At 41.5% G+C, this 64,620-nt stretch overlaps 2 protein-coding genes across 2 annotated transcripts in view; both read right to left on the bottom strand.

Annotated features, from left to right (window-relative positions):
* Positions 1 to 16,822, bottom strand: part of LOC126389466 (neuronal acetylcholine receptor subunit alpha-3-like) — a 24,639-nt gene extending 7,817 nt beyond the window's left edge. The window contains exon 1 of the mRNA XM_050043182.1: positions 16,704 to 16,822. Coding sequence (XP_049899139.1) covers positions 16,704 to 16,761 — 58 coding nt within the window. The 5' untranslated portion in view covers positions 16,762 to 16,822. The remainder of the gene's footprint in view (positions 1 to 16,703) is intronic.
* A 17,798-nt stretch (positions 16,823 to 34,620) lies between these two features.
* Positions 34,621 to 60,342, bottom strand: LOC126389468 (neuronal acetylcholine receptor subunit beta-2-like). Its single transcript, XM_050043185.1, has 6 exons — positions 59,868 to 60,342; positions 44,557 to 44,702; positions 44,369 to 44,413; positions 43,050 to 43,159; positions 37,104 to 38,094; positions 34,621 to 35,649 (listed from the first exon to the last, which is right to left on the bottom strand). Exons 1-6 carry the CDS (start codon positions 59,917 to 59,919, stop codon positions 35,494 to 35,496), a joined length of 1,500 nt encoding a protein of 499 aa, XP_049899142.1. The 5' UTR covers positions 59,920 to 60,342; the 3' UTR covers positions 34,621 to 35,493.
* Between the last annotated feature and the right edge of the window lie 4,278 nt (positions 60,343 to 64,620).

Below are 64,620 nucleotides of genomic sequence, written 5' to 3'. Positions count from 1 at the left end.
ACACAGACTGTAGACCCCTCTGTCTGCTTCTCTCTGGAATCACTCTTTCATTTTTACAAAAATATGATAATATTGCTTCAGGGAGTGCAGTTAGTTACAGTGTGGGCTCTATGGTTACTCCGACAGCTTGTCGGACCATCACAAAGGGGCGGGGCTTAGCGAAGGGTCAGTTGAACAGATACAAAGATACAGATAATAGTGTACCCTACACGTTCACTCAGTCATAAAAATGGTCTTTCTGTAGGAATGGTATCTTTATAGAACATCTTTTTTTTTAAGAAGAAGCTATATACTGAAACAAATATTTCATATTTATTGTCCATACAGTAAAGTCATAAAGCAGTTTGTCCACATATTGCCATTGGGAGTACACTGAATATCTTGCAGACATCTCAGATTACAGTCTGTCTGGTTTCTCATTCATTTGCTCATGTTCACAAAATCAGACTCACCAGGGCCGGGGAAATAAAAACGTAATTGAAGTTTATCCCTTGTTAGTTTATTTGAGGTGCTATCTGAATCTGAAGCACACTAAGCAATGTTACAGAAACACAGTGGATATACTTCTTAAGCTTTTTACGTTTTACAGGTTTTAACAACAGCTTTAATTTTACCTCACAGGGGACCAACACAGCTCAGGGGGAGACTCTGCTTATTGAGGTAAAAATTCAAAAACACTCACAACACTTACATAATCACAACATCTGGTGCACATAAAACAATGACCAAACACACACACATATGACTCTGGACAATATTCAGTCCACATAAATAAAAAATAAACAGAATGCAGCGGCAAAAGACAGATTATGCAATGACCTAATGTATCCTCACGTATTACACATGCAATTAAATTTGAATTTATATCACTCCCTCCCTTAAATATTTCAGGTTCATGTAGAGCACACACAGTGGGGTGCAGACCAGCGAGGCATGAGCTATTCATCAAGTCCACTGAGGTAAATGAAAAGCAGGTCGCACAGCTTTCTCCCCTTCATGTTTATTCCCCCAAACATTCTCCACTGCACAGCTTTCATCAAACTCACCACATTGATGAAGGCAGTGTAGCCAGGACAATGTGTGGTGGTAAAAAGGGAGAATAATCTGATTTTATCTTACTTTAATGAAGTTGTTCGTCTCATTCTAAGAGGCAATAATTATCTTAAGAAGTATTTAACCATCTAAAAATAAATTAAAACCTGTCAGATCTAGTTTAAATACTCAACGGATAAGAATTTGCACCGTACTACAGTGGCTTCAGAACTCTTCGAGAAGTTTTCTGAGGTCACCGGCATAGAAGAGTTGAGTCTTAAAGCTTAATGAAAAGGCCTCTCTCCTGAGACGCTTGTGTAATTTCAGTTCTTGGTACCTGCCTTGAAAACTGCCCGCTGCTCCCCGATTCGCTGCACTCACAGAAAGTTGTTTAAGCCTCTAATTGGGCGAGGGGAAACCAGGGCAATTATAATCAGTCAATTAACTGGACCTTTTGTTCACAGTGACAAAAAAAAGAAAGAAAGAAAATGAAGCCAATATTTTTTTTCCCTCTGTTGGCACAGTCACTCCTCTAATTCCTGTCTTTGTTTTGCCACTGAAGATGTGAAGTAGCTTTCAGTTAAAGGAGGTTAATTATAACCTTTGCCCTTTCACATCAGATGATTCTGCACACACACACACACACACACACAACTTGCTGCACTCTGACATTTAATGTAAGGATTTCATTAACGAAGTACAGCGAACATTTGTGAGTTTGCAAGCGAAAGTAGCAGTAAGTGACTTAAAGTTAAAATACACGTAATTCCAACTCATCCAGTCCTGGAATTACATTGTCAACATACTAGGTTAATACAGCTTTTATTTGTATATAACATTTAGACAATGTTTAATTCATAGCAAGACTAACAGTACCATGCCATTGCCCAAAATTCCAAAGCCCCATCAGTCCGAAAAATGTCCCATTGGACTGAAAACCCATCCCAAAATTATCCTGAAAGCAAACAGCCAGGCGCTGATCCCAGGTGTTTTTACAATCCTTTCGCGGTGTTTCCCAGCAGCATTTTAGCCACCAATCTGATGTTTTTCATGACCCTTCGTGGTGTTTCTCAGCCAAGTTTGAACCACAGAACCCAAGAGTTTTTCACTGGCCCATCCCTGCTTTTTCAGTGACTTTTGTGACACCAAACGTGGGTGTTTTAAGTCAAAACATGATTTTGGCCTAAACATACATAACTAAGTGGTTTTGCTGCCTAAACCTAACCATACATTCACCACAGCTGTACCCACAAATAGCATGTTTTCGGAGAAACAGGATTTCAATGGGCAATTGTTTTAGGGATATCAGGCTGTCAGAGAAATGGGCTTTCAGTCCAATAGGACATTTTTCAGACTAATTGGGCTTCAGAATTTTAAGCCGTCAAAACAGTTCAAGAGAACAGCCATCAGAACAAGTTCCCAGGCTAACATGTCAATAGCAAAAGTGGAAGTACAAAAAAACTAGGAATTAACAGCCATGCTTGCGGCTCTGTGAGGTTGAATTCAGCACAGTAGTGCTTTTGAGCTGAATGCTTACATGGTAATGCTGACATGCCACAGTTAGTGCAGTGGTTCCCAACTGGTGGGTCGTGGTCAAAAAGTGGGTCGCAGGTCCATTCTGAATGGGCCGCAAGTGACTTACAAACGTATCAACTTTGTAAAAAACACACTTTATTTTTAAGTACAGTGAATTTCCAGCACAGAGCTTTTATTTTGAAGTGACATTTCCTGCTGTAGAGTGAGTGAATAACGGAAAGCTATGTACCAGAGACAGCACACTAGCTCGACAACATGGCCAAATGCAACTGTGACAATGAATGTATTAAACTTTGTGGACCTTCAACTAATGTTTCCGAAAAAATCTGGACCCTGTGGCTGCACTTATTGGGAACCACTGGTTTTGTGTGTTAGCATGCTCACATTTGCTAATTAGCACTAAACACAGAGTACAGCTGAGGCTGATGGGAATGTCTTTAGTTTGCCAGGTATTTGGTAATAAACCTAAGGACTGGACAAAGCTTGACCAGATGAAAAGCAGCTAAATGAAAATCCTTCAATAGTTGTTTGGACATCTCAGTTATAAAACCTCAGGGTGATGCCAGAGAAAAAGTCAGAGGATCACCAAAGTCCTTAGGATACATCATCTGGGAGTCATGAATGTCTGAATTTCATAGCAACCCATCTCATAGTTGTTGAAATATTTCAATCTGGGCTTAAGTGATGAACCACCCAACACTTCTTACCCTGGGGCTATGCTACAAGCTATCAACCAAATGTGTCAAATTCACTTGTCTCAAGCTTTAAAGGAAAGTTGTTAATCACTGTAGAGAGAGGTCTCTTTGCCTCTGATGACGAAAATCAAATGAAATCAGCTTGACAGTCATGTTTCATTTTACCACTCTTTCCTTCCCCCGCCTTTGTGACGTGGTAACAAAGTAATGAGGCTTTGTTCTGACGCGGATGAAGCCAAGTCAAGCAGTCATGCATTTCACCCTTAAATAGCCACATTGATTTAGAACTAACCAAACAGTGAGCCTGTCCCCGTCTCTCGTGGCTACAGGAGCCAAAAGCTGCAGAAGGAGCTGTGGCCTGTGGGAGGCTCTTTGATCAGGCATGTGCTTAACAGGATGAGCCTGGGAGCGGGTGGTGGACACTCTGAAGGAACTAATTACCCTCCAATAATACACTGCTGGCAGTGTGTGTGTGTGAGTGCATGGAAAAGAGATACAAAGAGGGAGAGAGAAGCAGCGGAGAGAAGAGATAGGAGGAGAAACGTGTCAGCAAGAAGAAGCAGAGTGGAGCTAGATAGTGTGATTCTGCTCTCCAGGGTTTTTGATGGCCTGACTGTGACATGCTGAGTGACGCACAAGAGGATCCACAGTGATTACTGCATGTGCTGTGACCATCCCATTAAGCACACAGTGCTTGTTGGGACCTATGTATGGGGGCTCGCCTGTATGCTGGACATATGTATATGTAACTGTGTGTGCGCCTGTGTGTATGCATATGTTCCTATTTATGTACAGTATGTCCACTCACCTTTGATGTGACTCACTCTGAACTGAATATGATTTTTTTTCCACTGATGCATGAAATTCAATGGCTTTTTGCCTCCATGCTTTCATCAGAGAAGTTTTGAGGTCAGATTCTCTGCATATAAAATATTGTAAGCAAACTCACATTTTTATATACAGAGAACATTTCTCCGAGTGTAAATATATTCTAATGGGGCGACAGCATATTTAAATAGCCAAATCCTATAAAATGTTAAACATAAACACTCTGATTAATCAGACGGAGACTTTAATGTAGGTATCAGGCTATACAGAACAAAGGAATACTTCACACATCTATTTCCAAACAGGAGTGTAGGAAAGGGGCAAGCAGAACACAACATAATGACTTTAATGCTGCAATGTTTCGATGACTAGACTTTCATCAGGCAGTTTTGTAGCAAAGAGAAGCCATCTTAAATAGGCGTGGCTGTGAGTTTGCAATTAGTCACATTATCTTATTGTTAAACTACATTCTCTAAAAAAGTATATATGAGGGTGGCTGACATTTTCATAGGCTGACCATAATGCAGTAGTTGAATTTGACCAAATGTGGTTTATTTTTCAACATAGTCTCCCCTGTGGTCTACACACTTCTTCCATCGGTGTTGCAGCGCTTGTATCCCCTTGGTATAGAAGCGCTCCCTACCCCTCTTGAATTCAGCTTTCCACTTTTGTACAGTTGATAAAGTTGGAGCATCATCCCCTAATGTAGCAACCATGTCAGAATGAATGTCCTCGGGTGCTAACCTTTTTCTGCAGATATTTGATAACATCACGGTGCCAAAGTCTGTCCATGTTCATGAAATGTCTCTAGTACTAATTTTCAAAGTCCTCAATTAGCTGTCAAATGTGGGTTTAACTGGAGGGAAACAATGCAGTTAGTATCAGGGAAGGTTCAGTTTAATGCATGTCAGGTTTCATTGCTCTGGCATTACTCCTTCTCAGTCAGCCTATGAACTTTTCAGCCCAAATTCCTGCATATCCAAATCTTGCAAATATATGTTTTCAAATCTTGCAGGTACATTAGAAAATGAACCTGTAGGGGTGTGTTTACATGGAGACTGAGCATCAATACACAAATAGCTGTGGGCTGTAAGAATTTTTTTTTTTGATAAGAATCCACTTAGTTCATAGGATGCAGTCTTGATAGGGTGGAGGATAATCTGAGTATTGTCTCATATATTTTGGGTAAAAATTGGGTACAAATTGTCAAATCACCCTCCACCCTATCAAGACTGCATCCTATGATCTAAGTGGATTCTTATCAAAGAAATAATCTTACAGCCCCCCCCAAAAAGTAATTTCAGGCCAACAATGCAGGTGTCATTTCTGGGTGTAATTACTTTTTGGGGGGCTGTAAGATTATTGTCTGTATTTTGATGTAATTTTTACCCTCTAACATTTTGGAGGCTTTGTTGTATTTATCATCAAATTTCCTATTTGTGTATTGATGCTCACTCGCTCAGTTTTTAATCTTTACTTCTTTATTCCTTTATCTCTATGTATAATATTGTTGATTGTTACACAGATTGATGTTTGGTATTTACGCCTTTACACTGCACATGGATAATGTGACTAATCGCAAACTCACAGCCACTTCTATGTAAGATGGCTTCTCTTTGTTACAAAGCTGTTTGCCTGATGAAGGTCTTGTCACCGAAACATTGCTGCACTAAATTATTATTCTTGCAAGTTAGACAGTGTGCAGGAGTCTTTTCTGCAAGTTGATATCAGGCTTTACAACATCAGCCCAATAATGGCCCTACTTGACAGGCGTTGGGTGTTGAGAACAAAAAAGAAAAAAGTGTAGTTTGATTCCAGCATAACAACTCCCTCACATTCGCTCTTATGTTGCTGTGTGTGTTTATGATGGGTGAAAATGAATGAACTAATCTTCCTGAACAACTCTTTTTACTGCCCAGTATGTACCGGGTCAGCCTGTCGAACATTCAGGTGCTCATTAGTGCCTGACTTTTCACACTTGCTCATTCACTATTAATATAAGGTGCTGCCTGCTACAGTGAGTGAACGAGTGAGGACTCCAGTCAAGACCTCCACCAGCCAAGGTGAACATCCTTGGATGATGATTCTTTCGACTTCAGTGTTTTCATGAGCTTTAAGTTGTAATATGGAAACAACATGGACACTACAAAGATGTGTTGTATCTTATTAGGCTTAGAGCATTTAAACAACTCGATTGTAATGCATTGTGAAGTTTTGTGGGGTGGGCAGCACTAGCTGTCAAATGTGCACGTACTATAACAGTGTCACAAAGAAAGTGGGACGCGATATTTAGCAAAAACTATTAAAACTCAAAAGTTTGTTACATTTGCATGCATCAACTCAGAGGAAGTGAAAGTGTGAAAAGAATCAAGCCACCCATCCCGAATGTGTCACACAGACAGAAGAGATTTTCATCTCCTGTAACTCAAGATCAAGAGCGATTAATTACTGTGCTTTGGCAATGAGACATTGTTAATAGTCATTAACACAAGCCCCTGTGAAATTTCCCTGAAAAAGTAATGAGATGAAGCAAGGACAACAAAAAAATCAGACATTAGAGCAAAGATAACTGAGATAAAACTTGATACTTCGCCATAAAATGTGACTGACAGATTCAACAATGTGTTTCCATGTGACTGATTATCAGCATTAACAGCTGGCATCCATATGTTTAATCATTAAAGTAGCTACAGACTGTCACAGATTAGAGGAGTTCCTGCTGCAGCAGCAGCTTAAAATGTAACAACATACTACTGCAACACACATTTTGGGAGCTGCGTCTGTTTGGAGTGGGAGGTTGTGGTAGTTTTCACAGCACAGCAGTCGCAGCTGCAGGTAATTGAGTAATCAGAACTAATGTCTGATTATCTCTCCTGCTGTGAGGCTGGAGAGGGCCCGGTGAGCGTGCGCGCCAGCAGCACTGACTGAATCAGTACTGAGTGAAGATTTTGGGAACCTCTGTGCTTGTGTGACCCAAGCCCACAGCAGATCTTGCATCTTTGCCCTCATCTAAAGCCATTTCCTACAATATAATCCTTACACTCAAGGCAACTTTTTTTCCACAGCAGACATTACGACTTGTCAGAGTAGAAAAAGGTGCATAGGTGTTACTGGTAACATCAGCGATGGCTCTGTTATATTGAAATACCCTGTAAGCATGACAGTGTTACAGTGACTACGTTTAAATGCACAAAATATTCTGGTCTTTGCCCTTATTCTGAAAAACAACAATATTCCTACTAAGCTGTTTCCATGGCTAATATTCCCATCTATACGCAGCCATGGATACTCCAGTTAACACGCCTTAATGTGTCATTTATCACTTTAAAATATGGGAAAGTGGAACAGCTAGTGCCACTCGTGCCATTTTGGTTCTTTGCATCAAAGTTTTCCACTGGTGACTGACTTGTTTGACCGTACGATCACAGCCTCCCTCTTTGATTCCCTAACCATCTTCTTGAAAAGGTCAGTGTTACAATATTTGTGCATATAAAACCTGTTAATATTCAAGTCTTGCATTATGTTTAAAAGTAGGTGTGTTTCTCTTTTCAGACAGAAATGTGGGTGTTTCTTTTGGGCATGCATCTCTACCACAAAGCCTTGCAAATAGTTGGAAAGTTGGTTTGTCTTCCATGACAACACACACAGCTGACCGTAAACAGATGAGAGACTGCGTGTCGCCAACTGCAGTAAAAACCCCACTTGACATGCCTATTCCAAAAGCCCTGTATACACGCTCAAAGAATGCTCCTAAAACCCAAATAATATGTCACATGTCTTATTCAGAAAATGCTTCATTTGTGGAAAAATGCCTAATTTGGAATATCCAACAGAATATGATGTTTACATGACCTGTATCGCCACAACCGGGTGCTCAAGGCAGTTGCGGAATCAGTCACCACAGCCAACACTAAGAAGAAAACCATCTCTTTCCTCGAGGCTGAAGAGAAACCCCATTCCCGACCACAGACAAGACAGTGCGGACTGTCCACAGCCCCAGACTGGCAGCTGAGGGTGGATCTTGGGAAAACAAGTTCCCTGATTACATTGCACTCACGAGACTCCGCTAAGACTTGATCATCTTCTCAGATTCCACCAAGCAGGTGATCATGTGGGAGCAGTCTGTGCCCTGGGAGGAACACATGGAGGAGGCTCATGAGAGGAAGCTTGCTCAATACCAAGAGCTGGTAGAGCAGTGCAGAAGCCGGGAATAGCGGGCTCTCTACGAGCCAGTTGAAGTTGGCTGCCGGGGATTTACTGGGCGCTCAATCTGTAAAGCGCTGGCAGGGGTTGGAGTAGCTGGAGCTGCAATGAGGAGGGCCATATGTACTATTAATGAAGCCACAGAAAAAGCCACTCAGATAAAGAGGGCAAGCCCGTGGATTGCTGCTGCTGGAACACAATCCGGGACTTGATCAACCCCGGATGGCTCACCTGGGTGAGTGGTATGATGTTGACCAAAAACCTATGACCTCAGGAACATCACTGACGATGCATCCCAGCGCATCCTAGAGATGTATCTTGAAACCAATCAAATTCGGAATATTGTCATATTTAGAATAATACAGAATTATTATTGTGCATGTAAACATATACACTGAGCCAGCATGCACATCACCAAGCCTTAAATATGAAACAGCTAAATGGAATTCAGCCATCATCAATTTTATTATTTCCTCCTGTGCTTTTCCTTTTAACTGTCTGACTCAGTAGCAGACCAATTTCCGTCCTCTCTTAGACAACTCACCTGTAATTTCTAGCAAAAGACAAAATGTTCTCCTGGATGTGCAAGCAACGCTGCTAGAAACTATTCAGTCTCTTCATGTAGAGAACTGGGTTTCCTTTCCTGGTCAAGGAAAGAGAAAGAACTAGAAACTAGCTTTCTGACCCAAAGATGAGCAGCTGCTCAAAGGGAATGGGTTTTAATAAAATAAACAAGTTAATCTTTAGCCCGACCTTCACCTACAGACTCAAACACCAAGTAGTGGTACAGAAATGAGATCATGGGTATAGCATATCAAATGATGTGATGTGAGTCACCAATCAGCTTCCTCCCTCTGGAGGAGACTCTAGGCAGACTCACGTTATGCTGGAAAGATTACATTTCCCACACTGACCAGAAAGAAATTCAGGACCCATCAATGGGAAGGAAAGTCCTGAAGAAAGGATGCTGGGCAGCGCTGTTTTCCACGACCCAGACATGGGTATGTAAATGGAAAATGGATAAATGGCTGAATGGATCAATGGAGGGCTTCCACTGTTGTACCACTGATGGAGTCTGAGCAGGAAGTTATGACATTGAAATTGCGAGAACTTTGATGAATACAGGAGGGCAATCGATAAGGGATTCACCACTCAGCAAGTGGGCAACCTGGCAAGCCTTACCTGGAGATAGGTGTGGAATGGATGATGGTTGGCTAATGTCAAGTCTCAAAGTACTCTCAAAACCACAGAGATCAAGTTCATACTGAATGAAGAATTCTATGAAACAACCGCAGACAACTAAAAAACTGACTGTAAAACTTTGTGCAAAAACAGACCTTAGATGGAAAGTACCTGAAAAACAAGATTCAAGAGGGGAAACTAACAGGATACTGTTTTACAGATGACACTGTTGTAGTATGCCAATGAGAGGAAGGCTTAACTCTTAACCATGAGAGTTTGAAGTTGTTGAGCCTGGACTTCTGCTCTAGTACCAGAACAACAAACACACCAAGCTACCGCCAAACATCGGGAGGCTATGACACATTTTGAAAGCCTACTTTATGTGATAACAAATTGGGGTAACTAGATCCAGCAATAATTAATGCCAATACCAGGGTTTCAGTCATTCATTAATTACTGGTTGTTTACCAGAAAGATCTGCTGAAGTCTAACATATTTTAAATCTCTTCGATAACGTGTTGTGAAAATAGTGCCCTGCCGTTTTCGGCTTTGAGAACTTTGAATGCTCCGTAATGGATGAGGAATGGCTTATTCATGAAGTTGGAATGAGGAGTTATTTCATTACTAAATCCTAATCCTTGGAGACTGAGACTCATTTTCATTAGAAAAATAAAGAAACTTTAAAACACTTGTGTATTACACTGTAGAAACATCTAACAAGTACTTTACCAAAAGACAACAGGTAACAAAAGGCTCTTAAACTGAAAAGCATCTCTTATGCTGGAAAATTAAAAATCTAAAATAAATGACATAATAAGAAATAAAACTTGTTAGTTTCACCTTGGCTATATGCAAATGTAAATGCTGATCACTTTAGCAGTAATTGTTTTATCTCGTTTTGCTTTTGCGTCTAGAGGGTTCTTGAACGCAGCGAGGATAGAGAGTTCATGTTGGGCAAAAGGAAATTCACGCTTGTGAACTTTGTGGCACATTTCCTGCATCAATCCACATACCGTACAGCTGTGTGCATATATATAAAGCTTTCAGTATGATCTCGAGGTACCTGGTTTGCTAACATGGGGTAACAGGACTATCAATTGTTTTAAAGCTCAATAAACACAGATAATATTTGACTGAAATTTCTCCCATTTATCCGGGGCATTGAAATCATCCAGGACACATGAACCAGCACCAAACGGAAACCCTGGCCACAACATGCAATCTGAGACCTGTGATCAGTGGTGGACAAAGTCAACAAATCTACTTACTTGAGTCAAAGTATAGATACTCCTGACAAGTGAAAGTTGCCGAGTCAAATTATTACTTGCGTTAAAATACTGGAGTATTTAAGTAATCAAGGGCTTTTTTTTTATCTTAACACAATGTTATATATCATCACAATACATTTACAGAACCTAATGACTCAAAGCCCAGTTTAGACCAAAGATTCGCGACGAGATGACTCAAAACTTGTAATTGTAATGCGCCATTCTACAATGTTTTAAAACCTGCTGGTTCACTCCAATGCAACTAGATGGACAACGGTGTATCATCTCTATGCAACAACTTGCTGTACATCCGTTCTGATTTCCATCTTCTCAGACTTATTTTGTGGCTGAATACAATTGGTGGCGTCTTGAGATACGAATGAGGATAGTGAAAGTGAGATACTGGCTACAGTTGGATTTGTAGTAGTGATGAAACAGCAAAACATGAGCAAAACACAAGTTTAAAAAACAAATCAAGGCGAAAAACTGAGGTCAGTCGAAATGTAAGCAGGTAAGGAGGATAAGAAAAGTGGGGCACAATGCTCAAATATCCTTGTCCTCCATCTGAGGCATCTGTTGTCTTTCCCAACCTCATCTCCAGCTTTCTACTTCTCACCCTCCCTCCCTCCATCCTAAAGCGTGACTCAGTTCATCGCCAGCACCAAAGACCAGGATGTCCCAGAGGAATGCAGCAGGGCTGTCTGGAGGAGGATGTTAAGAGCGTGTGTGAAAGAGAGTGAAAGTGTGTGTGTATTTGTGTGTGTGTGTTGTTGGTTGGAGGGGAGTATGATGGTTTAAGCCAATCCATAGGGGGTGGAATAAGTCCTCAGCCTCCGCCTGTGGTGGTTACACCGTGTGAGGGGGGTTTGGTTGCAATAATCACACGACAATCGCGTTAAGAGGATCCTCAAGCCACCGCGCAGTACTTAAGCCACACGCATACAGTAACACACACACACATGCACACTGATTGCCTGTCAGACTTTAATGCAACTGTATTGCTTCTGGAAGAGAAACCAGAGAGCTGTTGTGTAGATCTAAACTCAGAGAAGCATTTAAGTCTGGCAGAGGAGCCTGATGATGCTGCAATGCAAACACACAACTCCATAGAAGCAGACGCAGATAAAAACCAGAGGAGATTTATGTAGAAAGAAAGAGCGTTTGATTGTTGGCCACATTATAACCTCCATTGTTAAGACTCAGTTGTGAAAACTTTCAACTTCATTTGAGCATTGTGTGAATTATTAGCACTGCACTTGCTGCTCTCTTGGGTAGCAGATCCTCTTTACACTTTCAACACACAGCTGCAGCCTATTAAAAGTGAAATAAAGGGTCAATCCTGAAACATAATGCGGATAAAGTCAGTATAATGCAGGCATGGCTGGACAATTCTCTCAGCTATTTCTGCTTGAGCTGATACAGGCTGCAGAAATGTATCACGCAGTTTCATCCATTTTAATCACCCAACTGAAATCGTATAGAAACTATCCTGATTATACGTTGCACTACAATCTACCACACAAGGTGTGACTTTACTTTGAAACTCCAACTAACAGCCCCATGCTGCTCAGATCTCTGATTCTTTACCTCCAAGCTACTCCAGTTAGATTCGACTAAAATACTTCAATCCCATGGTCTGCAGGATCAGCTTTTCCTCTGTTATGGGGACAAATCAGCCGATCCTGGATGGCAGGAGACAATACCTTCTGTAGCCGGCTAATCAGACCCCCACTGGGAGTGTGTGTGTGTGTTTTTAGGCACTTATCTGCATATACAGCTCCTGTACAGAGTCGTGCAAAAGCCCACACAGCCAAAGAGGGATTGAGGGAAGGAGAGAGTGGGGGAAAGAGGAAGGTGAGGGCAAAATCCTTTCATTTTTCTGAGGCTTTCTCTCCAAATATCAAAGTTAACCACCTCTAACTAGCAAGGAAACAGTCGATTTATTCTCTCTATAGAAAAAAAATCTGCTCTACTGTGGAGAGTATTGACACTGTCATCCCTTCACAGCACCGCTTTCTTGTTCCTTTTGAAATTCGCCCAGTTCAAGGGCGAAGCGACAAAGCAGTCGGCTGTAGCAAATCTCTCCAGCTGAAGAGAATGACAGAGTGAGGGAGTGAGTCCATCCCACGTGTCAAACGGAGGCACATCCCTTCCCCTTGACTTTGAGTAGGCGTCAGGTTACAGGATATGTGAAGCCAACGTCTTTCACATGTCGACCGGAGCGTGACAACATTAAGGCACTTATTGCTGCACCCACAGGGGGGAAGCGTGGTTCCACATCTGGGACAACCTCACTGCACTTAAAGTAAAAAAAATGGTTTCATATAACATGGCAGTGATTAAACCTATAGCCAGAGAGATGACTCCTCCATAAGTTTATTCGGAGCAAAATCAGGAAAAATGTGTGGTTTGTATGGGATAAACCGAGGAAGACTTTTAGTCTGAGTAGAACTGAATGAACCAAGAAGTGTCTGTCATACTGTATGCAATACAATAAATGTCATTGAAATGTTGCCTGGGTGCAGACCTTGGAATCCGCCCACTCCGCCAAGCTGACTGATTCATCTGATGCATCGTGACATAAACACAGCGGTTTCTTGGTTAAATAAAAATCGAACAATAAGCAGCAGGCAGGCCTAAAGCCTTTGTCAAGCTGTTGTCAAGCATCACACTGAAACCAATGACAAGTAATAACAATAATGACGAGTGCTATAGACAAGACGGACGCTGCTACTGAAGCTGTTTTAAATAGACATGTATTCTCAATATCACCTGATAAGATAGTTTGTTTTAATTTGCTCCGACCAGTCTTAAAACTCTGGCAAAACAGGTGCGTTGGCATGTCTACGCCTCAGTGTGGCCTTAAAATGATGTTAGATTCAGGCGGATACGTTGGTCACTTGTGATTAGTTAGGAAAAACTGAGTCCCTCTCCCCCATGGAAATCAATCAGATTGGACGCAACTGAGTGGTGCAGAATCTAGTCCCAGGGTTTTCCAAATATTAATTTATTGTGGCAGCCCGCCATGCTATCAACACCCGATGCCACATATTGATACATATTTATTTTTGGAGCTGGACCATTCAGTAGGAGTGTTATATATAGTGTAGAATCTATATGGACCTGTGCTTGTATAGCGTCTTTCTAGTCTTCTGTGCTTTTTTGCACTACGGGTCACATACATTGGTGTCCGAGCATACAAGGGGCCACCTCCTACTTAGTTTTTTAACGCACTCACACTCCAATGGAACAGCCACCAGGGGCAAATTGGAGTTCAGTATCTTGCTTAAGGATACTTTGGCATGCAGACTGGAGGAGCCGGGGATTGAACAGCCGATCTTCCAATTGGTGGACGACCCGCTCTACCTCTGAGCCACAGCCACCCCAATATATACCATTCAGTTACTCATTGACTACACTCTTGGACTGCAGAGCATAATCTGGGCACAGACAGAGCAGCACTGCACTGTGTCTAAAAGTTTGCTTTCACTTTCCTCTGCAGCAGCTGCTCCTCTTATCCCTTGGAAACCTCTGAATTTAGAGATGGGATAAAACATGATTCAAAAGGAACAAAAAAGTAGTAGTTTGTTTATAGCCTAACGTTAGCTTTTTACTTCTGGCGATTACAGTTACTCCTAAATAATCGTATTAATAAATAAAACTATTCTAAACTTGTGACTGCCACAGAGACTAGGGAACCAGGGCGATGCTAACTTTTGCTAGCCTACAAAAAAACTCGTCATCCCTGCAGCACTCTATATCAGACGGAAGATAAAAACTAAATTAAAAAGTTGTCAATTCTGTCTGGTACCAGACACATTCAAATGAATAATTTATGTAAAAATAGCTTAAGTGAAAACTAGCTGATAGCAGCAGCTAGCCGTAGCTAAAGCTAAAAAAACTAACTAACTAACCCTGATTATTTTTCATCTGCAACTGAAAAAATAAAAAGCATATGAACGGACAGTTTAGTTTGTTACTCTACATAACAGCTACTTTAATGACGCAATAATTTTGAAGAACAAAACCGCAGCTTAACTTTTGCTAATGCTAAGTAGGCTACCTTTGCATTGAGTAAGCATAGCGTATCTGCCATCTCAGGTTTTGACTCTAGTGGCATTCATACAGCATGGTGGGGTTGGGCAACCTTTAAATTACATATTTTAATGTTTTCAACTGTAAATTGATCGACTGAATTGATTTTGATACATATATTAAAAGTAGAAGGACAGACAGACAGCTGGCAAAACAGAGGTAGCCTATGTTTTACTCCTATGAGCTATGGATCCTAAATAACCAAATTAAGTTTATTTTCTTAAGTAAACTAGTTTAAAAGGTCAAGAAAGCTGTCACTGTTAGGAGATACTGTTTATCCCCCTTGCATTCTGTGGATATAAATCCAAGGCAGACAAATCAGCCTCAAGGTATCAAATGAAGGCATTACAACCTGTCACACAGTTTGTAAGACAACCTGGGATTTTTCTCCAGCGCTTCTGTAACCTAACCAACAGCTCTCTATCTTTGTGGGGCCGTATAGAAACTCAAATTTCAGCAGCATAAACCCACAGAATAAGACTGATTGACAGGTGTTGAGGTGCAACAACAGCAGTGAGCACTTAGAACAAAGATGCTGCCAAAAAACATATTAGCACTTTAAAGTGAGTTATTTTATGCTCCACACAGATAGATACCCATTATGCCTGGTGCTCCCATCGGTAAAGACGCTCTCCCAAGAAACCTGCGTCTATCTTTGCGGATGTGATGAAATTCAGAGCTGAAAATAACCATTCAGTTACATGTGAACGCAGCATTAAAGCATTTATCTAGTCTTTGTTCTGCTGTGGGTCCCCTGGGAGCCACTCGGGGACCCCACTTCAAAATTTGCTGCTTTAAAGCACACAGGAGACTGGCAGCCTTACGTGAACCAGAAATGGAGAAAAATAGAAGATATTTGTAGAGGGGATTTTGGAAAGAAAAGAAAAGAAAGACACAGATCACACAGAGAGCAAAACAAAATACAGACAACTTGTCAGAGTGATCCAGCTCTGATTTAATGTCACAGACTCCAGGAATTAGATTGAACCACAAGGGAAATGACTTTGACTCATAACTTGAAAAGGAAATTTAAAGCATATTAGGATCTACACACTCGCAACCATGCACCTGTTCAGTGCAACAAGACATGGCATCCATCCCATTCCTAACCCTGACCTCTGACCCCTGTTGGAGCCCACAGCCCTCCACATCTGCATCAAGGGATGAAATCAATATTTACACTCACTGAGCAGCTGCTGCTGGAGAAACGTATGTCATCCCTGTGTTGGCATCTATTGTGCAGGGATGGCTGCTTCTAAGTAGCTCTGAGGGATGAGGTATCAGCTATAATGAGCCATGTCACCACCACAGATCATCATCTAACCAAACCCTTTGTCCCTCCCTCCAACACAACAGCGACTCTACAAGTTTCTACAGAATATGGGATGTTATAATTCACAGGTGAGCACAACCACTCAGCAATGTGTCCTCCTTCTAATGAGGAGCTTTTTGACGGAGCAGCAGGCAGGACGCACGGCATTAAAATGTGGGAGGGAGACTTTTTTTTTCAAGATGAGCTCTTGATTTGCTGCGAGTTGTGCGCTCCTGAGCTCTCACACACTGAATAATTTAAGAAGTGTGTTGAATATTTTGCACAAACTGCCAGCTGAAGCCATAAAACGTGTTTGTGTTTCATCATCACGCACAAGTTTAGTTTTATACCCATGTTATCCTGCTTGGTTAATAGTCACTTGTAAATGGAGCCAGACGCGCACTGCAGGTAACTTGAGGTGGAAGGTGACTACAGATAACTTAAATGTATCAAGCAAGGTTAAAACATTTACATGACTCCTAAATGAAGCGATGGTGTCGCTAAAGTAGCGACTATAACCCTGATGCAGACTCACGGCGCGCTGTGTCTTACCTTGCGCTGCGAGGAGCACCAGCAGGAGGGCGTTTGTTAGTTTCCCGGAGAAATTCATCGATACATCAGCGCTTGACGATGCTTTCTGCAGATAAAAGATGCTGCTGATGATTTAAAACCTCGTCAGTAACCCGCCGCAGACGTCTGTGAAGCCTTAAGATTCGAGCAACATCTTCCTTTGCGCTCCAGAGCGTGGAGAGGTTCAGGTTGGACTCGCGGTGCGCTCTCCCGACATGAACAACTTCTGCACGTCCCGCCTCCCCCTCTCCCCTCTCCCCTCCCCTCCCCTCCGTCCCCGCGTACAACTCACCCACCCACTCACCCAAGGGCCAAACCTAGCGACCTGAGTCACAGTGACTCACAGGTGATAAGTTTGGAATAATGAAATGGATTTTCAAATGTGGCTCTCTAAGACCGCCAGGGGGTCCCACTGCAAAAATGTAATAACATTTATTCTCATGTGCAGCTGTGCAGTCCAGCTTTCCTACATAAATATTAGGTTTTACTGCATTTTTATTCTTCTGCTTAAGTTTAATATATTATTGAAACATAAACAATATTCTTGAATCAAAAAATCTATTTTATCTATCAATTAAATTTAAGTTAAAGGGCTTTATTGGCATGGAAGTCTATCTGTCTATCTATCTATCTGTCTATCTATCTATCTATCTATCTGAACTCTGAACACAACTTGAATAATGTGTATATTCGGCAACAGTGCCCTGACAATGAAGTTTAACTAAAGCATCTCAAACTCGAAGAATTATCCTCACATCTTCTAAGTTTAGCTCTAGAGGAAGATGCAGCACACACACACACACGCACACACACACACGCACACACACAGTAAGATCACATATTTTCACTGCTGAGCTGTAAATGACCTATTTNGAAGAATTATCCTCACATCTTCTCAGTTTAGCTCTAGAGGAAGATGCAGCACACACACACACACGCACACACACACACACGCACACACACAGTAAGATCACATATTTTCACTGCTGAGCTGTAAATGACCTATTTAGTCACTTAATTGATTTTGTACGCATAACAATGCTCAGGCAGCTTAAAGCATTAGCTGCTCCATAATAGAGTCTTGAAGGCTGCAGACTCTGCCCAATTCAAATAATGGAAAGCTATTAATGCACAGCAGCATGACGTGGAATTGCACTGTCGAGCATGCAGGTCCAGACTGACTGATTCATCTATAAAAGAAAGAAAAAATGCAGCAGTGGTGGGTTTTAAATTTCATACACTGAAGTAAACATTGAAATAAATTTACTTTAGCTAAACATCTTTAATGTGTAGTTTTGCTCTGTGTTGTAGGTTTTGAGTTTGGGGAGAAAGTTCTTATTAAAAACTTTCAACTATGAGGACCTGATGTTTGAAAGCAATATGCATCAAAAGTATCTTCTTTCAGTTCGTCCATATTCCTCCAATCCGTCTTTTGTAAAACTCAGTCAAACATGAACAGTAGTGGACGGGACTTACCTGGTTAAATATAGGTTAAATAAAAATAGATGAATAAAAATAATAGTGTTGTGAGGCAAAAATGACAGGATGGACAGACATAGCTTTCAGTTGCTTTGTCTCTTAATATTTCATGATGCATGTCTATACATGTTTTATTATTCAGCAACATAAGATGAATCTGCAACATATTCACTCTTAACTCACTTACCTGGCAACAAAAATCACTACTATACCTGCATCTAACGTGGAGTTACACATGCACATGGACACACACACACTTTTATATCTGTGTGGACATGCATTGATACACATGCAGGGCAAATAGTTGGAGATAGTTTCTTATTTCATGAGATTATAGCTTTTTAGAATAGTGTTTGACATATGTTTTAGTGTGTTCTTCCTGCACATCAGACAAAACTCAGCTCCACAGTGTAATAGGTGAATTGGGAGAACAGGACCTAAACGTACATGTGCCTTGCATGTCAGCAGCTGGCAGGTCAGGAGCCAAGAGGGCTGAAGACGAGTGGAACGACTCAGTCCTCAATTTTAAGCTCAATTGGTTTTGTCGTTGGGTGAGTGAAGTCAACCGAGGTTGTTGTCGTGGCTCGGAGGCTGGAAACTGCGGTGATTAAATGCCTCTCATGGGCCGGTAGGAGCCTCCAAAAGAACAGCGGAGACAGAGAAAAGAAAGAGGGAAGCAAGGTAGTGAGTGTAAGGAGAGGTTTTATCGGGGGGGATGATGCAGAGAGGGTGTGATGGGGGAAACTAAAGGCATATGGACAGCTAATAGAGACAGAGAAACACAACTGAGCATGAAATGTTAAAAGTTACAGAGGAAGAACAGAAATGCAATTTGGCTGCTTGATGTGTTTCAGTGTGGCAGAGCCAGTGAATGTATTTGCACGTTTTTTTTATTCCACAAGATGCTGAGAAAAGCTGAGGAAGAGTCTCCACCCACCGGCACAGGCTGGAGAGAGACAGGAGAATCTCCTTTATTCTTTTTTTTAACTCTTCCTCTCACACTGTGTTAATCTTTTTTTATTTCATGCCACTAAATTTACAGTTTTCCTTTCTCTCCTGCCTCTTTGCCTTTTGCACCATCTTCTTTTTCTCTATTAACTTTAATAACAGTGAATCCCTCCCCAGTGTCACAGGGAGTTGAGTCTTCTTGACATTCAACACCAAAAAACAACATTTGCAGGTATTTCCCACAGCGTTGAGCTTTAAAGCTTAAAGGTCAAGCTTTGACCTTTGCTGTTTATTGAATATATTTCCCTCTAATTACGTAACGGTTTGATCTAAGGGATGGAGTAACCAAGGTGTATGTTTGACTTAATACTACTTTGATTTTTTACCTCATTTAATGAACAGTCTTAGATATAAAATTGGCTTTTAGGGGAACCCACAAAGATTTGATGTTGTGTCTAAGTAGGAAATATTGTTTGTTTCTGAAGCACGCACTAAGTGTGCATAATATTTTTGGACTTCTTCCACACAGTCAGTTGCAGCCCCTTTTGCACAAACTACATCTCAAATGTTTAAAAGCTTAAAGTCTCTCTGTTCACCTCAAGTGCTTCTTATCTGCAGCTCTTTCTTGTGTTTAGTTTTAATTAGGGGAAGTAAAACAGGATAACGGCCTCAGCTTGCTTCACAAACATCGTAAAGGTAAAAGAAAGGGCCCCTCATATTTTGTATACTCATACATACAGTAGTCAGTAAACTTTTCAGTGATAAATATGATTTATAAACAGTGATTCTGCCACTGTATGAACTTTCAAAATTGTATTTTAAACAAATGCTCATCATGGTCTAGTCAACCAGAGGCAGAATTAACACTAATATTAAGGAAGTAACACAGCTAACGCGCGTAATTCTACAAATTCTGTTTTGCTTCTTATTGAAGAAGCATTGTGCATGAACATGTCCACTACAAGTAGAATATTGTCAATTGCTTTACCATCATCACACAGCCCTTTCTGATGTGGAACTTAAGCTGTTATCTATGCTTTCTTCAAAGACACGAGACTCCATTGACAAGAACAGTAATTTTACCTTGCAGAACACAGGAGCTGCTGAGTCTAACTCTGACGTCGTCGAAATCCGGTGCTTGGGCAGTAACTTGCTGCATCAGACACTGAGAAAAAAAGCCATACTTTATCGTCAGCATGACATGTTATCGTTTCATTGTGTTCAGCAGTGTCAGGAGGAAACGCTGCGGGACAAGGATGAAAGTTAAGACAGTGAAAGTCTGAGTACAGCAGGAGGTTTGTGTCCTGTAAGATTATAACGCCAAACCCTGTTGTTTTTTTTCCTAAACCTAACCAAGTGTTTTGTGTTGCCTAAACCCAACCGCATGTGTTAGTTGCTGGAGGAACAAAAATGTCAATATTCTCAGTGCTTTTATTTTGAAAGAGACTGTATGGAAACGATAAATTTCCTGTGAAAATGGAAGTTTATTTTGAAAAACAACAATGCATGTAACAGGCATAACTTGATACGGTGTCCCAGAACATCAACAATCAACGCACCGAGGGTATCTTTAACGTCTAAGCATGGAAGGTCCATGACCAAACGTCGATATGTGACGAGGTCGGAGTGAGAATGTGCTGACCTCTGCCTTAATCAGGTAGTTTGTTTGTGTGATTGTGTGACTTAGTTGAATCCAAACTAATCCTTTAACACACTAAAGTCACACAATAACACATAAACTAAGTGATCGAGGCAGCGGTAGATCAGCAGCTTCCGTGTTTTTGTGTGTCTGGTGGCTTTGAAGACAGCATAGACAATGGCTTCAGCTCTCCATCAGAGAGGGCTGGTGGTTGAATATATTCTAAATATGTGAACACTTAAACTGATATGGATATTTTTAGGTGGTTAAAATAGATTTTACTGCTGCCCAGATCCCCAGCACTACGTTGCTTAGCTTCCATGATGGTACTCCTGTCTGCTTCTCCAAACTGGGGGCATGCCTACTGACATCTAATACACTGACTATGGATAAGAACCTTATTCAACCCCAACTCAAAAAGTCCAAACTGTCCCTTTAATATTTACCACTTAGGTCCAGCAGAGACAGACAGTCTCAGAAGAAGAAATGGGAAGAGACAGAGCATCTGCAGCGATGCAGGAATTAGTCAGGTTCACAGGAGGAGACTATTGCCCTCCAGTGTCACAATCAGTCGGCTGGTGAATCCAGCCGAGGTGACATCCCAGCGCTGCTTACCCTCCGACAGAGCCAGCTAACAAGGGAAAACACTCTACCCTTCCTCTCCATACCGCCCTTTTTTGTCACTCTGCTACTTTTCTTTTGCTCTGTCTCTTCCTCTGTGCAATCATGCAGCCAGACACACAGTTAAAAAACAGCAGGCATCTGGTCGGACAGCTCAGACAAAGCAGAGGGACCTTGAGGGCCTGATGAAGACAGCAAATGAAAAGGAAAAGGGCAAGTGTGGTTGCAAACAATGTGTGTCAGACAGGACTGTCCTGCCTCATCCACATCAACCTTATACACTGTTTCTCTCTCCTCAGCTGATTCTATTTGGGTTTTTATCTCTCAGTTTTCTGTCTTTATTCCTGCCTCTATCACTTCATATGTCTGTCTCTATAAATCACTAATTTCTCTGACCTTGGTTTCTCCTTTTTTGACATTATATTTTGACGGCTGTAAGAGAAGAGAGCATAAATGGGTTTTATCTTTCCTCATTAAGTGCACAGTTAGTCCTCTTCTTCTTCCTCTCAGCTGGTCACAGTCTCACCTCGTTACTTGTCACTCACACTGATGAGACGTCTGCCGTTAAACAACCTGTGGTCTAATGTTGCAGCACGTCTCACCAGTAACCTGTATTATTGAACAGGTTGTGTCTGTGGCAAATTTAACAGCAGATTAACCCCAGTTAACCTCTTTTACCCCACATGAGCACATTTAAGGCTGCATCAATCAATATGTGGTGCAATGTTAATAATATAATATAATATAATATAATGTAATATAAGTGCCTTTTAGTGTCTTGTTTTGATTTTACTGCACAAAGGTTTTTTTGTAGTTTATTATTGCTGTTTTTTTCTTTAGTAAAAGAGCTCTAATAAAAATAAATAAAACATGAGCGGCATGGTGGTGCAGTGGTTAGCATCGTCACCTCACAGCAGGAGGGTTCTTGATTCGAAACCCAGCGTGGGGGAGCCCCTCCATGTGGAGTTTGCATGTTCTCCCCGTGTCATTGTGGGTTTTCTTTGGGTACTCCGGCTTCCTCCCACAGTCCAAAGACATGCAGGTTAATTGGTGACACTAAATTTGGTGTGAATGTGAGCGTGAATGGTTGTCTGTCTCTATGTGTCAGCCCTGTGATAGTCGGGCGACCTGTCCAGGGTGTACCCCGCCTCTCACCTAGTGTCAGCTGGGATAGGCTCCAGCCCCCCTGTGACCCTCAACAGGAGAAACGATTAGCGAAGCCCAGAATGTGTTTGTAACAGTTTAAAACACCAGGAGTCTCATTTATGAACATTGCATACACCCAAAACAAGTCGTGGAAGAGGCGTACACCACTTTTCAAGCAAAATTTGTGATGTTTGACAACAGACTTGATGGGAGAAACTTTTACCCATGCTTACAAACATTTTGGAGATGGGAAACTGGTGATGCAGACAGTGAGGTGGAAGCCTTGTTGTAGAATGGGTTGAATATTTTTGGCACACCTTTGTGGATAATTTGGCTAATTTTGGCTTTGGGCTGAGATTTTTTTTATAACCGTGCATATGTGGATGGGAATGAAGGCGAGGAAACCCCCATTTTTCACATCCCCCCATGTGTGTGGACTAGACCTTGGTGTGGATGTGGCCTAAATGTTGATACTGAACATAAAATAAAATGTTGACCGGTTGTGTTTTCTACCAAAATATCTAATCGTGCAAACACCACCTGCTTGTAAACTTTACTTTTAATGGTTATTTTTGGGCACCCACAGCACTTGGTTAACGAAGGGAAAGATCATGGTCTGGTTTAACACAGAAAAAGTCTGCAGTGATTTAGACATAATGAGTTAACATTTAACCATAAACTATTTCAGTTTCAACTGATGCAGTTATGTAAAGTGTTAAATAATCGACTGGCATTTAACTACCGTATAGCCGAATGTGATCTCAGAGTTCCTAACTACTTGACCTCTTGCTATCTTTCTTTCCTTACCCTTTAACCCCATCTAAACAGTTTAGCCTTCCTCCCATGATCCCCCTCTTCTTCTTCCTTCTGCTCTGTCTAATCCTGCCATTCCACTGTCACCAACCCCTTTTAAAAAGCTCTGAGCATCCCCTCTCCTCCTACAGCTCGTCCCGTTCTGCCAGTCACGCTACACTCTGTGACCCCGCTCAACCCTACAGCCTTCCCTCCCCATCCCCATCCCCTCCACCCCTCCTCTCACTGCTCCCTCTTCCTCCTCTCTCTCACTCCAGCAGACCCATTAACACCACAGAGCACTTACTTCCTGTTTCCCATTCATCCACTGTCCACTATGGTCATGCTGTGGCCTGTTGCAGCCACCAGCAACTAATTAAAGTCCCTTCACTGCTCAGATCACAGTTATCTGATTAAAGCCCTTTGCTGCTAATTAAACTGCCATTTCTCTGTGCCATGTTTTTTTCTTCCCACGAACCTTCAGTCTCCCGTCCTCTCACATACACATATGTACAAATCTACTGCAGCAACTTACACACAATATACTGTATGTGACTTTTTTTGTGCTCACAACTCTATTGTGCTTTATGTCTATATTCTCTGTCCATCTTGTTCGTAGAATAACTAACAGTGTCATTTTCATTTTAAATGGCTGCAGCTTGAGGGGTCAAACGGAGCCATGCAAAGCTTACTCATTATCTGGTCCATGCATGTCTGTCCTGAGATGAAATTAGAATGATTCCCTGAGCCTTTATTTGCCATCACAGATGCTCTGCTCGTCATAGCTTCAAGATGTTTTAATCAGTTTAAAATGTGTTAGGAACATTTTGTTAATAGATGTTGCAATCCTCATTCAGGACCTGGGGCGAGTGTCCAACTGGAATATTTCATAGATAACTGGTGACATCTTTTGTCACAAGCTGTTGTGCATTAGAGGCACATTGATGTAATTCATAACAGACTAGATGTGTTTTGATGGCCTTCATATTAGTTTTTCTCTGGTCTTAAAGGTGGAGTGTGGGACTTTTGTCTCCCCCTTGTGGCAGTAAGAGTAATTACACAAAAGCTGTCCACGCGTGCTTGTAACGTATGCCTCTGAATAGCAAGTTTCTTACTCCAGAAACTTTCCTTGGACCTTTCTTTTTTTCACCACAGCTTCCGCAAAAGTTCTCGTTGCTGCTCCGTTGCTATGGTCCTCCTTCCTGCCTCCTTTAGTACTGGCTGGCTGATGTAAAATGCATCACGGGACTGCGCCACAGACACCCAACACAACAACCTATGTTAACATATACTGTGATATACAAAGAGTTTTCATGGCTGTGAGAGGCTTAATCAGCATTGCGTGAACTCCCTTGGCAAGACATGCGCTCCACCTTTAATATTTTTATCGGACTCTAATTGGAATAATTTAACTGCTTTACCTTACACTCTAAGTGATCGAGGCAGCCATAGGCCAGCATCGCCCATGTTCTAAAACTACTGTTTTTGTCTGTGGAGTCTGGTTGCACTGACTGAACGGCTTCAGTTCCCTGGCGGGAAGGGCTGTCTGACAGCAAGGTAAAGATGTGAAGATATTTTAAATGTAGTATTTACTTAAAATGATAATGCTTTTTTTTTGTAGCTGGGCCTTTTTTAGGTGACTAAAAACTAAGCAGCTGAGGCAGCGTTTGCTCAGCGCTTTTTCATTTTATGTACGTGAGACTTGGGTTTCCTTCCCGGGAGTTATTGTAAACATTGTGATGCGATCTATTTACGACACTGAAGTGTTTTACTTTGAAAAGCACCTGTCTAAAGTTTCATAGAGGGGAATTCAGATCACATAAATGAACACTGATGGTTTCCAAAGTGATAGAAATTCAGCAATATTTTAACTTCAACGGTGAGAGGTTAAATTAGGTATTCAGTTGCTTATAAAAAAAAAAAAATCAAGTTATTATGGACTCATTTTGCTTCCATACCTTAAACATGTTCCCTTAGAAGACGACTGGATACCACAGAAAAAGTTAAATGAGGATCCAGACTATAAAGGCAACAACCTCACTCACTCATAACAACCTGATGTGCGGAAACTATACATGTGCTACATGTAATCGTACAATAACTGATCATTCCCAAAAGCAAAAATCTTATTGCAATGTCATCACAAATATATCATAATATAGACTCATGCTTCCTCTATTCTTGGCTGGAGTGGTAAAGTAGAGAAAGGACTTGCTTCTGATACTACCACTGTTACTAAGAGTGCTCTGCAGTGTCTCTTTTGACCACTAGTGAGCAGCAGTAGCAGCAGCAGGCTCCCTGATCTGTCAGCAGGTAACAGACTTGAGGAGATATTTATTGCTTCAGCAGAGACATTACAGAGCGACCCCTGAGCCCAGTTTAAAACCCCTTAAAGTGTTTGGACCAAAGCTCTGCGTCTGTCCCCTCAGCTCAGAGACTCAGCGGCTCAGAGGAGAGGATCGATGGTCCCCTGACTGAACTGCACGGCAGCTACACATTCTGTAATGCAGTAATGTAGTTCATAAATATTGACCACTGAGCTGAAATGGCAGGTGTAAATCCTGAAGGAATGCCCTGTGCAGGATAATGGGGGAGATGGAGGGCAACGGCCGACTACAGGAAACCGATCAAAGTGCTGACGTTCACCCTGCTGCATGAGAGGTTCAAGAGTCTGATTACAGCAGGTTGACAGAGAGAACAGAATAGAATATAACTGAATACAATACAATACAATACAATAGAAATACACAGTGCAGACAGGAGTGGTGGTGTAACTGTGCTTAAGTGCAAATTTGAGGCACTTTTACTTTACTTGAGTATTTCCATTTTGTGCTACTATATACTTCTACTCCTCTACATCTCAAAGACGAATGCTGTATTTTCTACTTTTCTACAGCTTTAGATAATTTTCAGATTACAATATTTCCTACCCCTCCTGTCCAGTGCACGTTTCTCCAAATCTGGTCATTTTGAAAGTGAATTTTTCTGATAAACTAAAGGAATAATTTTTCATATTGGGTTAAGAAAATTTTACTTTTTGAGCCCGTCTTGGATCAGCTGAAAGTGCATCGTCACAAAGCTGAAAACTGGGCTGTTTTACTGACATCATGAAAAGTTGACTTTTTAAAGATACTTCTCACAGGACAGAGATGCTACAAACATATGATGATCTTATGAATAATGGATGCTGTAGATGTACATTGCTGTAGATGAAACTAGACAACAGTGTGTAAAGGAGTTAAAAATTATTAAAACACTGATAGGAACCATTTTACTGCAGAATAAGTATTTTTACTTTTGATATTTCAAGTATATGCTGCTGATCATATATACATATTTACTTAAGTAGGGCTTTAATTGCAAGACTTTTATAGTGAAGTATTTTCACAGTGGGATGTTGCTTCTTTTATTTACTGTAAACCTACAGTGTGGTACTTCGTATAGATAAACATCTGTTACATTAAAGGTCTTTCCAAACAAGTTAATACAATGCTGATAAAGTCTATGACCACCTGGCGGAGCTCTCTGTATTTTGCATGGACTGTAAAAATAATGGACATAGCTACTGTGACGTCACCCATTTGTCAGACTAGTTCCAGCCTAGTCAGAAAGCATGAACTGATGAAGCCTCTTGGATAAGAGGTGAAACGTCTTCTAAGACAAAACTAAGTTCAGTTGCGTTTCATTCAATTGCCTTGAGATAACTATGACCTGGATAAATGAGAATATCCACAGGCATTAAGTTCGGCATTTCAGCTGTTGCCATCTTTGTTTTCAGGAGCCAGAAGTGACCATAGTGACCATTTATATCAATTTAACCTGAGCTAAATTAGGCAGGAACAGGTGAGAGTCAGTGGACAGTCAGCTAGGAGTATGGCGATATCTATGGGGGAAAATCCTAAGAAGCATCCAAGGGAAAGATAAAATGAAACTCTGTGTTCAGAAGAATGATTAAAATAAAAGTATTTGTATGGGAATCCTTGAAGAGAGTGCTCCTAAGGGCAGGGAAGATGCAGAAATCTCACCTGCAGGCAATCAGTACGTCATCAGCAGTGTTTATGTTAGAGGCAACCCCCGCAGCTTAAAAATGAAGGAACTTCCAAAAACTGCACTTCTTTGAATGGCCACTTGAGGCTGGCCCCAGAAACCAGTTAACCCCCATAGACACCTATGTTAAAATGTCCAACTTTGCAGCAGAGATAAACACGTTTACAGCCTGGTACCAAAATGGTTTTGGTCTCTATGGATAATTTTCCCTTTGTGACAACTGTACGTTTCATTGAGGCCTAAAGATACACATCATTAAGGGCGAGATGCTTTGAGTGACAGGCTGTCTGCTGATAGCGTCATAGGCTTCTTAGTCAGATTCACCCCTCACTTCTCCACAGCACCAGCATGTCGCCCAAATATGGTCTCTTCTGCCTCCAAAAAACCAAGATGGCGATGGGCATATTAATGGGCGACATCACAGTTGCTACGTCCATTATTTTAAGTCTATGTGTTTGTGTAATTACTTTCACTGCCAGAGGTAGGGGACAAAAGTTCCACACTCCTGGTTCAAGTAAAGGATCTGAATACTTGGTAGCTTGCATGTGTTTATGCATGTCTATGTGTGAATGGACCTAGTGAATACTAATACTTAATACTTACTAATACTTAATTTCTACCTCTTTCTAAATAGCCACTGCTGTTTGGATACACCATGTACAATTTAACTTTTCAAGCATTTAAGTTTCTAGAGATCTTCTCCAAACTTTCATCAAACCTTTGTGACTGAGAATTAAAGTCAGACTCAGAAATGGGGCTTTGCACATGATCCCATTTAAAATCTGATTGCAAACTTCCAAATCTACAATAAATACATATTTCAGCTGCATCTGACTGCTCATCTGCCTCTAAGTGCCTGCTTGTGTGTGTATGTTTGCATGTATGCACATTACATATGTCTCTGTGACATATATATGACATACACGTGAGTTTGTCTTGCAGAGAAGAATGAATGCTTATTGATCTCTGACTACAGCATGAAGCGGTCTTTAATGTCGGCTCCTCTGCCGACCTAACAGACTGCAGAGGTCTTGTGTCTCTTGTTTATGACCGACCTTCATCATCCCTGTCTCCCTCTATCATACCTTCTCTCTTTTTCTCTCCCATCCTGCTGATAAACCTCCTGCCTCACCCATCCAGTTTCATCTCCTCCGTCACGCTTCATGATCAACCTGGAGACCATAACACCAACTCACTTTTCCCCCCTCAGTGTTCTACATGTGAAGAATGGGCCTGGTGGCGCAGTTATCTGTGAGGAAGTGGTGCACCGCTAACTGGACTTAAACACACACGTGCACGTTCTCATTATATAAAAAGCATCATTCATGTTAGAGTCTGATTCCACGGTCTACAGTGTGCGGCCAGACAGATAGAGGTATAAACTGAGTGTGCTGCTGACGTCCACAAGATTCTTCAAACCAACAGTCAACAAAGTTGGTGTCGCCATTGAACAACTAATTAATTTTTTTCTGCCAATTTAAATAATGGTCACGGTCATTCTGTACCTCTAAGATGAGAAGTTTACAGCAGCTTCATACTTCCTATTTCTCTGCACAAACTTTAAAAATGGTTGCTGCCCCAGTTGGACTGACAGTAGCCTAAGTTTTCAAGTAATTTCGCTTCCTTTTGTTTTCACATTTACATGTAGCTGACAGCTCATTATACAGTAAAATATAACAGTTTGGGGTACCCATGTCCTGCAGAGAAAACGTAGGATCATGTCCTTGTCACTACTCTAGCATCTCCCCAGGGATCAAGATAATGGCTTTAATTTGAGACACTCCCACTGACAACCAATAGGTTAGTGTGCGTATTTAAAATCTTTTTTGAGGACAGAGATGTGAGTTAGCAGCATTCTTGCTTTCCAATCAAAATTCTTTGAAAATCTTTCTTACAAACCTATGCCATCCTTAAGAAGTTCCTTGCTGCCAGATTCATGGATGTCTACACCCTCTGGACCAACAGTGGGAGTTAGCAGCAACAGTGACATTAAAAAAATCTGGGAGACAAACTGAAATAACACAAACAAAAACAAAAATGTGAGAGGATTTCAAATAGCAAAAGGAAAATGACTCCAGATAGCAAATGGCAGTAAATATACTCTCTAAAGTTGTGAATGACTTAATTAGCCTCTAGGAAATTCCTGAAAAGTATCATAAAACTCCAGTGACAGTTTTAAGAATCATCATTGTTGACTTGTAACTAAAAGAAAAGAGAACACAGTATAACCATACACTGTATGAATAATGGACATAGCTTAAGTGATGTCACCCATTGGGTTGTGGACCCACATTCTAAAGCCTTGAGTTCAGCATTTTTGCCATCACCAGCTTGGTTTTTTACAGCCAGAGGTGAGCCAGAAGAAAGTTCTAACTGAGAAGCTGAGGACACTGTCAGTCAAAGCAGCCCACCCTAAATTATGCGGAAAAAAAAAATTTGTACGAGGGTGTAAACATGTTTATTTCTGCTGTTAAGTTGGGCATTTTAACATGGGGGTCTATGGGGAATGACTGCCTTCTGGAGAAAGCCTCAAGTGGCCATTTAAAGAACTGCAGTTTTGGGTGTTTTTAATGTTGGCTTAATTTTTCAGCCCTGGAGGTTGTTGTTTGAGGGTAATGCAAAGTACTGGAAATTAAATGAAATAAACATCAACTCCACCCACAACAAAATAAGTGGTGATCCATTTTCTAAGTTTGATCTTTATTGGTTTCTCTCCTCTGCATGATAAATCAGTTCAGGGAGGACCCAAATGCAGGTTGAAGTTTTAACAACAAGAACACCAGGCAGGAAACAGAGCAGAGAATGACACCAAGAACACAAGAATGAACACAGGACGAACTGACAAAGGGAAACACTCAGGTATATATATGCACAGAAAACTAATCAGAAGAACGAGACACAGCTGGAGTAGGAGGATACGGGCAAAAGGAGGGAAATGGGGATTGGCAAACAACAAGGGTGTGGAGGGGAACACTAGGGTGGAGCAAACAAAACTAATACAGAACAGGTGTGAGGGGAAGACTCTGGGAACAGGGAAGGACTAACGAGACAGGTGTGACAGAAAAAAGGCGGGAAAACACACAAAGACAGGAAGTAAAATCAGACACGACACATGAGGAGAGAATCCACAAAATAAAACAGGAAGCAGGTTAAACATGAATGAATAACCTGGCAAAAGGAACACAAACAGAAACCTGTAAAACAGAGTCCATAGGATAACAGAATATAAACAAAAACCCAGGATCATGACAGTAGGGGTAGTGGTGCACTTCAGCCTCTGGTGGCCGAAATAAGCATTACAACAAGTCATAAGCACAGAGGGGAAGACAATTTAGTTCAGACTTAGAAAATGGATCACTAGCTTTTTTCCCATTTGCCTCTCAGGACTTCGCACCACCCTGATGTGGACACTCTCTTAATGGAAATTGATGTAGATGTCAAGTATCTAATTTATGAGTCAAACGAGGGGGGGGTACGGGTACAACAGCAGTATGAGCTGTAATTGCTGAAGCCAACTCCAAATCAGTGGCTGGAGGATTATGTTACTGTGTGTGCGCATGCGTGTGTGCGTCTGTGACTGATACGATGTTAGCTGGAAAATTATGACGCAGTAGTATCTTTGCTGGAAAACAGCATCTCGTGTCCATTTGTGTTCTGTAAAAACAGACCTTAAAATATCCATGGAAAATGCAATTACATCCAAACTGGAAAACTGAGATTATACAGTTTCACCAAGTGCTGCTTTTGTTCGAGAAAATTATCAGTGGCATGTTACACGACATGTTATCAAGCTTTATCTGATGCTTCTGGCCTCTTTTTAGTTCCACACCAAGTTTCAGGAAAGCAGCTGCTATCTGCTAAAGAGGAGAGAGCTTCATAACACATAAGACTTTCCAGATTTGTGATTATGCGCATGTGTGTATTCATTCACATGCTGTGTCCCTTTAGCAGTCATACCGCCTCGCTGCCATCTTAAGCTAACAGAAGGCGAAGTTGCAAACCCCGGGGTTACGAGACTGTCTAATGAAGCCTTAGTCAGCTGACTAACATTTAGCCCTGGCCCCAGAGAGTTCACACACACATACACAAAAGAACACACACACTCCAGAAACTTCTGTCCAAAATGCCAAGTGCCCCGAGATTGTGCTTACTTTTGAATCATCTCAGCGTGGCTGAAAATGTGTGAGGTGGGAGAAAGGGCCTGGAGGATGTTTAAGCTTTTGTCATGTGCTTAAGAAGGTGATAGTTGAATAACCTGTTAAGAGAGGAGGAGCTGGAGGAGGGATCAAGAGCGGAGCCTCAAGAAGAGCTGAATATAGAAACTGAGACATGTTAAATGTTGAATTAAATTAAAGACAATGAGCAATTAATGTTCACGTGATGCATCAGGTCTGCTTGTTGCTTTCATTTCCCTTTATTGAGCCAGTAATCAAGACATCACCTTCCATCACAGTCCCTTCCTGTAATCCTCAGCATTTATTGTCTAGACAGACAAAACTCAACAACATGACTGGCCAGTGGGAAGAAAAAAAAAGCAAGTTTCATTCCATCCACTGAAAAATCAAAGATGAAAGAAATCAATACAGCTGGATTAGTACAGTACACCTTTTCCTTGGCTATCGTTGGTAGCAGTGACAGATGAGTGCGTTATGGTGGTGACAAGTTATAATACCTTTTGGAAATAATTACTGGACACAGATTCAAGTAACGTCTCTGAGCAGACTGCAATGATCAAGCATACAATATGAAGGAAGATGAAGCAAGTGAAGAACCAGGCTGTTTGGCTAATTTGCCCCAGATCAGTGTGTATAAAATACTGTACAACATTATTGCTGCTGGTTTCCTTGGTGATGGATGCTGACAAGCACTGCTTTGATGGAACCAGCGTACTGTACCTTTAAAAGAAGCAATGTGAGTAACAACAGCCTGATGGTCATTGGTAAGTTTCTTTTAGCACTATTATAACATCCCATCATTTAATACACAGCTGCTTTATTACATCACAACAGCAGCTTGTAATAGATTATTATCATCAGTCACACAGTGAGGTGTGTGTGAGGGTAGAAACAGGCTGGGCACCCCCTCACACACCCATTCATTACTATTTGAGCAGTCCAGCATGTTAGCTGTTTCGTGTCCCCTCTCACTCCCATGTTCAACACAAATATCAGAAATTCATACAGTATGTGTGATATTGGCAAAATGACACAGGGGGGTGATCCTCTTCATGTATGTGCACAGAAGGGATTCATCTCCTCCGCTGCAGTGATGTCAACGTGAGGCTCGTATCTGCAAAATGAGTCTGCTTGTGAGTTTCTGTGGCTTTGTTCATCTTTGGGCTCTTTCTGTCTGAGGAACCAAGAAATGAACCGAAAACAAAGAACAGTGCCTTGTTTTGTGCCCCCATAATGCCAGTTTAGGACAGTTAGAGAGGTGGAGTCGTAGAAAAGAGCAAAAACAGAAGAAGTCCTGAGTTTCTGTTGGCCAGGTAAACCTTTGTGAACAGTTCTAGGGGTCAATACACTTTTAGTTCAACCCAATAACTGTATATAAAGATGGACAACATGTCTCCACTTTCTCCTACTGTACAAATATGAAGAATAAATCAATCAAATCAAATGTGGGCGCTGGTGACGTCATTTTGAGCCAGAGTCTGTGCAGTATTAATTCTGATGTGTAGCTGCGGTATTAAGTTTCCACCATGTCTGTATAAAGAGAACTGGTTATAGCGTACTCATTCCTATGAAAGTTGCTTGTGGCACATAAAGCCAAAACCTTCAACTGCCGCGTATAAAATTACTCGGATGATTGGCACTGCTTCCACACTGTATGGCCCATAGAGCAGGCGCACTAGAGACTCCTGAGATGGCTACTTCTGTTTAAGCACTTCGCTAACTTGAATGGGGATAAAATGATTCAATTGTGTGACTCCTCTAGACTTTCCAAATGTTAACTGGCCAAACGAATCAAATCCTGATAGCTGAACAAAGTATTTTGCGGGGGTTGTGACGCTAAAAAAAAATTATCTACTGTCTTACAGACGTCTCCTTCGCACTTTAAGTCAATGGTGAGAGGTCCTTTTGGGAAACAGGGCATCACGTGCACTCTTTGGCCACTATGAAAACTTTCTTCAAAGCCTAGCAAACTTCCTGGGTGCCTGCAAGGCTAGTCAAAGAAGGCTGGGGCACACTCTTCGACCCTGTGGGAGCTATGGGGTATGACACATGCGCAGTGTAACTGGAGCTGGAGGGTTACAAGAGATGATGCTAGATATACAGGGACGTGTCGGCTCAGGTGCTCTTTGGACGCATTTTTTTAAACTCCTTGGGTGTGCTTGGCCTGACAGAACTTTTGGGTACACTCAATTGGATAGTGGCCAATTAGAGTGTTTTGCATAGTAAGCTTTTGTCTACAGTCTTTTATTACGGACTTTGTCAGTAATTAAAGAATTCTAATTATTACACATATCCTAATTTTTTGTACAAAAATATTCCGACTCAAGGCTGACTGCAGAGTCCTCAGTGAAATCAATCAATCATCCTCCATGTTCTATGATAGTTCAACAACTATTGAGCCTTTCGGCAAGTGCCGGCCAGATTTCCCTGCCCATGTTTGGTACCTCATTAGTGTGACTTACTATAACCCTAACCCCTAACCCATTTCACTCAAAACCACAAATGTCAACCTTATGGTGGTGCCCGAGGAGAATTTCACAGAAACATAAGTGGGATGAGGACTACCTTAAAGGGAAATTTCGGTTTATTTCAACCTGTCTCCTATCGTCCTAAATTTGTTTCAAGTGACTAGTGACATGAAAATAATAGTTAGCATGTTAGCCGCGTTTTGGAAAGCAGAGCTAAATGGTAAACAAACATGGCAGCACACCGGTAAGGTAAGACAACACGTTTATATGTCGTTTTCTATATGTTCTCTGACATTTATCCTAACGACATGAGGCGGTCATTGTGGAAAAAAAGCTTGTTTAGTGGACTAACTTTGCACTTGAAGTATGCCCGTTCACTTACGTTTTAACAGGTCTGATGCTACTATGCGCCCCGGCTGTATCTAGGCTAACGGCTAACATGCTAACTATTATTTTTATGTCACTAGTCACTTGAAACAAATTTAGGACGATAGGAGACAGGTTGAAATAAATTTCCCTTTAAATGACAAAAAAACATCTTTGAGATTAATTTAGTCGAGCTTTATGACCAATAAAGCAGCCAGCGACCAGGGGGCGATTGAGATATTTTGGCTTCACTTTTGGGGAGCTGACATGTTGTCCATCTTTACGTACAGTCTATGATTTAACCATTTCAGCTTAAGGTTTTCTTTTTAAAACACTGTTACATTTCAGTCATTAGAGACTGCAGATCTGTATTGATCCCCATGAAAGAGCTTAATGGCTGAAAGTGGGTTTTAGTTCATGTTTTAAATCAAAGGATAATTCTGGTTTACTTTAAATTGGGTCTTGTTTTTGTAGTTTTGGCCATTGTTTCACTTAACAAACCAAAGTATTCACTGTGTGCACATACAACTAAAATAAGTAAGGCAGGTCAATGTTGAACCAGGAAGTCGATCTCTAAACTGTAACTGATGCTACAACAGACATTTTAGGTCATAAATGTACTGTTCTAACACTAACCCTAACCCTTTGTCTTCTCATCCAAATAAGTTTGGCTAACCCAGGGTATTGGGGGCGTCCTGGTAACCAAGTTTGGCAAACACACCATATAACATCCACGCTCCCAGCTCACCAGTAACAGTACGACCTCCATCATTCCTGTCTACTAGATGATGGCCACGCTATAAACATGTGACCCAAGTTTTTATAAACCAGTTATCTGTTATTGAACTGAAATAATTACATCTCAGCTGATGACAGATGAGTGGAGCAGAGGATGGCAGGACACATGGAGGATGGCAGGGACAAGAGGTGGAGGTAGGGACGGGAGCAGTTGGTGGAAGAAGGCTAAAGTGCATCATTATAATCTCCCAGTGAGCGTGTGGTGCGAGGCGGACGTGTGAGTTTGTGTGTTAAAATGTCATCAGAGCTCTGTTTTTGGGGGGCACTCAAAGTTCATGATGACATCACAGGCATCAGTTACGGTCCATGTCATCAATAATGGGAGTGTTGTAACTCTGGAAGAGAGGCTGCATGAAGAGGCCCAGCGTCCCGACCACACACACGAACACAAAGATCCACAGGAAGAGACGGTCAATCACCATGGCCACGTACTTCCAGTCTTCAATGATCTGCAGAGAGAAGTTGGATTTAAAATGTTGCTGTCCTTGATTTAAGTGAACTGATTTATTTTAATATGAATTTTTGTCACTGGTGCTTAAATTTCCTAATGTCTTATCTAATCATTTATTGGCTGATGTTGCTGTGACTTTGTTGTGACATTATATAAAGTGGTACTAATACATAAATCACTAAATTAAAGCTGTTAATGGATTTGTTCCGAGGGCAGGCACTTTGTACCACAGCTGCTCTGGACTTTTTCCAATGTTATGGCTGATCTTCCTCATGCTCAATAGTGTAACAAATGTGGCATCAAATCACAAGCAATGCAAATGAATCACTACTGGTGTCTAACCTTTTGGTGTAAGTCCTTAATTTAGCTATTCATAGAAAGTGAAACACAGTCATTTCCAAAACACATATGATGAAGATTACATGAAGTAATCCATCACATAACATAGGTGGAACAGCCTGGGTCATCAACATTTGCAGTTCCAAAAGACTGTTCGGATTGTGTCCAGATCTATAATAGGTAAGAATGTACAGCTGTTACAGAATAATCTCTCTGTTACTATGAATCAGTGAAACAAATTATCATGTACCTTGTACATAAAGACCGGAAGGCTAAATGCTAATGTCAACATGCTAACATGCTGATGCTTAGCAGATGTAATTTTTACCACGTTGACCATCTTACACCCTGATCCCACAGAAAGCGTTTAGGCAGCTTGAGGCAGCTTATTGTAATTGCTTTTAATGAGAATGAAGCTTTTTGCTTGCGTCTTGTGCTTTGCCACATGCCTTGCATTTCTGCACTCTAGGCGCCTGGTGTTTTGGGCATAGCACTCTGAACTCCTCGGGTTGAAAAAAGTTTAAGTCAGAGCAGAAAAGCGCCCAACATTATGATCTTTTTCCCATCTTTGTCCGATCGAAAGATTTGAGAGGCAGGCCTGTGGTGGTCACGACAACAAGTTTACAGCTGGTTAACAATGGAGGAGAAACTGGTGGTAGCAGTTGTTGGATACCCAGAGCTATACGACCCGACGACAGACAGCAGGTTGTCAAACTGCCCCCGAGTCATCCTAAAATATGCCTGGAAACAGCCATCATCGAGGTGAAGCTCCTGGACCAACTGGTGGTACTCCCCCTGATCCACTGTCTTGTCTTGTCTATGGTTGTCAAGACATTTCACTCAGAACCACAACTGTCAACCTTATGGTGGCACCAGCGGAGTTCAGGGATAACCAAAGTGAGAAGGGTTTACCCTCTGGGCACCATGAATGTCTGTACAAAATGTCATGGCAATCCATCCAATATTTACTAAGATATTTCAGTCAGGACCAAAGTGGTGGACCACAAAAACACTACTCTGTCTTAACAACAAAAAACAAGCAGACAAAGGAAAAGTCTTCGAAGCATGCTGCACACATTTAGACTTTTGACGTAAAGATGTAGATACACCTACCCCTTCATCATCATCCTCGCTCTTCATCTTCTCCGCGATGTAACGCACTCCATCCACTGCATCCTCCACGGCAATGTTGCACTTGAGCGTCATCCTCTTCCTGAACTCTGTGTTCTCTGACAAGTCGCTGATCTTCCAGCCGTAGCGTTTGGCCGACTCCTCATTCACAAAGAAGGACGAGGAGGAATCTGCCATGCCTGCAGGACTTCCAGTCCCTCCATCGGCTCCATGCAGCTTGTGGTCAGAGTACGATCGCTGCTGGTGTTTTTTCCGAAACTTCTCGCGGATGTTGGAGCTACCGGGTCTCCTCATGAAGAGATAAGAGGGAAGTCGGTACAGGAAGACACGCTTGACCCAAGGAGGCATGGTGTGCGTACTGGGGGACCGATGGTGCACGTTGAGCACGCAAACGCTGGTGACAATGGAGAAGGTGACCAGCACCATTGTAAACATCAGGTACTTTCCAATCAGAGGCACTGCTAAAGACGTTGGTGGCACAATCTTTGAGATAAGGAGTAAAAACACAGTCAGGGCCAAGAGGACAGAGATACAGAGAGTCATCTTCTCGCCACAGTCTGACGGGAGGTAGAACACCAGAATGGCCAGCGACGTGATCAGGATGCAGGGAATGATCAGGTTGATGGTGTAAAACAGAGGTTTTCTCTTGATAATAAAGTCATAGGTGATATCCAGGTATCTGATGTCATTAGGGTCTTCATTCTTACGACCAGGCAGTGAGACAATATCCCACTCCCCGCTGGGTTTGAAGTCGTCACGTGAGGCGTAATCACTGAGGAGGATGAGATCGATCTCAGTGTGGTCGTAGGTCCAGGAGCGAAACTTGAGGGTGCAGTTCTGCTGGTCAAAGGGGAAATCTCGGACTTCAATTTTGCAAGCTGACTTGTAGATAGCTGGTGGGAGCCAGGCCACCTCACCATTGTTGGAGACCACAGCATTGGAGTAGAAGGAAACTTCATAGGTCCCATCGGCACTGAGAAGAGGAAGGGAGGTAAGAAAGCAAAAAATTAACTCAAAGAGAAACTGACAACCGGAAGGATCATATTCAAAGACTATCTCTCGCTCTTCCAAACACAATACTATTATCATCACACATAATTACAAATACATAAACTTGTAGAAGCAGGGTGAGGAAGTCAGAGGAGAACTGTGGGCTCCTTTGCATTAAAGGAGCCAGGACACCTCCCTGTAAAGGTATTCAAGGCATATCTAACTGAAGGGGACTTCCACAACACTGGAGGGATCATATATCCCATTTGGCTTGGGAGCACCTTGGGTTTCAAATGGATAGTTGGAGCCTGCTACCATTGCTCACACCAGCCATTTCTCTGCAAAACCAGTACTAGCACTTTATATTTTAAGTATATTTTGCAGATATTACTTCTTTAGTTTAAGTTAAGTGGGATGAACACAGGATTTTCACTTTTAAGGGTGTATTTTAGATAGTTGTATTGGTAATTTTATGTTCAGACTGAACACTTCATCCAACACTAAGTGAAATGAATCCACCCCCTTCACAAACACATACATGAATATTAAATTGTGGTTAAATCAGCAATACCAAAAGGTAAGCTTACAAAGAGGAGGGTGGGACAGTGAAGAAAGCCTGCAGCCAAGTCAATGATGGTTAAGCATGAACGAAGGAGCTGATCAGCTAATGCAAAAGTAACTTTAGTGTGTTGCCTGAATGCGCCATCACGCTGTTGAGGGAACTGAGGGAACTCCCTAAAAACGTTGTATTTCACCCAGATGAGCCTGGTTTTGCAGGGGCATGACATTGCATGCTTCACTGAGCTCCATGACTGTCTCAGCCCATGCTCTGAGTGCATGTTCATACTTTATATAATCACCTACGCGCACCTTTATAAAATACAGAACAACAGTCCTGAATTATCTTAGTTTAAGTAGATTTTTGTTGTTGGAAATAATTCAGTCCATCTATATATAAACATATTTAAGCATTGCTTAGTTGTACATATTTTCCGGTATAATGTTATAATGGTAAACTTGAGAATTTATCAGCAGTCAGGTTAAAGTCATGTCTTCAGGGACGGCTAGTCATAGTTGCCAGCAAATGTATCTAAGTGTGTCTTTTTAAATCGATAATCATGAAAATAAATAAGTAAATAAATAACTCTGTTTGAAGTTGCAGTTAGGCAGAAGATCTCCTGTAAGTTTAATCTTGGGGTCAAGGCAAAGATTAGGTTAATAAACAACTTTTTGGTCACGGTTTTGCGAGCTTAATCAAAACAGTGACGAGACGACCTAATGTGCACGGACGAGAACGTGCATCAGGCACACACACTGCGTGATGCAGGATGTCAGGCGTGGGCAAAATACTAAGCTTTTAGGGAGTCCCATTAACTGAGAGGTTCTTCCACACCTTGAACCTTAATGAGAACCACTCTACTGTGTGTCACTTGTTGAAATCTATAATTATTTGTCAAACTCATTACAATCTTGAGCCAGCTCACTGTACTATTGCAATTGAGTTGGGTGAACAACAGACTCAGTGTTCAACACAAAAAGTTTACTTGAGTAAAACGTTTCTGTGCTGACTGATGGCGTGTCGAGAACATTATTTCACGACTGTGCCTGTGTTTCTGCAAAGGTGACACATGCAACAGTTATGTGTACTGAAAGTCAAAGGATGTGTGATGATCCTCTCAGGGGAGGAGCTGAACCTGGGGCACATCCCAGCAACACGGCAACAACTGCCCCCTCACCTCAAATCTGCTGAGACTGACTTTTTTTCCAAGCCTGAAGGTGATGCATTATAGAAAAGTGGCCTATCAATTATAAAGTAGGTCAGGAATCCAGCCATCACACTTGGTCTCTAATGCTTTGGGCCCTGCTGTGAATATGCAGACTAATTAAAAATGCAGAGGCCCCACCTGCTTACTGCAACCTCTGGTCCCCTACATTTGGCCAGAGACCTGACATCGTAAAGTAGTGCTGATCATCTCCTATCATTTTGCCTCTTGAGCCATTATGCTCTTTATGTGGTCTTTAGCTGACCAGCAAACTGCTGCTTTATAAAAGTTTAATGCCTGTATAAACTGTGAGGTAACACTGCTGACCAAAACACAAAAGCTGAATGTCCACACAGCTGCGAGCCTGTCGAACTGTCTCAGTCTCAGGTTCAGTTTTTACTTTGGATACAGTTGTTGAGAACACTATTTAGTCATTCATGTTATGCAGCAACATTGCTGTCCCCATGAATTACTTGCTTGTATTTTTTTTAAAATGTGTCAAATATTTATAACAAACGGCTTGAATTATAGATTAAGGTCTTCTGTATCACAAAACTCAGAATAATGCACAGTAAAATACTTTTATTTAAATTTACTGAGCTTTCTTTGGTACTTCTACAATAACTAAGGGCCATTGTAAAATGTTCTTTGTTACTTTAAGCCCAGTCTGATTATATACTGTCTCTATATTAGGAAAAACTATTTTATACTCCTATTTTTACTATTCAACCATTTACTATTACTAATATTTACGTTGGTAGTTTTCTTGTCCCAATAAAAATAAAAATAAAAATTACATTAAACCAAAATTCCATTGAGACAATTTTCAGAAAGTGACATAAGTTTTTTGGAGGTAACTCAAAGGAGTAACGTAGGGTGACTAGGATAAACTTTATTTTGTGTCTTTTTGTCCCCTTTGTTTTATGATGTTAATCTGTTTGTCACTCAAAGCTCCACCCTTTTAGACTAAATTAGAAAAAAAGATGGTTCAATCAAAAAAAATTAAAAACATATTTGATATAAGTAAAAAGCTCTATTTATGTGTTGAAGGTTAGCTCACTAAATCTGGATCGCTCAGAGCAAAGGCGAACTGTTCCACCCTGTAGGTCTGTAGACCAATATAAACCAGTCCACCCATAAGGATTATTATTTGAGTGCCTGAGATTGGCCACTATGTTTTCCTGACTGTTTGACGTGTCAAAAATCATCCTTTTTTTTTCTTTCCAAAAGTTTTGAGGTGAAATGTTGCTGCATAGCAGGAATGACCCATATGTTCTGAAGCTTTAGGTCATATAGCATGGTCTTCATCAGCAAATGGAGCTTTCCATGGACGTTTCCCTTTTTCGAAACACTTTAAGGGTTTCCCGCTGATGTTTGCCAAAACAGAATTAGGTTCAAAGATCACTCTTAAAGAATGCTCTTTCTCAGAATAACATCACTCAGATTCACAGTGTGTTCAAACTAGATAAACAAGTCATTTTTAATTATACAAACTAACTTGACAATCAACACAGACACCTTAACTGAAGGGAATAGCTTGTCAGCTAGTTAGCAGCCTGTTAGCTAAGTTAGCACACTGTCATACTGTCTCTCCAAAATCCACCGCAAAAGTTTAAAAAAATTTAACGTACTCGAGGCAAATTCTGAACTGAAATATAACAGAGGGGAGGAGTTTCAAAGGCACATTGGATATCGTAGAGATTCCCATAGGAATGAACGGACTTCCGGTTGCCTCGTCTCCATACACATACCTAAGTAGGAACAAGGCGTGAATCTGGGGTTAATTACTACTTTCACTTTCACTGTTGGATGTGTACAAACAGTAACTGATAGTCCTGCATGATATACCTTTAAAATTCAAGCCTAATTTTCTTTGTTTAGTGCTGTTTATAAAAATGTGATGTTTTTGCTTGCAGTTATATAAGATCTTTTTATGATTTATGTATTTATTATGTCTACCAAGGGGAAAATAAAAAGCCAAAACTGGCAACTTAGAGCCACAGCGATTAATGAATAGTCAACAACATGGTCAAAGTCTCTCCAATTACTGTAAACGGGTCACTTTAAGCCAAGTGAATCCAACTAGGCTATAAAGTTAAAAAGAAAGTAAGTTCATATCCACCAGTTGACGTATGATACATATATCACCCCACTAAACATAATCAATGCAAAACAAAAACTGTTGTGATCCATTGTGATTTAAGACAACACAGCAAGGACTTCTATATTAACTTAATGGTAGATGTAAACTGTTGATGTCATACAAGAAACTAGCAGATGGAGAAAGACCCAGGTGTTGACCTATATGGGTGACAGATGAGGTGAGGCCCCAAAAGCCTTCGTGTCTGTCAGCTAACACTCCAGTGGACTGAGGCTAATTTCTCCTTGAATTAACTTATTACAGCATCAACATTCTCATGTATTGATTTTCCCTTGCAGCTATTTCATACAGCTGCACTGATTTCTGGACATGCACATAAAGTGAAGCGTTGTCACATCAGTGTTTTGTGCATTCCTGCTCAATGTACAGAAATACACATTAATGTGCAGCCATGTTCTTCTGTTGTCGAGAGCAGTTTAATGTGCAGTAAGGTCATTATAGAGCACTGATTTCTCTTGACACTTTGACTGTAAAGGCTATAATTTGATGTTATTGATCCGATGTACATATCATAATCGATGTTGTGAAATGCATCTGAACCGTGTTGGAAATTCTGTCTGGTTGCTGCAAAGCTGTCGATAAATAGTACATGCTTTTTCTCAAATGTAAGAGTGTAAGGTGTGACCGAATGCACTGTTATCTTACCTGCAGATTTTATAGCATCAGTATGTCCCTGTCTGTCTTCTCTGTAAAAACTCTAATCCCTCATCACTTAAAAGACCACTCATTATCATGGGACTGTCTGCAGACCGTCTAGACAGTCTTAATACAACGTTTTGGTTGTATTCATTATCCTAAAAGTTAAAACCAAAAAAAAAAGTGGGATGAAAAGGGAGAGATAAGAGGATAGAAGGAATAAGAGGATGTGAGAAAACATTTTAGGAAAAATGGGGCTTTTAAATAAAGTTTGCTCTTTGTTTTTGTTCTCCTTTTAATCACTTAGCTTTAGACACACACACACACACACACACACACACACACACACTCATTCTCTGTTCCACAGCTCAGACGTACTTGTTGTAGAGGACGATGTCCGGCAGCCAGATGTGTTGTGACGGCAGCCGGATTTTCTTGATTCCTTCGTACTCTTCAGGGTTCCACATTAATCTGTAGTCATTCCAAACCTGATGAAGAAGCGCACACACATTTGCACACACAAGGAAATAGATTAATTCACGTACATGGACACACATCCATAAACACCGAGATGTATCAAATCACACACACACACACACACACACACACAGTTACGAAACAAAATATGAGCTACCACAAACATACATAAACATACCAGATCATGCATACCAGTACACAGACTGATTCAGTCAGCTCCCATCTGGCAAAATAAATAACATTTTAAAGGGACAGTTCACCCCAAAATCAAATATGTATATTTTCTTCTTACATGTAGTGCTATTTATTAATCTCGATCGTTTTGATGTGACTTGCCATGTGTTCAGCCGTAGAAATGTCTGCCTCCTCTTGAATATAAGGGAACTAGATGGCACTCAGTTTTTCACCGAAAAAAACAAAAAACAAAAAACATTTCCAAAAATTCAACAGCAAGTTTCTCGGACCAAAAATCGTGACTCAGTTACACAAGATAATCCATAGACATCGCTGTGAGCAGTTTTATGATGGAATTATTTTCTGTCTACTGAACTACACCCACCAACTGTATCACTCCGCAGAAGGAAGCGTGCATCTACTCATGGACAAGAGTAAGTCTGAACCGAATGCTTCAATGCTTTGAAGTAGGGCTGTCAATCGATTAAAAAAAATAATCACATGCTCTGTGAGTGTGGCTTGACAAGGCTAGCATCAGAGGCTGTGCTAGCTCAGACCTCTGGGTTCACTGGTTGAAATTAATGCAATATTTTGACAGCCCTACTTTAAAGCTTCAGCTGTTGCAGTGGTAACTGATGCCCACATCAGTGCTTAAAAGCTTTGATTTTTGTTTGTTTTTTTCACCACTAAAATGGTGGACGAAACTGAGAGGAGGTGTCAGACACAAATGAGGCCATTGTTCTTGTAAACATTGCTTGCAGTAGTCAATCTCCTCTCTCGCTCTATCTCACTCTCTGTCACACACGCACGCAGCAGTGGTGGTGTAGTTTGGTAGGAAGAAAAAGTTCCTACGTGAAACTGCTCACAACAAGGTCTGTGGATTATCTTGAGTAACAAGGTTGTGACTCCTGGAAAGAGACGTTGCTGTTGAGTCTTTTGAGCACCACAAGCCGAGTGCCATCTAGTTCCATTATATTTTTGAGAGAGGGCAGACATCTCAAAAGCAGACATCATCAGAGAACAAGAGGACGAGTGGGGACACAAACCTGACTGAGCCAACAGTTGGTGGTCATGATCTGCTCCCTCTCATTCTGAAACACAGGAAGAGAGAGTTTGTGGATGGCTGAACTCCTCCTAGCAGAATAATCTCCACCATATGCATTGCTGAATTATCTTAAATCAGCAGGATATGCCTCCATGATAACATTTTGGATTGGAGTGTGTGTTTCCTCACCACGTTGATCAGCTGGGCCAAAGACACCTGGATGTAAATGGTGACCTGCTGGCTGTTGTTGACAGCTGGTCGGATCAGCTTGTTGTAGCGCTCCGGTGACAACAGGTGACTCACCAGCCGCTCCTCCACCTCCGCACACAAGGCAGCTAAACACACACACACATGGAAACAGATTTAGAAAGCAATTAGGTACAATGAACCAGGACCTGTATTATGTACTGGCTCGTTGGTCAGACACAGAAATGACCAACTGTGTAGCATGAGGGCCAGTCTGCAGGTTGGAATGAAAACAAGCACACTGTCTGTTCTCCATTGTTTGACCATGCTTAGTCCAACACCTGGTGCCACAGTCATGTTATATAGTGTGTTACAAACAGCTTAAAAACATTCAAGCCAGCCTCCTCTAGTTGTAATTCTCAGTGAAAGGTAATGGAAATATCTAAAAGCTATGATATCTCTTACATCGTGAAAAGAACTACAGAAGTATCAGCATTAATACAATCCATTATCAACAGTGGTTATTTTTAGCTAACTAAAAAAGACATTCTTTGCAGTCTGGTTTCACTTGTTATATTCCAAGCCTCATTTCTATTTATCTGGCATGACTAAGGGTTCTAATTGTGTTAAAGCTAGAGTCTGCGATTCTGGAGAATGATCGTTAAATTCAGCACCTCAACAAATGCAGCCCTCTCATCAGTGCTCCGTCAGAAGCCCCATTAACATCTCTAATGTCAATGTCATTGTTTCATTACTATCATGGTGAAGCTCTATTCATTCTGGGCAAGGACGTGGAAGGGGAAGTAGCCTGCATAGTTTTGTGCAGCCATTTTCTTTGGTTCCTATTTATAGGGACAAGGCTGTATAAACACTGGATTTTTGTTTTTATTTGTTTTTGTTTTCAGTGCACACCCTTAACGGATAGTGAGCAGACCGTGAAGAGATATTCACTGAATTTGACAAAAAGTGTATTGGATTAGAATCGCTGACTGCACATTTAACCCTTGTGGATGAATGAACGCTGGAAAGATCAAATAGCAAAAAAAAAGTTTTCTGTTCTGCTTAAATGGTATGACTGTAGCATGGATTTTAAATCTAGTAGTTGGATTTGCAGAGGATGAATCCTCCATGGGTGAATATTTTCACACCCAGCACAGTGACTAATTCCAGTCAACATTAGCATCCTAAACATTAGCGCACAACATGCCAAATATACACATGCATTACCGTCTTGACTGTAGTAAATGCTACACGCCATCATCAGCATGTTCACATGGCAAATCTTTTACTACTACTGCAGAGGCACTGATCCCTTCCCCCAAAAGGGTCCCGCTGTGGAGCTCTAGACTGAGGCCCACCTCCGCTGCTGGGACCTATCTTCATTGCTAGGACCCACAATGGAAAATCATGTGTGTTATCTTCCTTATTATAAGCTATTTTGCTGCGTAACATTACATTACCTAACTTTATAATTCATATCAGACTGTCAGCTGTTAACCCTGGTGGTATTGGTGGAGGGCATGCAGCTTATTCAAACTAATAAATGCCTGCTATTGTATCCTGATGATTGCCTCATTTCTTCACACACAATGTCAGACTTCCTTCTCCAAGTTCAGGACCTGAAAGGTTCTGACGGAGGAGGTGGGCCAGAGCCTGAAGCATTGCAGCTACACCCTTCCCCCTTCCTTTTCTGGTTCTGCTACTGCCTGTAGCATGTTTTCTCATTAAGCACTTCTTTCATCATTGTTTTTATAAATCTGGAAAATACTTGTTGTGTTTTCCGTCTGTATTATTAATTAAATGTGTATCTATAGCTGTGGTTGATATTAAAACCTGAAATTCAACATTTTCACTGAAGTAAAAGACTAATTATTTTGTTAGCAGCATATCCCATATCCCTCCCACACACTGTCTGAGCCTCATGGAAGCTATTCCAATTTACTCTATTTCATAGAGCTAAAATATCCTCTAGTTGTTATGTAATCTCATCCTGTCATCTTGCCAAAAATGTCAAACTGCAGCGCTGCACAACTGCCTTAAATGACTCCACCAATTTCATCCTCACTGTAGAGTGACTGTTGAGATGAGGCACTCATATCAGGACGTGTTGTGGGCGCCTCACACTGAGTAATGTGTGTGTGTTACACGATCAGGTGCAGTGACTTGACACCTGGGGCCGCATGTAGAGGATGATCTCAGTTTGATCCTACAGATGTGCGTAGGTAGAAGTCAGAGTGACTGTTCAGAAACCTTGAGTTTGATGCAACCTTGAATTCAACTTTGCAACCTGATGGGATGACTCATATCTGACAGAGGTGTGATGTTGAATGAACAGGATGAAGTGGCTCTGATGTTGTACGATAACATAGTGGGCGCCTTATGAATGGATGAGGTTCTGTTGATCATGAAGACTTCAAATGTGCTCCAAGCATTCTTAAAAGTCCTTGAAGAAATGAACTGAATAAAACCTGACTTTATTCACAAATATTTTCTCATCTGAGTCAGGCAGTATCATGGTTGGTATATCACACGTATTTAGAAATCCAGGCGGCATGATTTCGTCCAAAAAGTCACCTGTGTTTCAGCCAAAAAGTTGCACTTGAACACATTGCAAAGGCTACAGCAAATGGCCAACCAGCACATATGTTCTGTGTCTGCGTGAGAGGAAGTAAGTCTTGACAGAAGCATGTGGCAATAGTCTGTATTTATCATTCAAAAAAGGGAAATCAGAAGACTGACAGGACTGATTCAAGGCACTAGTTAGCCGGTTAGCACATTAACACACAACCTGATGTTGAAAGAACAAAGGATATATATCATGTGCCAGCAAACATTAACACTATTATGAAATGTTTCTGCAAAAAAGCTCAATGGCTAAAAAAAAAAAATCTCACCTAATATAACAAGTTTGTTTTGATCTCACACCCTCTTGATTTTAGCCGTTTGTTTACTTTCCTCACTTCTGTTTCTCTTCTTGTGCACTGAGTTGAATTGCCAGGGTGGTTTCCTTCACCAATGGGCTTTGCCATCTCCGACGCCAATTGACCTTTCGCTAAGCCCCGCCCCTTTGTGATGGTCCGACAAGCTGTCGCAGTAAGCATGGAGCCCACACTGTAACTAACTGCACTCCCTGAAGAAATATCATCCTAGTTTTGTAAAAATGAAAGAGTGATTCCAGAGAGAAGCAGACAGAGGGGTCTACAGTCTGTGTTTGAAGGATATATCCAGGATGTCAAACTGACTCAGCAGCAACAACAGGTTAAAAAGACAAAGATAGTTAGAAGCTAAAGCCGAACTATAGGCTACAGATCACAGTGTAAAAGTGAACCACCACATCACTGCTGATCGCCACACAAGACAATGAATATAAAGGGAAACTTTGCTGATATTGAACCAGCTGTGTGGCATCGCAGAGTGTGCAGATGAACAGTGTTTCACTTCGCCCCCCATGCTGCTGCCAGCACCTGGAACTCTGCCTCAGATGGGCAGGGATCCCTGGGGGAGGTCAAAAAACGGTCATCTGCTCACAATGCGTTGACACACAGCTGGTTGAATATCAGCAAAGTTTCCCAGCTTCCCTTCACTGGTTCCTGTACAGTAGTAGTTCTTTTTTCACTGTTATAATCACTAGCTAGCTAACCCTACACTTTTCAGGGTTTGATTTTGGTTTTGGAACAGGGAAGAAATGTATATCTTTTTCCAGCCTCTCCAGGTAACGAGTATCATTAATGCACGACGTGCCCCAGGCACAACATTTAGCTCCAAATCCACAAAACCAGCCTGAAAATGAAGGAAATCTGAAACGATTGTATTAGAATCAGTGGAGCACAGCTGTGTTGTTGTTGGACCCTGGTCTGATGCTACATTATGATTGGCCAGTCTGCGTCCGGGGGCAGGACTTAGCAAAGGGTCAATTCAACAAGCTGAATCGGAGAGAAAACAAAAGACCAGGACCAACTAGTGCCAACGAAGCAGGACTCATTGCCAATACTGGGGCGGCAGACACATTAACCGACTGCCCAACACTGACCGCTGGCTGACTGTCGGCAAAGTGTGTGAGGGTCATTAGTTCGGTGAAAGAAAAGAACTTAATTTCAGAAGGTTTATGGTTGAAGAAATATCGCCATATACTGAAGGCCTAGTGAAATATCATGGTATAAAGGTATGAAACAATGGATACCTCTCAAGCCTAAGTCCTATGTCAGCTCCCTAATCATTGCCGACTCTTGAGTATCAGATTAGCTGATGTGAATCATAATGAGAAAACCTACAATAACAGAGGCACACACAAACGCCCAGAGCAGCAGTTGTTGAAGCGATGTTTAAATCTCGTGCTGTGAGCTCTCACCAATTAGGTCCTCAGATGTAATGAGTGTGTAATGAGAGTAATGTGAGTATGTGCGTGTGTGTGTGCGTGTGTGTGTGTGTGTGTGTGTGTGTGTGTGTGTGATCTGTTTGTGAGATCACATACATGATTTAATAGTGTATTTAGTGACAGTCCAACACGCATAAATATACATAGCAGACTCATACATACTTCCCTTCCAGACATTTCAATGAATATATAGCATGTTTACAGTGCATGCAATCTGCGGTCTATATGACGTTAACGAGTCACATTTGAACAGACACACATGCACAAACACACACACTCACAGAGCCACCGCAGGGCTGATTTCCCCCATTTAATCAACAAAGAGCAATGTCTGACTGGGTCACAGAGCTTTAGTGATAGTGGGTGGTTGGAAACACGGATGATGCCAGGCTTTCATACATTTTAAACTTGTGAAAAAAATCCACAGTCCCTTGTTTTGGTTTGTTTATTTAAAAAAATAATTTTAAGTTTCCATTAAAACTGACTGTGACGCTGATTTCCACCTTTTTACATCTCCATATCTGCATCTCCGCTGTCCCTCTGTTGAAAATATAAACATAACCTGGTTTTCTCCCGTGCTCCCGTACAAGCAAGTACGCACTCACTGTCACACCCGCTCTCAGTTAAAAGCCTTTTCTCTTGTGTTTTGTCTTGTACCTGTTCTTTCCTGTTTTCTTTTATTTGTTTTCATGCCCCTTGTTTTCTGGAAGGCTTTTGTGACCGCCTTGTTTGTGCGTCATAAATATATTTCGCGTGACATGACTGTTGGCTATGGGTTTGTACGTTTAAAACAAGAGGGTGACAAGAAAGAGAAGAGAGAGGAGGATTACATAAGAGGTCAAAGCTGTGTGTATGGAAGCTGAAAGCACCAAGACTCCATCCTCACAGAGTACCTAAAGTGTGATTAATGAAGATTAATCTCAGTCTCATGACGAGTTATCTTGGAAACCTTTACCTTCAGATGAGCACTGTGGTTATAATATCTGTCACAGCAACAAGTCACTTCATTTTTCTTCCCCTGTTTCCAGTCTTATTCATATTTCCTGTCATTCTCTCCTTCTCCAGCACTCACACACCTGCTCCCAGTTTGCTCATCAGGACCCCAAATTACACACCTGTTGTCTCTCGTGTCTTCACGCAGCAGTCTTTCGGTCCTGTACTTCTGTCCTGAGTTTTTTCTACCTTTGCTTCCTCTTTTGGACTCTTGACAGCCTGCCTACTAAACTTTGATGTTTGTGAGTCATGTGTCCACACCTTGCTTATGGTTGTTACAAATACCAGCGACAAGTCAAGTCAGTTTTATCTGTGTATAGCCCAATATCACAAATCATGAACCTGCCAAATTTGTCCTCAGACTCTCAATTTGAGTACGAAAAACAATCCTTTCTAATGAAAGAAAACCTCATATACAGCACCAAAATGACATTACTGAAAATCCAAAACTGATTATTCAGCTTCAGTTTTCTCCAGACATCACACAAACCGGATGCTTCAACCAGGTTTTTTTTTAAATATACGCTTTTATGTTTTCACGACATTTACTGGTAAAAGAAGGGCCCTGTTACACAGTGTCGGCCCATGTCACAGGCAATATAGGCGAATGCTGAGGGTGCTGTCATCCATAAGGGACGGCACAAATGGTGGAAGACGAAAATCAAAATGTTAACCTTTACTATTTTTATTAATACCATTATTATTTTGGAATATTACATAAGGCCACAACAACATATCTACATAGCAAAGCCTACTAAATAATAAGGCCTTATAGATAGAGATCTTCCCACCTGCCCAGCCCACCTCCCCCAACTCGGTACACTTTACGTTCTCTCTGGTGGAGATGGATGAGTTACGGCACTTAATGTGCTAGGGCGGCCACTGCTGTCACACTAAGCCGACTGTTGGCTGTCGGTCAGTGTCGGGCCACAGGTGAGCGTCTGTCGCCATAGTTTTTGCGGTATGTCCCACACCATCAGCACTAGTCGGCAAATTTTGTCTGCTGTTTTTGGCCTATTCAGCATGTTGAATTGGTGTCAGAGACACTGGGGAGTGAAATCACTCTGACTGGCAGGTCAGGAGAGAAACAGAAGTAAAGAAAGCAAACAAATGACTAAAGCCCAGAGGAAGTGAGATCGAAACAAACTTGTTATATTAGGAAAGATTTTTTTTAACCATCGACCTCTTTAACAGAAACATTTCATAACTGTGTCATTGTTGACTAACACACGGTAAATATACTTTGTTCTTTCAACTTTAGGATGTGTTATTTGAGTGTTAACTGGCAAACTACAATCTTGAATCCGTCCTGTGCTCTCATTCTCATCTACAACACTTCTCCCAATTCATTTTCTATGGAAAAGCTCCAGACTTTACACTTGACATAACAAATTTGAGTTTTAGCACTTCAGCTTTTATATTTTGGAGAGAGTTAATCATTTTTACTGATCTCTTTGGACTATCTTAGACCATAGGAATAACATGTATGAATTTTGAAAATGGGCGTAGTTCCCCTTTAAGCCTCACACAGAGCCAGACTCGCTTTCAGAGAGACCTACATCTGGAAAAACCCATTCAAGATTCAGAAGACGGATGACTCAGCAAGTGTCAAGTCGGGTCAAGAAACGTGTGTTGATGTCGTAGTGGAGGATAAAAACTGTCAGTCCTCTAGTACGTAGCCTGCTGGAAGTGACGTCTGTCCAGACCACAGAGAACACGGAGCAAACTGTGGTCTGCTTTTGTCAGGTCGAGGAAATTCACCTTGAAAAAAAAAAACTGATGAAAGATTTTGGAGGAGGTCTGATTCTACAACCTCTGCTGAATCTGACACCTGACAAAGAACTCTGAAATAGCATATTAGCTCCAACAAATTTAGGATCTGAGATTTATATTTGTAAGATTTATATTCATTAACAACTTCTTTATTGCCATTTCTCAAACAAACAAACAAACAAACAAATTGAAAACCGAACCAACAGAGGAGATATCAGTATCTATATTTCAGTAGGAGATATTGTTATAGTCAGCCATGACCTGCTGCTGAAACACTGACATCAGCAATACACTCGTGTACAGACATCTCAAAAATGTGCAGCTGGCAGCTTTGGACATCTCTGAATATTGTTTATTTTTGGCACTTTACTTGCACTGGTTTTCAGCAACTCTGCCAGCTGTCATATCAATATACATCCAAGATAAAAATGTTATCTGAGACATGTCAGGATCAAACTGAAAAGAAGAGGCACTTGGCTTTCAGAGGCAGGTGCAGGAAATAGAGAGATATATTCTACACTTGGTCAGTCCACATTAACCTCCATCTGAAGAGGAGACGGGACGAGTGTCCGACATCTGAGCAACTATGACATGACACTAAACCTCGAGGGTAAGTGTCTTCAGAGAGCTCTGAAACCCAGAGCTCTGTCTGTCAGGATCAGACAGAGTGAAGAGGCGGAGACACATGAGAGGGAGAAAGGACAATAGATACACACACACACACACACACACACACACATACAATAAACAACAAACAACGGCATGGAGTGTGGGATGAAACAATGTCCAGATTAGTATAATCATCTGACAAAATTGAATGAGATCATGTTGTATTACGGTGGTGATTCATGGGAAATGACAGTGATTCATAAGTTTGCTTAATGCGATCACAGCCTGGCAACAATTCATTCTTTATATGCAGTAAGTGTGCAAACTGCTGCATAATGGCATCCAGTATTGTATGTATTATATTAATTAAAAGCTACTGGTGTGATTTTGGTGGCCTGGGAGTTGAGACCACACTTTATTTTTAAATCCTGTTAGTCCAGTTTAGTGTTTCAGATTTATTTGTCATTGTGCTTTGGTTAATTGGATTAAAGCCTTAACAAAAAAAACAAACGCAGGAGCTTCTAAAACCACCACGCAATGAACACAACTGCGAGGGACCTGTTTAGTATATTGTTGAAATAAATTCAATATTTGTGCTGATAAAATTAAAATGAAAAACAAACAAACAAATAAACAAAAAAGCTAGAGCTTCTAAAACCACCGAACAGTGACAAACAGATAGTTGGCCACAGAATGCACTGCTAAAATAAAAATAAAAATAAAATGAAATAAAATAACTGAATAAAAATTAGAAATCAAAATATAGAAATATGGGGGAAAAAAATACTTTAATTAAGCTTCTATTAAAGGGTCACTCCACTTACTGCACACATGAAGTTCATTTTACAGTCTTGGTCTTGGTCTCAGTCTCACCTCAGGATTAACCCATTTATAAATGAAACAGGGTTCCCCGTGCATCATCCAACAGCATACAGCCACATCAGGTGCCTCTCGGCTCAAGGGCAGAGACTCTCCAAAGGAGAAGAAAGGACTGGAGCACGCTGATCACTTTACAGCCATTAATAGTGCAAACAGACTACGTTTCAACACCACTGTGTCTTCATCACAGTCAGAGTCATTAAACTCTGATGAAGACACAGTGGTGTTGAAACGTTAGTCTGTTTGCACTATTAATGGCTGTAAATTGATCAGCGTGCTTAGACGGCATGTTTACTTGGCCTTGTCCATGGATGTTAAGAAAAACTAGATATCAGTCAATCAATCAATCAATCAATCAATCAATCAACCAAGCATTTTTCACATGGAGCTACACAAGGTACAACTCCAGTGAAATGTGGCACCATCAGCCCCTTCAACTTTTGCACTGTAGTTTAGTCCTTTTTCCGTATTCTCACATTGTTGGCCGCTGCTTTATAATTTAAAATGTTTCCGGATGGTTCCAGTGATCCATGGTTTGTGTTTATGGAATGATTTTTACTGTCCGCACATCTCAACCTCAACAATACAAATATAGAAAACAGATATAGACAAAGAGCCTCCAGGTTGAATGACGCTGTCCAGGCCAACTTTCTGAGAATCAAAGGACATTACAGTTCCTGATATCCTGTTGGAAACTAATGTGGCACCGAGGTCGTCCAGTTTATTTCCAGCGCCTGAACAGTGGCTAGCAGGATGCTAGCTCAGCTGGCGCCAATGTTTTCCATCTTCCATGATGTTTACTGATCTTTACATTAAAAAAACTCCAACCTGGCTAGCTAGTAGAAATAGCAAGAGAGGATAGTTTATACGCAGGTGAATTGATTTCCTCATCCCGATGAGGGACTCGCAGCCACACACGAAAACGGTCCAAAGCCAACCAAGAGAAGCACCACCAACACTTAACAGGGGAGAATAAGTTTGACACAAATTTAACAGAGCTGACAGAGAGGTGACTGGAAGTCTCCGCACCTACGTCACATCCTACAGCATATGGCAGTTGTAATCAATCATCAGATTTTAAGTTTCGCTACTTTAAATTTGCAATATCAAATACCCCAAGATGGCGCCTATTCAGTCCAATGGAATTGCTCACCTTGCACATACCCTAAAAAATGTTTCTAGCTTCCAGGTTTACTTACGGGGTCTGCGGGCCCTCTGAGTATGCACAGTAGTGTTTTTTTTTTCAGGGTGTCTACAGGTCCTTAAAAAGTCTTAAAATGTCTTAAATTAAGTTTTCTTGATAAAAAGCCTTAAAAGTCTTAAATTGTCTTAAATTCAGATTCCGTAGGTCTTGAATATCTTCGGTCACATCACTACGAAAATGTCTCCAGCCTGACAGACCCAATGATTGTTTATATATAATGTGTGTTTCCATTGCAGGTTTGGTCTTAAATTACATATAAGGTGGTATTAAAAAAGGTCTTAAAAAGCCTTAAATTTAACTTGGTCATATCAGTCAACATCCTGTCTCCTGTTGCTCATATAAATTCACCTCTGCAATGCATGTTGATGATTTTATCAGGGCAGTTCTCATGAAACACTTATACATACACACATATATACAGTATGGCAATAAAAGAGGCGAATCTTCAGTTATTACTGCGGGTGTTTTTATGGGAATGTGGATCTTTCAAATCAATTTCAAGATTGCATTTGGTTTCAGTGTTCCACATTTTATCGTAAGTGTGTCTTGCAGGATGGGGCCTGCACTGGTCTGGTCTTGACTTGGTCTCGATACACTCTGGTCTTGGTAAAGACCATAGAGGTACTAAATCTCAGAATATCGAAGCATCTCCTGCGTCTATATTGCTGTCCTCTCAGTTCATTAATGTGCAATACTAAATCATTGAAGTAGATCTTTAATATCAGCACAGGGCAGATACTGTTGGTTAGTTGGTTGATTTTGTTTAGAAAAACTAAGGCACATAAATTGTTTAAAATCCCAACCTATCAAATCTTTATCCAAATCACCATGGCCTGCAGTGACGTCTTTAGTGCAGTGACTTTAGCCTTTGCTTTTCTCTGGCTGCTCACTGATTTCTGCCACTGTGAAAGAGGAGTTGCCATGTTGCCTTAAAAATGCAAAGGGGGTGGCATTAAGATGAACCCAGCACAAAAAAACCCTACCAAACTGTTAAAGACTTCATGTGACTCGTGGGAAGGGCAGAGGAAGAGGCGCAGTATGGGTTATATAGAAGGGTTTGATGGAAAATGCTAAAACAGTAGATGAGGCTAAAATGAGATGTGTATGAGGTCGATGTAACGGAGCATTAGGGAGTCTACCAGCAGGTCCCATCACACATGTATGCACACAGACACACATATACACACACTCCTGTTCGCCTCGCTGCACTCTCCACACCTCAATAATTCATCGCCGCTAAAATAAAAATGCCATCATCTCACAAGCAGAGGCTCGACCACAATCGAAGATTATTCTCAGAGTCTTCCAAAAGCAGATCAAGTCAAGGCATTGTCTCCACTTCAACATACAGAACATGTTATAACTGTAACAAAAGTACGTTCAGAGTACATTCACTGGTGTGTTGCGGCTGTTTGGGTGATGCAGATGGATGGACAGGCTGTGTCATCGGTCCGGCGTACAGAGAGAAAAAGCATCCAAATTCTGCATCCTGTAGGTTCGTTTTTAGGGTGGTGAATTATTCAGTGCTTTGCCATCTGGGGTGGCCTTTCTGAGGCCAAAACAATTTAGGATTCAGCTGTCTTTGGTTTTGCTCAGTACACTGCTCATATCAGTCATGCTATAAAAGACACGCACGTGCCACTCATATGCATCTGCAGCCACATGGTCAGGTTCCAGCAAGACATTGCTCACAGTGTGTCTACTGCCTGAGAGATATTTTGGTTTGGGGTTGGGTTTTTGCTCTCAAACTTTTGATTGTCACATCACAGTCCATCCTCAGTCAGTGAGAATTAAACATTTTTTTTTACTCAACCCAGTTGCCAGAATAAAAATTTGGAAGTTCACATATCTGTAAACCATGGATATGTTACATTTGTATGTTTTATATGATGTAGTTCAGATTATATGTATGTGAGCTGAGTTTCTGACCATTAGGGTTAGGGTTAGGGGATGGTGGATAGCGTTACATCTAGACCACACAGCAAAGAGAAGCAAACTGTTCCAGACCAACAAAAGTGGGTGTTTTGTAATGACACATCAGGATATTTCCACCTGTGTTTGTAGCGACAAATGCAGGTATTTTTTAATGAGTTCGGGACTTGTTCCAGCCATGATTGTGGCAACAAAAGCAGGTGTTTTTTATTGGCATGATGGGACATTTCCAATCCTGTTTGTAGTGACAAAAGCAGGTACTTTTTAACGTCACATCAGGACATTTAAAGCTGTGCTTGTAGCTACAAAAGCAGCTGTTTTCAATGAGCGTTCAGGACATGTCCAGCCATGTTTGTGGCGACAAAAGTGGGTACTTTTTTAATGAGAGTTCAGGACACGTCCATCCATGTTTGTGATGACGAAACCGGTTGTTTTTTAACGACACTTAGGGACATTTCCAGCCTTGTTTGAAGCGACAAAAGCGGGTACTTTTTAACGTCACATCGGGACATTTACAGCCGTGTTTGTAGCAACAGAAGCAGGTCCTTATAAATGTTACATCGGGACATTTATGGCCATGTTTGTAGTGACAAAAGTGGCTGTTTTATAACAACACATCAGGACATTTACAGCTGTGTTTATAACGACAAATGTGGGTATTTTTTATGAGAATTCAGGACATGTCCAGCTGTGTTTGAAGCAACCAAAACCTGTGTCTTTTAACGCCATACCGCCATAACACATGTCCAGCTGTGTTTATAGCAACAAAAGTTAGTATTTTTTACAGCAGTTCAAGACATTTCCAGCTGGGTTATTTTAAGCCAAAATGTTGTCCTAACCCTAATGAAGTGTTTTTTGTGCCTTACCTTAACCACGTTTTAACCACAGCGTTGTCGCAGCATAAAATTAAAAATTGTAAAGAAATGTTAAGTTTCAACATATCCGCCACATATGAAACGTACAAATATAACAAATCTGTTGTTTGCAGAATTGCGTAATGCCAACTGGCAAATGGGTTGTTTTACTACAATGATTTTCTTTATCTGTCACAGCCTCTCCCTCGTGTCTTTCTGTCCTGCTTTGCTCTTTTCCTCTCGGCAGAGACGAGAGCTGAAGAGAGACAAAAGCAGCAGGAAAAGTGGCTTTCTTCTGTTCTCAGCTCTCTCAATGTCACTCTCACATGTACCCACTGAATAGGTTTCTTCCAAATAATTCAGATGCAGCTCTCTGGCTAAAACGACATATATATATCTCTCTCCTCATCCTTTCTCTCATTCAAAGAGTAACATCCAAACAAGTGAGCCAACGCAGTGACTAACAGTTTACTATGAAGTGTTGACTCACCGATGCTGAGCTCTCTCAACCGAACACACATCTGCAGTTATGAGAAAGCAGTTTTTAAACCCGTGAGAAACAACAGCTATAGAATGACCCCAGGACAAAACTTAGAGCTGCATATTTACGCCCGCCCACATGTAAAGCTTCAGCCAAGGGCTACAGAGAAGCAGAGCCAGGGTTGTCACACACAGATAGCGTGCAATACCCTTTCTCGCACTCCTAGGCATTTCACAAGCTTTTAATGAGCAAAACATCTAATCAGGGGTAGCTTTAGCACACATTTGCACATTTACTACAGCGTGCAGCTGATACTGCAAGAGACGCAGAGGACAGGAGACAGAGGAGTGCGTTGTGAGGAACTCAATATGTCAGATAAGTTACAGCAGAAGAGAAGGAAAGGAAAAATATAATATGAAATATGGAAAGAAATGTGGCATGCAGGAAAGTGACAGAGAGTAACACAGAGAGCGACAAGAGACCGAAAGTAAATGTGTCCCATCAAAGTGGCTGCCTGGATTGTGTCGTTTTTACTGTAGCAGCCAGGGTGAAGTTTGATAGGAGTGACAGAGGCATGGTCATGCAATGCCTCGGCTGCAGACAGGTGATACTGAAAGAGTCACAGAAAAGAGACAGAGGTGGAGCTGTTAGACAAATAGGGGAATAAAGAGGTTAAGGAAAGGGAAAGTGGAGAAGACGGAAGGAGGGGTGGGAACAATTAGAGGGAGACTACCTAAATAAATAGATTCAGAAAATTGCAGAAGGAATGTATTTGTTAACTTGAAATGCATGTGCTCTGCAGGCACTGGACTCAACTTGAACTTGACTGTTTGCATAAGAAGAGCCTGGAGTATTCGTATCATGTATTTTTTACTGTGCATATTTTCAGATTCAGGCATTTTCTTTTTGTATGCGCTGTTGAATTTATCGCTCCTACCTGCCATCTATCTATGGTGTGTGCGGTTAAATTTGAGCTGCCATGCTGTACCAACACAATCACCACCAGCTATGTTGGCATTAATAAAAAAAATAAATCAGGTGTATCATGGAAAAAAAGTGCCCTCTCTATCAAGACTCACCTAAAATAAGCTGAAGTTTTAGGGAGTTTTTAGTACTGCAAATGCAAAAATTAGATGCACATGTAACATAACTGTAATTCTCAGAAAGGGTATGAAAAAGAGGAGTTGAAAGTCATAAGAAGTATAAAGTGGAAATTGACCATCTGCATAATGTCTCCCAATGAACTTCATGTTGTGTAAGTGACATATAAACAAACATTCCTAATTATATATTAATATGAACATTTCTTTATACAGTAACCCACTTTGTTATCAGGCTTATCATCTGTCTAAGCACACTCATTGAATCTGAGGAAGCAGACACAGTGGAAACTGGGATTTGCCCTGTTGAGCGCTGCAGCAGATCTTGCACTGACACATTAAGATCCCCTGTCAGCACCATGGACAGCTCATGAATGGGATTCCCCTCCAGTGCCTGATTCAGGACTCTGCTTCAATTGATAGAAACCAAAAACAATACTACTGTACGCCATCTGATTGAGGTGAGTCAAGGTACAGGCCATTCTCCTCCCTGTTGAGGACCTCTGCGCACACTGCAGGCCATTCAGTGAGGGCCACACAACATCATGATGAGATTTCAGGTAGATTTGAGTGCGCAATTACAGCCGCATCATCCAACAAGGGAGGGGAAATGTGTGCAAAAGCAATGCACCCTACTCCAACATCACACCCGTGCGCGTATTAGCCAATTCCATTAAGACTCCGTGTTGTGTAAAAGAGGAGGAAGTTAGTTAATTGAGGCGTGCTGTAAAAAAATCACGTGCCAAACTGTCTGACGCACGGAAATGCCACTATTTTTCCCACCGGCCTGCTTTCCGGTATCACGTGCTGTCTGTAACGGTTAAATTGTGGCTTAAACATTTCCCCAAATTTTGAAAACTTACGCAGAGTATTAAGCTGTCAGCCTATAGGAGCTGAGGTGTTGTGGTGTTTCAGCTGCAAAGCACATGTGGTGTTAAATTAAGTTCCTAACATTCATAACACTCCACAGACCGAGGCTGTTATATTAATTGGCATGCACAGAGCCCAGAGAGAGCGTGTTATATTACAAGGGACAGCCAAAGACTGATTAAAGCGCAAAGTAGAAGCCCCCCTGTCCCGTCCCGTTCCGGGAGGATTTGAAAGGATTACTCACTTGCCGCGGTGAGAACCAGGAGACCCAACGCTGCTTTCACCGGGGCTGCCATCTCTTCCACCCCTCCAGTGCGACACACACACGAAAACTTACAGATGGAGAGCGCCTCTCGTGTGGGTTTCCTTCTTTCTGCCCTCGGTGTGAAGTAAGGAAAGAGTGAAACAATAAAAAGAAGAGGTCAGGCAGGATTATAGCGGCTTCATTCTGCTGATGACGGCTGGTAGCTGAGGCTTGGAGACATGAGGAGCAGCAGTGAGTGCTGTCTGAGCCCAGAGAGGAGGAGGCTGGATGCTTTCTGCCAGAGCGCACCGACTCCACCGCTGGTCCTGGAGCTGTGATTGCGCGCAGCGGAAACCGGCTGTACAGAAAAGAGCACCCCTTAATTCTTCTTGAGCGATGCAAACAACGTTTTCCTCGGGAATATGGGTCAGGAGCTAGTGGGGATACGACAATCCTGTTATCGCCGGAGCGGCCATTCTTCAGATAAAAGATTTAAGCGCCCCGGTCCTCGCATCCCCCCTGCCCGCCCTGTGCGCTCCCCCGTCGGGCGTCAGTTTCACTCTCCGCCGTCTTGATCGACACAGTGTGACATGACAACAAACAGGAAGCGATAACAGTCAAAAATCTCCCCAGGGAAGACATTTAATACCCGGCAGCCATTGAAACCAGACTTATCTCCTCCAATCAAAGCAGAAATCCCCTCATTGAAGATTTAAGTTAATTAAAACACACTTTTAAGAGGCTCAGGAGGGAGCAGCTACAGGAGACCAAAGCTTTTTCTTTGGTTGAGCCGTGAAACCAAACTTTATCTCTTTTAATTCTCTTTGTTAACTGATAAGGAAATGAAATCTTTAAACCCAGAGACTGAAGTTGTGCAAAAGCATGTCTTTGGCAGCAAGCCAGTTTTTATCTGCATTAGGCACACTGTGGTTCAGCTGCTGGTTCCCTCACTGAGGATGAGGATGAGGGTGTGGAGGTGTTGACCTTTCATATAGGAAGCATGGAAACCTTCAAGTGTTGGCAGCCCGCCATTATGAACTAGAAATAATCCAGTTATGTGATGTTTTATTGATCCCTATGAAGCATTTGTCCACCTTGTTCCCTCACCATCATTCCAACGGGGAGGTCAAAGGTCAGGGCCAGCTGCAGGACAACATTGGAGCTAAAGGACACTTCAGCAGCACAGACCCAGAAGACAGTCCTGTTATCAAGAGGCTACCAAACGCTGATAGCTTATTGTTGATGTCAGTTCATCAAATCTGAAGCAAGGAGCAGATCAATAACTTCTAATCAAATCTGCCTTTCTGCAGCAGCTTTTCTCGCCACACAGGCTTCATGTCAAGAGGGAAAGTAGGAGAACCATGACAGGCAATCCCTTTTATTGCACACTCATGATGTGTTGAAGCAGCCTCAGCTGGTGGGTCACGGGTCTCTTCGGGCTTTGCAGAGGAAAAGAGGGGTGTGTGTCCGTGTGTGTGTATGTGAGTGAGTGGAAAGGCTGCAGGCTTGTTGAGTCTGCACACGTCAATGCGGTATAACTGCCCCAGAGGTCCCTTTGGTGATGCGAGCAGAGGAGAGGGCAGGAGGAAGACACGGCCTTAGCTGTGCTTCCCAAAATGACTCCAGCTAATTATTTTACTGTGTGGACGCAGAGGAGGAAGAGGAAGCAAGAGAAAAAGAGAAAAGGGAGAAATAAAATCAGGTTGCCCATCAAAGATTGTAAAGAAGAGATTAAAAACTTTTCATGAGGACTGTGGTCCTGATTTGAGGATGATGATATTTTCAATTAGAAGAAATAATTTGAGGAGTCTGTGGAAGAAATAGTTCAACATTTTGAACTTAATTGTCTCACTGATGAGAAGATGAGTATCATTTTGTCTGAAGCAAAAGACAGCAGTCTCTTAGCTTAGCTTAGTTTAGCATAAAGACTGAAAACAGCGAGCCTGGCTCTGTCAAAAGGTTTTAGGATTTGCCTCCCAGCATCTCTAAAGGTCACTAACTTAGTTAAAAATATGGAAACATCATGGTTTTGGTAAAATGACTGCTTTGTTAAAGTTCACCCCAAAATCAAAAATGCATATTTTCCTTACCTGTAGTGCTATGTATCAGTCTAGATTGTTTTGATGTGAGTTGCAGAGTGTTGGCGATATCAGTCATTTAGATCTCTGCCTTCTCTTCAATATAATGGAACTAGATGGCACTTGGCTTGTGGTGCTCAGAGTGCCAAAAAATAAATTTGAAAAACCAACCTGGTCTCATTTTGAAGTCGTCGACTGCTGCTGCTTGGGCAGTGACTTCTGTGTTCAATGCCAACAAAAAAAGCTGTGCTTTCACATTGGCATGACACGGACCCGTTGAAGGAGAAAAACGTCAAATCGTGGTGTTATACCAACATAGTACGTGTATTTTGAAAGAGACTGTATACCAACTGTTCATTTCTTGTGAAAACAGAAGTGTACTTCGAAAAGATACAATGCATGTAACAGGCTGAAGCTGAAATGGCATCCCAGAACATCAACAACAGACGCACCCAGGCCACCTTGCACATCATATGTAGCAGTGGAAAGTCCACGACCAAGAGGCAATATGTGGCGAGGTCGTAGTGAGAATGTGTTGGAAAAACTTAACAGCAATGTCTCTTCCCAGAAATCATGACCTCAAGATAACCAAGGACCTTGTTGTGAGCAGTTTCATGTAGGAACTCTGGTTCTAACAAACCATTCACGCCAACCATATCGCTATACAGAAGAAAGCATATCTACTCACAGACGAAAGGCTCGTGCTCGTGCAATGTATCCTCATACAACAGTTTTTATCATATCCTATAAAAGTGCACACACAGTTAGTATGATATCCTACCGGGGGCGATTGAAATTTCATAGAAGAAATGGTCAAATGTGCACTATTGAATTTACATTAAAATAAGAATTTACATGGCACTAAACATGCACTAGGAGGCGTTTCACATCATGACTATGATGTTCAAACGTCAGCTGTTTATCACCAGTTTTCAGAGCGACCTCCCTGTCATACATTCTTCTGTCAGCACAGTGGACGCGGAACCTCCAAGCATTCCTATGAGACAGCGCTGAGCCGGTTTTTTCATGCAGCAAAGTGAGACGCTCATTGGATAAATGCAACAAAATCGCCACATCCAGGGAGGCTCAGCTTGAATGAATGGAGCAGAAGGCGGGAGAGGACGCTCGGTGTATGCATGGAGGAATTGTCTAAAAGCGGAACCCCTTTGTGATTGACAGCGCTTTGCATTTTGAGCCCAGTCCCATCCGGATATTTGCGAGTGGAGTCTTCTGACGTGCCGTCTGGAGTTCCTGATTTTCATAAGCGATATAGCTCATTTTCACCATTTGCACAGTACACACACAAAACACACACTGTAAATAAAGATGTAAACGTTGCGTTAAAAAACATGGTAGGGCAACTTTGGGTTTAGGTTAGGAGAAGAAACATGGTGAGTATGTAACTTAAAATATCTCATAGTCCACTTTAAGTCTCCTGGGGAAAGTCCTGTGTTTTGTGACCCATCCACCACCCCAACCTGCCTCCTAACTGGGGATCTGTGGATTATCTTGAGTAACTGGGCCTGATTTCCGGAAAGAGACGTTGTTGTTGATCTTTTCAACCTTCCCTTTGTTTTCTCTGAACACCACAAGCTGAGTGTCATCTAGGTCCATTATATTCGAGAGAAGACAGACATTTCTACGGCCAATATGTCCAACACTTGGTAACTGAAAATTAAAATAATGTAGATTGATAAATAGCACTACAGGTAAGAGGAAAATATGCATTTTTGATTTTGGGGTGAGCTGTCCCTTTAAGCATAAACAGCAGCTTCTAGTAACCATCCATCCACTGGTCCTTCAGGAACTTTATTGCTGCATAATACTGACACCTTACTTACGTCTTTGCTTCTGTCATAATTACGACCAGAGGGCTTTGTCTTTTGAACTCAAGTCAACAAAGTCACTGCTTCTCTTTGGTATTTGTACAGACTAAGAGGTGCTGGTGGGTGGATTTTATTACAGAGCCAGACTGGCTGTTTCCCAGACTCTTCAGTCTTTATGCTAAAGTTTGCTAATCTGGCTGCTGGCTCCATTTTCGTTCAAATATTAGAAAGGGATCAATGTCTCATTTAACTCTTAGAAGTCCAAACAAACACGCTCAACCCTCAGAAGTATGAATGGGTGCTGAATCCTCAAAAAAATTTAAAAAATTGTGTACAAAAGGTACAGGACAGCACTCCAATTATAGTGTTTATTGCCACACGAACGTTTCAGGTGAAACCCTTCCTCAACACTATAATTGGAGTGTTGTCATCTAACTCTCAGCAAGAAAGGGAAAAAGGGTATTGCCCAAAATGTCAAACTATTCCTTTAAGCTTTAACACTGTTCCTGAGAGTTGGAAAAAGAAGCAAAATAACATCTGAACAAATGCTGTGTAATATGTGACTCCTCGAACATGTGCAACCGAGAGGAGACGCAGGAACACAGTGTCTGACTCCCACCTGAACTTTGGCCTCGCTCCTCCCCTCATACAACAGAGGCATTTTACGCTTCATACATTCATGCACACACACACACTTCATAAAATTAACCCCTAGTCACAGCTCCAAATGCAACCAAATTGTATTACCCTCCCATCACTCCCCATTACAGCCACACTTTAGCAACATGCGAGCATCCGCCTCCCAAAGTCCCCGCCCGTCTCTCCTAATGAACATTATCTCTGCATCCT

Source organism: Epinephelus moara, chromosome 4 (assembly GCF_006386435.1).
Source record: "Epinephelus moara isolate mb chromosome 4, YSFRI_EMoa_1.0, whole genome shotgun sequence".
Classification (NCBI taxonomy): domain Eukaryota; kingdom Metazoa; phylum Chordata; class Actinopteri; order Perciformes; family Serranidae; genus Epinephelus; species Epinephelus moara.
The sequence above is the reverse complement of the archived record's forward strand: the minus strand, read 5'-3'. Positions and strand labels throughout refer to the sequence as shown.

Coding starts and splice junctions, on each gene's coding strand:
- LOC126389468 (XM_050043185.1), bottom strand. CDS start 59,919: ATGGCAGCCCCGGTGAAAGCAGCGTTGGGTCTCCTGGTTCTCACCGCG. Junction 43,160..44,368: donor CCAACTGTTGGCTCAGTCAG/GTTTGTGTCCCC, acceptor CTTCTTCATCAG/GTTTGGAATGACTACAGATT. Junction 38,095..43,049: donor GACATCGTCCTCTACAACAA/GTACGTCTGAGC, acceptor TCCTCTTCTCAG/TGCCGATGGGACCTATGAAG.